This window comes from Phaethon aethereus (assembly GCF_964289735.1).
Source record: "Phaethon aethereus genome assembly, chromosome: 2".
Taxonomy (NCBI): domain Eukaryota; kingdom Metazoa; phylum Chordata; class Aves; order Phaethontiformes; family Phaethontidae; genus Phaethon; species Phaethon aethereus.
This window is the reverse complement of record NC_138582.1, coordinates 115,086,424-115,158,512: the sequence shown is the minus strand read 5'-3', so window position 1 is coordinate 115,158,512 and position 72,089 is coordinate 115,086,424. Positions and strand designations below refer to the sequence as shown.

The following is a 72,089-nucleotide window of genomic DNA, read 5'->3' as shown; positions in this document are numbered from 1 at the left end:
TTCACTATCATTTAGCACCTGGGAAAAAAGTCTATATGTGTGTGTGTGTATATATATTATTTTTTAATAGCTCTCTAAACAACAGCTTTTGCACGCACATGGTAAGTTACTACAGAGCTCCAAGTTTCTTTTTGGAACTGGTGTCATAATGGACCCAGATTGCCATGTATCATACAGAATTAAGGTTTGACAGGCCATAAATGAGGCTTTATTGGCACTAGTAAACACCAGGCATTCTTAGTTACTGAAGGGTTTGTTATGTAAAACTGAAGTTACTATTCTATAAGAAATCTGGCTTCTCTGAATTCCAGAGTAGTGGATTTGCTCAGTTAGGGAAAACACACTTGGCTTCCACTCACTTTGCTAAAGGTGACCCACTAAGCATCTTCTCAGAAGGTTACATACCCCAGGCAGCTAAATATTGTAGTGCGGTATCAGTGCTTAAGCAAGTTGACAATAGCATCTTACATTAGAAAAAATGTAAGTACAAGCAAGTAACTTAGTGCACATTTAGAAATCTAAAGGCAATCTTATTTCTTGTTGGAAATGTTTAGTTACATTGATTTTTCTTTGGATCCTGTGTAATGAAGGTTGATGCTTTTGCTGCAGTCAATATGAGATTAGTGTCACTGAAAATAAAAACCTACTGAGCTCTGCAGAGGAGCTTTTCAGCCCCTGCACTGTCCATGTTTCACAGAAATGGATCAAGTTTTCTGACATAGATCTAGGGAACATTTCCTGTGAGACAAAAGTCTTATAATTGCTCAACTGATTTCCTACAGTAAAATTATAAAGATGAAGTGATTATTTGCTATAGCCTCCTGCCAAGTCAAGATCTGCTTTTCAAATTAATGAAGTAGCTTTAAGTAGTCCAATCACAAAGTCTTAACTGACAGCAAGATCTCCCTTAAACAAGTCATCGGCGTATCTCCAACTTTGTCATTTTTTGTTTCCTACTAAACCACTTGACAAAAATAAAGTTCATATGTACTTTGAGATCGTAATATAGCAGTTGAGATTACCCAATTTAAAACATCGTTTACATAGTTGTAGGATTGATAACCTTGCTTTAAAGGGAATGCTGATTTTTATTTTTTCCCCAGTCACTTTGTGTTTAGACTGGCATCACGGGACATACTGACCATGAAATGTTCAGTGTATGCTACTGCTCTTTTAATACGTTCCTAGATTTGGGTTGCACTTTTTCAGCTCGTCACTGAAAATACTTGGCGGGGGGGAAACCCCAACAATTTCCTCGAGTCTTCTCAGTAAGATGTAGATATCTTGGCTGGTGGTGAGACTCTTTCAATCCTTGTGGAAAATTGTCTGACAGGATTCACAAGCAAATATCAGAAGACAAGGGAACATTACAGTACCATGAAAGAAGCAGGATTGCATCATATCAACTTGGCCTTCAAAACCAGTGAACGATTTGTTGGATTAATATTTGTTTGCTCAAACTGATTACATATAATTGACTTTATTATTAACAACTGAAATGGATATCATCAGTGATAGCTCAAATTAACCCATATGTCTCTGATTGTTTTTGCATTTATGTTCTTACATCTTTTTTAGGTGTTTTTTGATTTAATGAGAGAAATTAGAGCCAGAAAAATGGAAGACAGCAAAGAAAAGAACGGGAAGAAGAAAAGAAAAAGCCTAGCTAAGAGGATCAGAGAAAGATGTTGCATTTTATAATCAAAACCCTGAATTCCTTTCCTACCCTGACCATACTAATAAAAACCATAATTTATAAGCATGCCATTGAAGGCTCAAGTGACTGAAATTACTCTAACATGTTGGAAATTGTAATGTACCACTAAAAGCATGAATTGGAGCTGCACTGAAAGTCAAATTCACTGAAAAAAGAGGTGTGGCTTCAAGAGAAGCGAAGTTCAGTCCATTTCATAATTGCCTACCTTCTCACATTTCTTCTGAATGTAGTGTTTCATTGGCAGTCTTTAATAGTAAACAGAGGGGGGAAGTATTACTTTGTGGGTTCTTGTAAAGCATACTTTTTTATCACTGGTAATTGTCAATTCATCTTGTCTTTTGTTGCCTTGAAAATTATAATTGTGAACGTGATACCTAACAAAGCGGTATGCAGTTGTCTTGCCATGGATTTATGCAAATTAGAAAAGAATAATGTACGTGCGAACAGTTACGTTGGGGAAAATTATATGTGGTTCTGCATTACCTGATTAACCTAAAGAGTGATGTACTCCTTTACATTGAAACATTTGAATATGCCTTAATTTTAAAACCTAAACATAGCAGGTTGCTTAATCAAGGGTGTATTTTCAACTTCGTTGCATAGAGACTGTCCCTGCGTGTCAGTGCGAGACTGCCCTCTGTGGAGTGCAGTTACGTGAATGATGTCGCTCCTTAGCTGTCTGCTAGCAGTGTCTGTTCTTTAAACGTGTGCCATACTCTGGGATTGTGAATGCTACAGAGCATATTCTGTCATCTGTAACTTGGTAAACAATACGGTATCTTAAAACTAAAAGGTCAGAGTACATATAAGGCTGAAGTCATAAGCCTATGGCACATCTAAGCCTGGAATGGTTGTTTAAAACTTAATGTGCTGATACCTTGAAACTTCCCTTTTGCAAGTAGATTTTTTTTTTTTTTTGTCTAGATGTTTCTTGGGTTTTAACTCCCTGGAGTTGGATGGAGTGGAGCTGATTCATTAGTGCTAATGTGTTTTGAGTTAAGATGTTGTCTGCGAAATTCTGGTGTCATCAGTTAATTTATTTTGTGTTCCTACTACTCAGCTACAGGAATGTGGTGTGTTTATGCTGAAGCTTGGTGCAGGTTTTGTACTGTTTAGTTTGTGTTCATTTTCAAATGGGGAACATTGTAGCTACTTTTTCTAGTTAATGTTGATATTAAACAATCAAACATGCTTTGCAATACAGAAACATTTACCATGTGCATCCAAAATCCCCAAATAAAACATACTGCCTCAGTTGCTTCAGAACAGCAAGAATACTAGCACACGGTTGGTATGCTGCATCTTAACTAAAAACATACCAGAATGTTTGAGGGTTTTGGACTCCTTTGGGGTAAGACAGGCTAGATCAATTCCACAAACTGTTATACTTTTTATATATGTGTAAGCCTATAACTGACAGTTTAAAACGTGCTCAAGCAAACTAGGTAACAAATATTTAACTTTCATGCTAACAGACATTTTAGGGACTCAAGTCTTAGAAGTTATATTTGTCATGTTAAATATTTATCAATAAGAATTTTGTATGTGCATTTAGTAGACCGCCAAGCGCAGAATTAAAGTTACTCATGTAACTATGGCAAATAAGCCAGTCTTCATCTTACTGTGTACTCATTTGGGTCTATTTAGCCAGGGAGTCTAACCACTAACATTGTGACTTTGCTTTGGAAACTGTATACTGGGAACTGAGGTGTTATGAAGCCATGGGACACATGAAACTTGTCTTGGCTGATGCCTTATCCTGTCCTTTTACTTGCTATTTGAGCCATTGAAAGATGAATAAACTTCCATTTTTTTAAATACTTGTGCAGTGTTAATTGATAACTATATTATTGATAAACTTTGCCATAGCTGATGCCGGTTGTCAAGCTGTTAAACCTAAATATTCTAGTAGCCTTCTTCATGTGTGTGAACAAAATTGTAGATTAAACCTAGTTAGACTGATAAAAAGCCACTTTGTAAAAGCTGAGACTATGCATGTGATACCTTTTATCCAGAGCTAATTTATCCCTACTTGCTATAACAAAGAATATCAGAAAACAGGCAAACAAACTGAGGTAAGCTTGTTCCAGAAGTGTTTTTCCACAGGAATGGAAAGTGAGATTTAAAACAAAACCAAAAACAAAACAACAAGAAACACAAAAAAACCCCAACCTACGTAAGTTTTTAATAATAATAAATTATAAATGCATTCTAAGTCATTTTCTTTTAGCACACTCAGGGAGAACATAAGTGTGCTTCCTCAACCTGCAGGGACTATAGCTTGAATTGTGTATATAGAATTTGGGTACATCTTGAGTTGTCCAAACTGAGTGGTACATTTGCATCATAGAGGAGTGTTTGGTTTAGCCTACTTCTGTATCTGAAACTCCGAGGTCTATCTGCTCAGAGTGCTTCTGTGCCCAAGAGCACTTTTCTTCCCCTGTTTCTCCTGCAAGAAGTTGAAGATACTTTCTTGCATTGGCAGGGTCAAAGCCTTCCATGGTATTCCCCTCCAAGTTAGCCTAATAGCGGCAGTGCTGTTGCCTTTTGTGAAATGCACTGCGTTGCGAAACTGCAGACCAGAGAGAGACGCCCTTAATTTTTCACAAGCTATAAAGTTCAATCATCCATTACATATGAAACTAATATTGAATTCCTATGCTAACTCTATTTTTTTTCTGTAGCTTTAAAAACTCAATTGACTTTCAAAAATGCTGGCTAAAAAATCTGTGGTCTATTTCGTAGTCTCTGTAGCCTCTTGATGAGCATACAATAGCTTAACAATGGGAGCGTCCAGCAGTTTTCTTTGACTATTGTGAAATACTGTCGCGGTGTGCAGGAAGGACTTTCCCATTCATAGAGACCTTGTTAACATCAGAGTAGCGTGCAGTGTGATGCCTCCAGCAATTCCAGTGCCAATCGTAACACAATAAAAGACACTCCATATCTGAGCCTTACGCTCACTATACTCACCTGCAGGAGCCAAAATTTTATCTATTAGTATGTGAAATAGGTTTACTGAAAATCTTGGGTTCCCTTTTGGGACACCAAGCTTTGCAAGGATTCTCTGGTTCCAGAGCCTGAGAGGGTAGATGTTCTCTACGTGACTGTAGTCCAATGCAAAATGCAGAGCAGAAGAGAGACAGCTGGTGCTACATGAATGCATGTAATACATTTAGCTGTACCAGAACTGGATCAGAAGGTAAGACTGAACCTACAACAACTGAGAATTGAATAGGGAAAGCTAATGGTGCATCCTAATTTCCAAACTTTCTCCCATTACTGTCGGAAGCATTGGCTCTTCTAGCCACGTGGATGCATAGTCAGTCATATATGTAAACTATATTTTTTTATCGGACTTGCTTTTGCCAATTTTTTGGCTGTGACTTTAACTTAAATGACTGCCTATGTTTTAAAGACATGACTCATGAAAGAAACCTCTCCTTGCATATTTTTGTGAGAGCTTCAGCTTGTTTGTCAGCTAAAATTGAACGGTAGGAAAGGTGCCAGTGTTGCTAATGCTGGAGTGTAAGCTAATATTTGATCTAAATACATTGACCAGACTGGAATATTTTTGGTTGAAGGTTCATTGTCAAAGAAATGCTGAAATGCATACCACTTGAGATCTGCCCAGTATCAGACAGATGCCAAGACTCTTCTCATTCTCAAAGACATGCTGGCTGGATCAAACCAGCCATCTAACTGGTACAATCCATTTGGGGAAGATATTCAGAAGATATAATCTGGTTTGTGTGTGCTGGGGTCTTTTTTTGTCCTTTATTTTTATTCCATGCAGAATGGAAAAATACCAAAGCTTAAATTGTTGGGAAAATTGGTTTGCCTCCACCACTCTCTTGATTAATATTGCACTCAGTAATATGCTCCTAGAGCACTTACTATGTGACACTTGTTTTTGGATTTCAGTGGGACAGTTCCAGTTTTACAGAGGACTGTTCTGTCCTATGGATGCAAACAACAGTGGCAGAATATAGCCAGCTGGCTCAGCACTCCTCTTTGATGCCTCATTTTGCCTCATGCGAGGCAATTGCTGAGTTTCTTTACCGATCTGGTAAGACTGTGTGTGAAACTGGACGTGTATCATAACGCAGTCAAGATGTGAGTATCTGAAAAACTGAGTGATCAGTTTCCCAACCATGACATCCAATTATGCTTTTTGGCTTTTGTAAGGACATTCCCCTGCCAAGGGACTCTGTTGATGTGTTAAAAATTGAGGTCCTGTCTGCACCCCAACAGCACAGAAACACATGGCTCATTGAAAACGGATAACTGTGTTACACTGTATACGTGGACATAATTCCTGCACATAAAACAAAGATCATTTCTGGAACAATTTACACTTGTGAGGGATTGTGAAAGCCCCTGGGAGCTGCATAACATAATACAAATCTAAGAGGAGAAGGAGGAAAGAAGTGGTGTCGGTGGCATCTCAGACCCGTAATGGTGAACAGTAGTTCTGCAGCACGAGTGCTTGTTTGAGTCAGTGCTCCACTTTGTGTAATGCTGTCCTACAATATTCAGAATATTCTGGTGCTTGCTCATTTTCTGCTTTACTAATATGACATGGTGTTGCAAAATAAGGAATGGGGGGAAGGATATTTTCCAACTTAAATCTGTGTGCTGTCAGCAGACTCCAGAATGCCCCTAAAAATGTCAAAATACTGGGAAATATTTCATCACTCCGTTGTTTCCTTTGCACTTAGCTAAACAGAGGGGAGGAGGAGGAGGATACATGTTTAATAGCATTCCATTAAAGTTCTTTCTATGGGAATCACTTTGGAAATTTTCTTGGAAAAAAACAAACCTGTAGCAGATAGTCCACTAGGATTATAGTTACAGTCATTTTTGTATGCCTTATGCTGGAAATCCTAGTTTCAGAAGTCTCAGTTTCTAAGTGGTTTAGTGTTAATCGCAGGCTTAATTTTCCTTAATCGCTGACATTTTAAAGTTTGGTCATTTATCATACTAACCTGACAATACGCCACTTACTTTCAAGCACGTTCAGACGACAGCCACCCATTTCAACATTTGCAGATGGAGGTAAGTGAACCAGGGGAATGGCAAGGGGCTTGCCAGGTCTGGGAACAAAATCTGTTGTTTGCTAATAGAGCGAGGTGGCGAGGTGTCCTCTGCCATGTCAGGTCTGTTAGGAAGATGGATGCAGCTGCATCAGGGTAGGCAGAACTACATCCATCTGCTGAGGCAGTCATGGGTGGTATGCCTAGGTGCCTGTGGATACATGACTTCGAGCAGCATTTGGAGGTTAATTACAGGTTCTTTAGGAACCAGTTTGTTATGTTGGAAATGAGGGAGGGGGAGAAAAGACATACTAGAATATTGATTTAGAAGTATGTATCTGTTCACTTACTGAGCTTGGTAGAAGTCACATTTTTTCTCCTTGTCCATTTGTATTTGGATTTGATGATATTTATGGCAGGAGAGCAAGGAGGGGCGGGGGGAAGCTGATTTCTGTGCCACCTGATGGGCGGCAGCTGTCATCCTTGGGCAGTGGAGGAAGTATGTGGTGGGCAAAGGGAGAAATTGGGAAGTGGCCAGAACCCAGGCAAAATCTCAGGGGGTCTTTGCAATGCTTTGGGAGGAGTGGGAACCAAAACTGTGTGCACCAGGGATGGGAACAAAGCACTGGCATGCTCCTGCCACCAAAAGCAAGGTGGGACAAGCAGCCAGCGAGGCCCCCAGGGCTAATGGTGCCACGCTGCAAACCAGACACACACCCTCTTTGTTTCCTCTTCCTGGTGACATCGGTACTGATCTTCAGGTATTTCCTCACTGTCTAAGCAACAGGTGAGGTAGCACCTGCAGTAGTGTTGGACCTAGGTTTGTCTTCACTCCTTTGTCTTCCTCTTCACAGAGCTCGCTCTCGTTCCTCTCTGAAAGGGGGTGGGCAATAGATGATTACAGCCTGTGAGCCACTGATGTTGTTAATGCTGCCTCCTGTGCTTGTGCTGTGAGCACAGAGTCAAAAGAGGTTGGAGGCAGGTTGGGAGAAGCCTCATCCACAGGCCACAGCAGCCATGAGAGCAGTCATGCACTCTTTTTCTGCTGAAGCTCTGGAGAAGGATCGGGGATCTCAAGATAGTGCAGAGTTATTCTTCCAATGCTTCTTATGAGTGGAGAAGGCTGGACACTGTCCATTTTCCACCTTCTTGTTCTTGATTGATGCTATGATGTCTTGATGGTTGTCAGTATCCCAGGAATGAAGGAGGGGAATCTCCTGGTAAGATGGAGCTTGTGCCCCATGGATGTCCTGGCTAAGAGTGGAGGCATGATAATAACCAGCAGTTTGAGTGTTATATTTTAGACACTGACTGCCATCCTGAAAGTAATGAATTGGTATTTGCCTTCAACTAAGCTCAGCACACCTGGTATGCTTCAGTTAGTTATTTTTGCTTTCCATTTGTTTTGTGAAGAAAAACTTATGAGACGGGGTGAGTTTTTTTCAGTGCAACAAAATAGGAGACCTGTTGGCTGAAATGCTGTCAGACTAATGTGTTAAATATTAGTCATCTCTAAAGAATGAGCCTGAAACAGTAATCCTTCTGTTTTATCTGATAACTGCCAAAATGCCTACTGAAATAGCCTGGAGAAGTGTCAAAAGAGCAGTTAAAAATAATGTACCATGTCTATGGATAGCAGTTTGCTGTGGGCGGTTGTAAGTCCTGTGAGTGTCAAAACCGACTTGAGGAGGTAGGTGCTAGATGCCCTTAGCTACTTGTGACAGACTTATGCTGCACCTAACACGAGGGAAGCTTGGAGAATTTGGCTGCTCCTGTGCTGTTAGCTATGGAGTAATTTTTTTCATTCACTAGCCAAAGCAGATAACAAGAGTGTGACACTGCTTCTGGTTTTGCAGCGTTATTTAAATCTGCAATGCAACACAGATATTTTTCATCGACTTCCCAAAAGTTTTGTAAATGGTAAATATCCATCTCCATAGATAAGGTCCCAGAGCGTGGATGTTAATGAGCAAGCCTACATGGTCCTACACAGAGAGCAGCGGCCCATGGAGACCACTGCAGATCTGCTCTTCTGATATGGGCTCCCTTTGTTTCATCAAAAAGAGATCAGGGCACATTTCATCCTACTTCAAGAATGGCTGTGGTGGTCACTGGGGCAATACACAAGTCTAAACGGGGCAAAGCAGCTGGTCTGTTAAATGCTTCTGTATGCTACAGTATCAGCAGGTAGAACAAACCATGGCTTAGAGCAAGCTCCTTGCTATAAGGTTTGTTTTACAATTTATAATCCTCTAATCGTGTGATTATCCTGATGACTATGGAGTGCAGAAGAAAATATTGGAACGGTTTTTGTAGAATTTCATTTTGATGTTGAGATCTTGATCCTTTTGTGTGGAAAGGGAAATTAAAACCACAGATACTTAAACCTTTTGTAATACAACCAGATTATCCCTATTGCACTCAGAAATGCTTATAACAGTGGGTCATCATTACTTTTTAGGCAAAATCAGGAAAGAAACAGTAAGAAAAAACCACAAGGGTAGTTGTTTCTGCCAGTTGACTTTGTTCTTCATTTCCTTGACCACATGAACTAATTTGCAAAAAGCAAGTGTGAAGTACAGTTTTTGAAAGTCTTCTGTGTTCATCCAGTTTAGCTGGGTTCCCACAGGATGGCAACACCCCACATCTCTGACCCTAGTGAGGCTCAAAGACCAAGCCCTCAGTCTCAAGCAGGACATGCTCCTCAACTAAATGGCTGCAAATCTTTCTGAGGTGAGCAATACCTGTTCATTACCTGTGGAATTTTTTTTCCTCCTTGTACTCATTTAGAAATGTCTGAGCTGTTTCCCATGGAAAACCATGCTAAAACACAAGAGCCTGAGGACAGCAGCACTCCCTCAGAGCAAAGATCCACCTGGCCCAGCACTCTGACTCCGAAGCGTCCAGCCATCAATGTCTAAAGCAGAGCGTATGAGCAGTGCAGGTCTGCTTCTGCCAGGGCCCTGGGGGTGCTCAGGGGCCTCGGTGGCCGGGACCAGCCTCCCCTGGGACCCCCACCGTCTCCTGCCAGTGCCCAGGGGACGTGTCTCAGCTCAGCCTGGGGCCTTCAGCCCCTGCCTGAGCGACGCTGTAGGTGGGCCCGTCTCTGACCCTGTCTACTGGTGCGCCTGGGGCCTGCACTGCAGAGAGCTGCTCTCCTGGATGCAGCCCTCGGGCCTCGGCCGTAGCGGGTCAGGCAGAGCTCTGGGCATAACGGAGCAGAGCTGTTCTGTTCTGGTCCCTGCGCTCGCCATGAGTCGGGTAACGATGAGACTGTCACTTCCCCGAAATGCCAGGGCTGCTTTCAGCTCCAAAAACACCTTCTAGGACACAAATGACAAAGGTTGCAAGTGGAAGCAGGATAGTATTCTAATTTTTCTGACTCTGTTTCAGAGCCGATGCTCACAAGCATTAGCACAATGCACATGTGCAGCCAGGAGCAGGCTGATGCATTCTTCAGTTTAGCTTGAAAAAACATCCCTGCAGCCTGGCAAAGGCAAGTCACAGAGCTACAGAAAGGAGCAGCAGCAGCAACACAGGCCACGCAGTCCCTGTCTCCCTCTCACAAGAGTGAGAATGTGAAGAATGAGGATCAGGACTGACCACACACAAAAGAAGAAGAAGAAGAGGTGTGTGGTTCCGTGGGGTATTTTCCAAAGTCTGACACGTAGCGATGACAAGCACACTTTTTGCCTTCCAAAACTTGCTTTGCCGCTGAGCTTCTTGGCCAGCGATGCCTGACAAGCGCTCTCGTGCCTGCCCGGCGCCTGTATCGCACGTGGGGAGAGCTGAGAAGTGGCAGCTCCGGATGGGGCAGCAGCCTGGAGCCCTTCCAAGCACAGGCTGTTCTGCACAAGCAAGCACCCCTGAGGAAATGGAGCCAAGGGAGGAGCAGAGCTCGCTCCCGCTCCCAACTCGCACTGGGCAAGAGATCCAGAGAGAGCCAGGGCACGAGTGGTGCCTTGGAGGGGCCCGAGCAGCCAGCAAGAACCGAGCCGAAAGGGCCCAGAGGAGCCCTGGCAAGGGGCTGTGCTCAGTGCTACCGAGGACAAGTAGCAACCCCTGGGGGCCACCCTGGGAGTCCAGAAAGCTTCTTGTGAGCAAGACCTGCCTCCTTATCCCATGGGCTGATCATGCCACCCTGGAGATTCCCAAGCCCTCTTCTCCCTCAACCTGGAGCCATCTCTGGGGTTTCCAAGAGTGCCCAAATATCCCCAGCCTGACATGCAAAAATGCATTTGCCTGTATCACATTTGTGGCTCATAGACACCCTGTGATCTACTCATGCCTCCAGGAACATTTCTACTCCAGTGTTTCCCAACTGTAGCAGAAACTCATGGCACTCCACCTGATGTTGTGGTACCTATTTCTACCCTGCAGTTCTTCATGTGGGTTTTATTGATGTAGGGGATGTCTCTTCTGTCAGAGCTTCAGCTGGGAGGGAGGATGGGGGCCATAGAACTATACCATGAGACAGAGCTTTTTCTGCCTCATGGGTGCCATGAAATACAGAATATGATGTGGACAAGGAAACCTGCATTTCTTGAACAATGCTTTTCTGCAATGTGAATTCAAAAGACCTGACCATGAACTTCACTCTTTCATACCTTTCATGGCAGCAAAGCACGAAGGATGGAGCCTGAGATGTGTTAAGGGAGTTTTCACCCATCAGTAGCCTGCTGGAGTCCAGCTCCATGCAGTCACAACAGCAGATCCAGCCCTCCACTGAAAAGCCTCAAGAGACGAAACCCTGGTGGGCCAGTGCGATGCAGTTCGTGTCACTGCTGTCTGTGGGGATATGCTTTACTCTCCAGGAGTGTGAGTAAAGGTTGCTGATGATTTTAAAAATTAATTCTGCAGGCATTTAGTGAAGAGGAAGGTTGTTGTTGGTAATGCTGATTGATACGGGTAAGGAGGTGGTTGGCCGGCCAGGTGGCCATCCAGCACTAAAAGGCAACTGCCTCTCTTTAAGAGGCCCTACACACCTGTAAGATAGCTGCAAAGAAGGACTGAAGATGTTGCTTTCTATATGCCCACCAGAAACGACCTGAGAATGCCAGTGTGATGAATTTACTGATGATGTCATTCAAAAACAAAGGAACTTTCAAATTAATAAAAGAACTATAAAAACCAATCTTCTAGTACACACGTGGCAATTAGTTTGCAAAACTGGTACAAAGAGAGGAGAAAGCTGCCAGACTGTGACTGCTCAGTTAAAGAATCTCAACATTTTGATGCAAGCTCAGTGTGACAAGACAGGCCCTTACATGTGTCTAAACATGGACCTGATGGACCAGCAGGCAGAGGGAGGCTAGAGATGAATTCCCTTCCCATGAGTGACCCCTGTCCAGGGGGCTTTGAGGAAAAAGACTCTCTTTAACTAGGAATGATTTCAATCAACATGGGATTCATGAGCTAAAACCTATGCTTTGAGTTACGCTTGAAAACGAACTGGTAGCCGGTGCGTTTTAAGATCAACTGAACTGAAGTCTCTTCTCTTCTCTTCACCTCTCAGAAAGGTTAAAGTCACAAATGAGCTCTGAAAGTTTTAGCCTGTGGCTGATGCATGTTTGTATCCCATATAAACATGGCCAATGGGCGTGTTTAACAGAGGAGCTGCACAGCTTGGTTTCAGTGGGACAGGGATGTGACGGTGACAGTAGCACTGGGCTATTTTCACAGTTTGGAAGAGCTGTCCTTTGCCTGGCTGTGCTTTGGGCATGGATCCAAATGTTCTAGGTCTGAAAATGACCAGCCTTTCTGCCACACCAGTGTAACCTCCGCTCACTTGTTTTTCAAAGCCTGTGTTATTTCCGTGGTGGTCTGTGGCTATGGCTCTGGTTACACTTTGGCTTTCCTCCAGGCTGCTGCTGCCAAAATCACCACCCTTATGCCCCATGAAAAGGGTTTGCGTCCAGCCAGATCAAGTCCCTGGTCCTCCTCGCTGCAGGGCCTCATAGATGTTAGCTTTGGCACAGAGAGGGCATGGCTAATGGGGTGGTCTCTGGGCTGCAGGGTTGGTTTCTGCCACGGCCTGAGAGAAGAGTAACAGCACAGGTTTCTCCTTGTGAGTCGAGTGGCAGAGGATGCGCCAGGCACACCCAGCAGCTCTGCCCAGTGCATGGCCACCAAGGGCAGGGACAGTCCCCTGGGCCTCCTGGGCACAGGGACTGCCTCGGGGCCAGCACCCCAAAGGCTTCCTCTGAAGGATGCTGGGCAGAGGATGGGGCGGGTGGGGCTGGGTCCCATCACCCCCATGTCACAGTGCCACCACCCAGCAACGCAGCAGTCACAATGCCCCAGGGCAGTATAAAAGGGAGCATCCTCCCATGTCCAGCTGCCAGAGCTGCCCCAGGGGCAGACTGAAGATATCTGAGAGGAAATCCTTGAGGAGCTGGTGGAATTACTTGGAGGATGCTAAGGGAGGAAGACTGAAGGAGGCTGGACAAGGCTGCTGGAGATGAGAAGAACCACTGCCACCTGGAGGTGTCTGAGACTATCAGGACTTTTCAGCTGGACAGCAGTGGCAAGACCAAGGGAATGACTTCTTGAGGAGCACTGCAGAGCTCACCGTCCTCATCCCCTGCAGAGCCAGGGCCAGCAGCCATAAGAAATGGGATGCAGAGATGCAAAGAGTCCCAGTGCTTTGGAGCACTCACTGGTGTCCTGCCAGACGCTGGAAGGATTCTTGCCCCCAAGGTCGATCAGGCCAGGGGCATTTGGCCACTCTTGGAAGCCCTGGAGATGGCTCCAGGCTGAGGGAGAAGAGGGCTTGGGCATCTCCTGGGAGGCGTGACCAGCCTGTGGGACGAGGAGGCAGGTCGTGCTCACATGCTCAGGGAGCAGCCGATTGCCAGCTCTGTCTGGGGTCAGGAAGGAATTTTCCCCCGGGGCAGATCGGCGCTGGTCCCCGGGGGTTTTTTGCCTTCCTCTGCAGCACTGAGCATGACCACTTGTCAGGGCTCCTCTGGTCCCTTTTGGCTTGGTTCCTGCCTGCTGCTCATGCACCACGAAGATGGCCTCTCGTGCCCTGCAGCTGGGGGGAGGAAGGCTTTTTTTTCCCCCATGGTGGGCTACCAAGTGTCCCTGGGGGTTTTTTGCCTTCCTCTGCAGCACTGAGCACAGCCCCTTGCCAGGGCTCCTTTGGGCCATTTTGGCAAGGTGCCTGCGGCTCCTGCTCCACAAAGGTGGCCCTTGTGCCCCACATCTGGGGGGAGGACACTGTCTAGGCTCCCAGGGTGGCCCCTGGGGGTTGCTGCTTGTCCTCTGTAGCACTGAGCACAGCCCCTTGCCAGGGCTCCTCTGGGCCCTTTCGGCTCGGTTCTTGCCGGCTGCTTGGGCCCCTCCAAGGCACCACTCGTGCCCTGGAAAACTAGAAACAGTTTTATGGATCTCTTCACCTTCATTTATAGAGCTAAATGTTTGGCACTTCTGAAAAGTTAACTCCTATAACTTCTGAGGCAGAATTCTCTACTTAGGTGTAGGATCATCATATCACCTTCCCAGGCAGTACTAGGTTGTTAAAAACTTTAGCTTTCACCCCTAAGTTTGAGTGGAGAACAGCATGAACAATTTGTTTACTTTTAGTATTAGGAAGTTGTCCCAAGGGCAGCAACTCAGAGGCAATGCCTACGAGGGCATTTGGAGGATGATAAAAGATGTCTTGCAGGAGAAGTACTCGATTTCAGTCTCTCGTTGCATGTTCTTTGCTTATGCTGACCTCTAGGGAAACTTCTCTGCAAAACGGTTTGCCAAAGCCTTTGTATGGGGAGCGATCGTGACTTCAAACCAGTCACTGTCCTCCTTATTTTAGGGACCAGGTGTTTGCTGTCAAATCCACAGTAGGCCTTCACATGAAGCTGCAAGCTGTTTGCTGCTCCCTCAGCTGGTTCCAGCACACTTGAGCAAGTCAAGGTCCTTGTACCTTGGGCTCAGTCAGCAGAGGAAATGCACCCTGAGTTAAGAAAAAGGGTGATTGTTCTGAATCTTTGTGAACTGGGAAGTTAAAAATTTGAAAAGAACTCTGCACTCTGAGTTTGTGCAGGCCAACATATACCTTGTCATCCATTGCTAAGGCTGCTTCAGCAATGGATGAAGTTGGTATCAGCCACTTAAGGTCTAGCCTGACAGCTTTGCGAAGAATGAATAGATTGCTTTCCCAAAGGAGCTGGGGTGAGTGGCGACTGTGCAAGTGTCTCCCATCAGCAGGCAACAAACCTGTTTCAGAAGGGATGTTTCATGGGCTGAAAAGCCAGAAAACTCTCCTTGGTTTGGCAGTGAAGGCCAAAGAAAGGAAACAGAAGACTAAAGGCATGGAAGAGAGTTTTGTTTTGGTTTTTTTTGTTTTGTTTTGAAAGGACCATTTAAAGGAGGAGAAGAGGTGTTAAAAGAGACATGCATGTTCTATAGGAAAACCCTTGGGAGATCTTGCTTCTTTTTCTCCTGATATTCAAACAGGGAAAATTTGCTGACAGTTGCAAACTAGGAACATTTTTTCTTCCAGATGCAAAAGGGTGAAGGTGAGTCATATTGGCTAATGATGATCATTCTAGAGCAGTGATTTTTTTCTCTTAAGTAGCCTGCTTCAGGCTCCTACCTCGTTTTTTTGCTCAAGCAGAAAATCTGAAGACCATCACACTGTGGAAAGTTTCATACAGTAGGGTATTATAAAAGCTAAAACCCTAACAGTAATTAATTAGCTATGAAGGCATACAATGGAAAAGGTTCTTATTTTTAACTAAGTTCAGGCTCCTACTTTCATCACTTTCATAAACAACGAAATCCCTTTCATAAATTGGCCAAAGTCCATCCCTTGCTGGATTTCAGTTTGGTTCCTTCTACTAGCAGATGACTCCAAATCCCCATTCTTTTCATACATTTCCATACATTTCCAGGCTGTGTTTATTGACTGCTTATAGCTGCCTGCACTAACTCTGTCTCTTCGTGCAAATAGTTCTTCTTTCTAGGTGTTTATCTTCCTATCCTACCTTCAAGCTAAATTTACAGATCAGTGTGATTTCCTCCTTTGTCTTTGTTACGCCAGACTAACCATACTCTGCCAGTCTCCCCTGAAATTAAGATCTTGGTATCACTGACGATCTTGACAGCCTTTTGGGCTCCTGTTGTGAATTCATCTCTCTCTGAATAAGAATGACCAGAACAGATGCACACTCAATGATCTAACAATGACTTAAGGACAGCCTTAATCTCTCTCAACTCTTTTCTAATGTATGGGTTGCATTTGCCATTTCACTGGTAAATCCACTTGTCTCCTGATCAACCCATACCCAGGTCTTTATCCTTCTCTGTTTTTTCCAACAGTTGAGTTCCCAGTTCATGGAAACATTCTTCTGGTTGGGAAGAACAAACACTGACATATGTAATCTAGCCAGCTTTTCCACAGTGCCTTGGGAAACATGAATTATTGCACTTCAGTTGCTAGACAATCTTAGGGCAAGATACAAACACAGCAGTCAAGAAATGTCAGAGGTAGTAACAAAAAAAAACCCCAAACTAAACAAAAGGCAGTATAGTTAGACCTCAGACTATTTTTGTAAAATGGTCAGAAGACATGTGAACGCATACAGTACTTCAGAGAGTGAAAATAAGATGTCTTCTAAAACTTCCACACTTAACCAAAAAAACCCCAAGCCCCTTAGGATAATGAGATAATTAAATTCAGGTCAGGTGTTAGAGACACCACAGAAATTTTAATTTCTAGCTTTCTGTGTGCTTGGGGAAATGATATTGTTTTTGTAAGAGAAGCAGCAGGTTATACTGGAAGACTGGAAGCAAAACTTCAAAGAACGCTAGGTAATTGTTACTGCTCAGGAGAAAAAGAAAAACAGACACCTTTCCCCACTGCCAACACCCCAAAAACCAACCAACAAGAAAAACAAACAACCCTAAGGAAAAATCCCTACCAGGTCAACAAACAAGCCCTGAGGAATCCTGCTGAAAAATAAAGATCCTCAAACTACTGAAAACTCTTCCTATCTCTCTTTGTCTTGGTAGATTTGTCCTGCACCAGAAGGATCTTACTACGGACTTTACACATCATGGTGACAAAGACAGGACACAGAAATTTTGAAAAAGGAAGGAAGAAAGTACAACAAAAAACTTAACACAAAAAGAAGTGGCAGCGTTACCCATGAAGCACATAGCACAGCCTCCTCCTTAGTGCGTGACCAGCTCAGCATCTGTTTGTACCAATTGCATCACGTTAGGTGGACAGTTGCTCGGAACAGGCTCTTGGGAGCCTTAATGCGCTTTTGCAGATCCACCAAAGTATTTGAGTAAAAACCAGAATACGAGTTGAGGTTTTAAAAAAAAAATTACCTAAGCATTAGCCCAAGTGCCCTCCATGGGCTGCCAGGGAAGTCCTTTTCTAAGGGCTTGTTTTCTAGAGCTGGCTTCCAAATACTTCTGGAGCTGATGGTATTTTGGCTCCACCTTTCCAAGTGTGTTTTCTCCACTGTTTTTATGTGCTGACTATATGATAATACCTTGCAAGGTAAGAGATACCTGCAAACACCATTCCTATGGCATAAGGTTTCAGCTTCTTGTGGACCAGCCAAGACCTGACGTCTTCAGAGCACTGGTTCCCACACCGCTGCAGGTGCCACTGCCAAAACATATCTTCTAACTTAATCTGGTGCTCCTTTCCCTCGTATTTATTCTTCCCCACTAAGCCTTGTGCATTGTAAATTTTCTGGCTGTTTGGGAAGCCAGCAATTGGCACTATGCCATCAATGTCTTCAACGCTTCTGAAGGATTTCATTCTCTGAAAGGAATCTGTTTCAGCTCTGCTTTGTTACATCAGGAACCTATGGATTTCCATACGTTTTCACTGTCAAATCCTGAGCTGCCATTGCCTGACAGTTGAGAGCTGCCAACATTGATATGATGGCTGCTAGCAAATCTTTCTACAACCTGGTGTAGCCAATTCCCAGGCAGATCAAACTCGTTGTCATTAGCAGATTAGCTTCTAGTTAAGAAGCTTCTCTGACAAGTCATGAGGCTGGCTCTGCATGCGAAAACACCAGCACTCTACAGCTAATCACACAACTCTTCCAAATAATATATTCTTGCTCCAGAAATGCTAGCAAATGCTTGGCAGTAAATTGGAAATTGCAGCCTATGTTGAATTGTCCAGATCTGTCCTGTGTAATTATCCACGGTCTCTACAACTGCCTCTGTGATGCAGGGTTGTTGGCTTTCTGCGGTTTGTTTTTGTTTTTTTAATGTGCCAGAAGCCTGATGGTGTACTTGTTTCGCTGAGTGTGCTTCTGTGTGTGCCGCAATGCACACTGGAGAACCTCTTCATAGCCACTGAATATTCACGTACGCAATGAGCAGCAAAGGATATCAGCAAAGCTGAGCACAGCCTCCAGGCCACTGCGGAAAGATAAGCTCCTCCACAATAGCCACAGAAAAAGTCTGGGAAGTACAGCACTTAGCACAGTGGGGAAGATATGAGGTACGCTGCTACTGACCCCTCAGTGGCGCAGAATTTTCATGATGCACAGCATGTTCATAAATAAACACAGTTTGACAAAGTACAAATGCATCGTCGTCCAGGTCAGAGTAATCTTTCTTGAACAGTGACCTTCCCTCTTGAAACGGCAGGTGGGCCAGCGTATCAGGCTCTTTCCTTCACAATCCTATGGGGCATCGTTAAAGAAGAAAAAACCTACTATGGTTGTTCTCCAGGCAGCGTGCATCTTAAGAGAAAACCTGAAGGAAAGTGCATGTGTGTGTGTGCCTAACTAGTAAAATATGCAATGAATGCTTTGATGACAGTGTTTGTCAGAAATGGGAGTTGGAGCAAAGAGATGAAGGGTGGAGTAAAGTAACACACTTGTAAATGGAGCCTTGCGGGAAGTGGATGATGTACAGGACCTGGACAGGAGGAATACTTTTGCTTGGGTTTAGAAAAAGAGAGGAAACCATTGGAGGGATTCAAGAAGCTGAAATACAACAGTGGAAAAGAGGTGGGTTTTTTTGGTTTTGTTTATTTTTAAGTCATGTTTTACATAGAAACATAAGTAGTATATACGTAAGTTAGCTAACAACAATTATATAACAAGGTGGCCAGAAGACTATTAAATCCCTAAGGAAAGACAGCAAACTCTGCTTTTAAATCACTTAGGATGACGCTTAAGATGATATGGCAGATACACATAATGAAACAAAATCAGCTCAAGAAGTGGAATAGAAATATAGGCAGCAGTGTGACAGCTGCAGTCATGAAATTCAATAAAATAGTGAAAAAGCAAAAAGTAGAGAGGGCAGAAAAAGGGAAGAAAGAACTTGAGACGTCATTAGAGTCTGAAATCAGAAGTCAAGAAGTTTGGAAGGAATCCTGAAATACCCTAAATTGAAATCAGTTTCAGCAGTGTAAGACAGCAAAACAATATTAATTTTTCAGGGAGCAATGAAATTGCTTTACTGTTCAGAGTTAAGCATGCCTTTTAATAGGAGTGATTTCCTCCCTGGTGCTAGTTGAGCAAGCGTTCTTACACCCCCAAGTTAATAATTAGGACCTACATAAAATAAAACCAGGAAAAATCACCTGGCTGTAGGCTTTTCTACACTGCCTTCTGGAACCCCCTTTCAAGTTTGCCCAGCTATCATGCCTTGATTGCATTGTGCATTTTTTTTCTCCAGTGACTACGTTGACTAAAGCAAGTCAAAATAACAGGTGAACCATCATTTACCTTGCAAAAGTCTCCTGAGGAATATTAAACATTACAAAAATTTAGCATGTATTCATTATTACAGGAGACATAATAGGTCTGACTGAACCCTTAATACCTTGCACGGCCATTGTCCGCTCTCATAGCTGACGCCAAGGATTTGAAGAACCACCGTAAGGTGAGCACAGTACCATATAGCCCTGCCCTGAGGCTGGGGGAGGCCAGCGTACCGCTCTGCTTCACAGGGTTTAGAAAGAGGAAACAAAGTAAGATTCACGTTAGGAATTGATTGGATTAAGTCTCCAGCATCTCTCCTGGTCTATGGGCTGTTCCAGGAAGGAATCGCTTTATTACTGTGGAACATCCTGAGTGTTTCAGCCAATACTGACTGGACGGAGAAACCAATTTTATCCTGTTCCTGGTTCCACTGTCAGACTGGAGAAGAACATTGCTCATCCAGAAATAAGCTTTCACCATATAGAAATCAGCCTTTAGTTCAGTATTCACTTCTGAAGTCAGTTTAAATGTTGCTCATGATATATTCACTGGATTTGCTTTGGTGATTGGGAGCTAAAAGTAGTCAGTACACTGGGTAAACCAGGAAGGGTGAAGGGCATCACTGCCCCTAGAGTGAGCAGGCCACTTCATAGGGATACTGTAAATGAACAAAATGTGTAACTCCTGTGATCTTGCTAAAGCGAAAAACTCTTTACTATGCTATGTGTAGGGTACTGTTTGGTTTTACCTCATTTGCAATTATGCTAATTCTTAATTTTGTGAAGAAATTACTGGTGTTGCTTGGTGGAACAAAGCAGCACAGAGAGGAAACCTGCTCATGTGAGATTCTCTGCATTACCGACTTTTGAAGTAAAACAAAGGATATAGAGATGGTAATCCTAAATCTGTTTTATGCCTCTTGCTGTTAACAGCAACCAGAGTGAGGATGTACCCAGTCTGCATTGCTTTAGCAATACCACGCAGCAGCACTTAAATGTGCTTAGACTTAACGGCAGGGTTGCATGTCAGCAGTGCACTGGTTTCTGTGGCAAAAAACAAGAGTGGTTTATCACATGCTTTGTCAGCAGCTAGCACAGGATTTAACATTCACCCACCCTGCTCATAAGCTGGGACAGATATTCATACAAAAGGAACTGCAATGACCTTTCCCCCCCAAGTCCTGTATTCCTGCAACGCCCCAAAACAGTTCCTCAGGCTGAATAAAGGCATCTTTTTCTTTCCCCTCTGGAAAAAGAGAGGACTGCTGTCGGGAGAGCTCTAACAGTGAGGATCTCTTGGAGTCGAACCCAGTCCTGTGTCTGTGGCCTAGAATCATTGTTGTGTGGCTAGGGCAGCTCCTACTGAAGCAGATTTTTCAAACAGAGAACAAGTGTTACAAAAAAGTCAGACACAAGGCAACTTCAGCAAACTTGGTATTTTATTTTTATTGCCACTCTTAACTGAATCACTGAGAAAACAACATACTCCAACACATGTTCACTTTTTATTACCTTTTTAGCAACCCTGCCGATCATGAACAGTTGCAATGACCAAGCAATCTGTTAGCAGGAAGGAAGCCTTTCTTTGCAGCCTGTTTACATCTTCTTGCATGCATCACTAAACCTTGCATTTAACCCACTGCCTTTATCTAAGGGAAAAAATAATTTTGTCCTTCACCTGTGAGTTTGTGGGTTTTTTGCTTCCCTTTCAGACTCCAAACATTTGAGAGAGGGGCCTGAAAATTAAATGTGCAATAGTTCTCTCATTTCAACCATGCTGCAAATTCTGGTGAGCTGATTGCCTATACATGAACTGGCTCAACTGAAAATTAAAAATGCATTTCCTAAGTTGCCTTACTTTATTAGACTATTATAAATACTATATTTTCAGCCAATTTCACTTAAGGGAGAAATTTATAAATGACATTTTAGTGGTCCCATTATGCTTACACAAGCCAGCAGGTGAAAACTTTGGCTCTTTCTTTGAAATGTCTTCATCCATCACTTCTCAACCTGCAGATCTCACGATGGCATGCATTTCTGCTTGCCGCTATTCTGCTCTGGCCCCAGATTTCATCCGAGGCCTCGGAGGGACGTACCCTTCCCGTTATCATGGAAGGCAGGGCAGGCACGAGATTGATATTTGCTCGTGTTGCACCTGGGTAGAGGAAAACAGACTTGCTACCAAATGGAATTAAACTTTGTTATTAAATTATACCCTTCATATGAAAATTACTAATTGGACAGAATTTATGCTTTGGCTGGCTAGTGGAGAGTTCTGAGCTACTTATCAGGTGGGGCAGAAGCCTTTCTGCACACTTGTAGCTGAAATAAATCTTTCTCTTCTAATGCAATTCACTCTAAAGGAAATTTCAATAGCTCTCCTCTGCTCAATTTTGTCTTCTTGGGTGACCTGTGTTCCATCTTTCACTGTAGAAATATACACACACCTCTTATATACTCTGTTTTGTAAAAATGTTTAAAAGCACGGTTGTTCTCACTTCCTCACATAGCGAATAAATCCCACTGCAAACTTGATATTCTGTCTGCCACAGTATTTTGCTCATAGATTTTTCTAAAGAGTCACAATTCTTGGAGCTTTATAGGTTTCATGCTTTTAATGTTGATTTCAACCATGGAAAGCTCTTAGTACAGTAACACTACAAACAGAGGGAAGGTGGAAAGACTGCACGTGTGTTTTTCTGCTACTGTCTTATAGTTTCTTATTTACATTCTGCTGTAACATTTTTTAATCAAAAGCCACTGGGAGAACATGAACACACTTGATACAGTAAGGCAGAATGAAATTCCTGCTACACTGCTCATGCCTACTATGATTGAATGGGGCAGGTGTGGGGCCACAATAAAGTATTTTTTGGGTTGCATATATTGTAATCAATATATGTATAAAACCTAAGTGGATCTGTATAAATATAAATAAATACAGTACACGTGGCTTGAGCATTATCGAGATTTTAAACGGAGCTCTTCGTGGCACCCATCAGCGGCTGGGCCGCCGTGCCCGCACACCGTGCGCAGAACCCGGCCAGCGTCCCCCGCTGTGCAAGAGCGGCGGGGGTGCCGAGGCCTGAGGCTGCCCCTCCGCCGCGTACCCCCGGGGACGCGCGCCAGAAGATCCGCAGTCCCTCAAGCAGAGAAATACCGCCTGCTGCCCGGGACGCCTCGCCCCACGGCCCCCGTCCGCCCACGGCCTGACGCGGCACCCTACCCGAGCGCCTCCGCCGTCTCTAGCCCCAGCCTCCAGGGAGCGCCGGGGCGGAGAGAAAGGCAGAACCCCGGTAGAGCAGGCAACCCCGGTGCCGAGACTCGGCTCCTCTCACCGCCGCCACGCCTCCCCCGCCGGAAGCGATCTTTGACCCCCGCGCCCGGAAGCGCCCCCACCCTGCGCCCGCGGGGCAAGCGCGGCGCAGTTACCGCGAGAAGTGTGATCTCGCGAGAGTCGCCCGGGGAGGGGGAGGGGCGAGGCCTCGCGAGAGCAGGGAGGCTCTCTCGGCTCCGGGCATGCGGGTGAGGGTGGCAGCCCCGCGCGCGATTGGCGGGGTGCGGCCCCCCCCTCCGCCGCCGGCCCCGCGCATGCGCCGAGCGCCGCCGGGCCGTGTCCCCGGTGCGTGTGTATGCGTGTGTCACCCGCGCATAGCGCGGAGGCCGCGCGAGCGCTCCCGGCCGCTGGCGACTCGGGACCGGGCACCTGGGACCCGCCGGGCAGGGTAAGCGGGCTCGGGGCCAGCGCAGGGCCGCGCGCCGCCTCGGACACCCCGCCCGGAGGCGGCCCGGCACGGCCTGACCCCGCCGCCCGGCCGGGGAGCGGGTGAGGGAGGAGGCGGCCGCCCCGCGGCTCGCGCCCGGCGTTCGCACTCCCGCGCAGCGCCGCCCGGCGCCGGACAAGGCCGCCGCGGCCCGGGATGGAGTGAGGAGGCCGCCGCCAGGAGACACTTCCGCGTTGCGGGAGGCCGCGCTGGGCCCGCGGGAGGCTCCCGCCGCTCCGCCGCCGCCGCGCCGGCCAGCGCCCGCCCCCGACCCCGGCCCGAACGCGGGCGGCGCGACCCTCTATGTGGCGGCGCGGCCCCATGTGAGGTGGCGCTGCCGGGCGGGCTGCGAGGTGGGCCGGGCCCCGGCAGCCGGCCGGGGAGCGAGGGAGCAAGCGAGGCCCCGGTGCCGGCCGGCGGGTGTCCCCGTGTGTCTGCGCGGCGCCGGGTCTCCATGGCGCCGGCAGCGCCCTGAGGGCGGCGGCGGCGGATTCCCTAGGCCGCGTCCTCGTCCTCGGCTGTGAGTGAGCTCGATGCCGAGCACCTCGGACGCGGCGGCCGGCGGGAGCGGGGGAAGCCGGGGCTGGGGGAGCGGCGGCGGCAGCAGCTCGGCGGTGGAGGCGGCGGCCGACAAGAAGCGGCTGCATCACCGGAGACGGAAGCGCTTCGCGGCTCAGCCGCAGCCTCCCCCCCCGCCGCCGGCCCCTCACCCGCTGCTCTTCCCGCTCCTGCAGCCGCCCCTCCTGCAACCCCCGCTCCTGCAGCCGCCGCTGCCGCCGCAGTCCCTGCTCTTCCTGGCGGCCACCGGCGCCTCCTCCTGCTGCGGGGACGGGGGGGAGCGGAAGCGGCCGCGGGGCAAGCGGCGCTCGGGCTCCCGGCACAAGCGGCGGCGGGGCCGCGGGGGCGGCGGCGGCGGCGGCGGGACCCAGGAGGCAGAGAAGCGGCGCGGTAGCGGGGGGCTGAGCACACTGGTGGAGGAGTACGACGACGTGAGCTCCCAGTCCGAAGGGCTGGTGGGCGGCGGCGCGGCCGGCGGCGGCGGCGCGGGCAGCGGCGGGGGGAGCCCGGCTTCTTCCTCGGGTGGTGGCGGCGGGACCCAGCGCCAGAGGGGCGAGGCGGAGCGGAGCGGTCGGTCCCGCCGGGAGCACCGCGGCAGCAGCGGCCGCTCCAAGGAGCGGCACCGGGAGCACCGCCGGCGGGGGGAGGAGAAGGCGCAGCAGGAGGGGGCGGCGGCGGGCCGCGGGGGGGCCGAGGCCTCCTCGTCCTCCTCCAAGTCCCGCAGCCGCCACAATCACACCGGGGGCCAGGACCGGGAGGGACTCAAGAGCAGCAGCAGCGGCGGCAGCGACGGCCGCAGGAAGGGCTCCCTCGCCTCGCCCGGCAGCGGCAGGAAAGAGCGGGAGAGCAAAGCGCACCGGAGCCGGACTAAAGCGGCCAAGGAGCCGCCGTCGGCTTACAAGGACCCGCCGAAGGCCTACCGAGACGACAAGCCCGAGCCCAAGGCCTACCGGCGGCAGCGCTCGTCCCCCAGCCCCGGCCGGGACGACAGCCCCCCGCTGCACCGCTCCTCGCAGAGCCAGCGGAGCCGCAAGTCGCTCAGCCCCGTCGGCGGCCGCTCGCCCCTCAGCCCCTACAGCCGCCGCCGCTCCCCCAGCTACAGCCGGCACAGCTCCTACGAGCGCGGCGGGGATGTGTCGCCCAGCCCCTACAGCAGTTGGCGCCGGTCGCGGAGCCCCTACAGCCCCGTTATCCGGTGAGTCTGGGACCAGGGGGAGGAGAAGGGAGGGAAGGAGGGATGGGGACGGCGCTCGGCGTGTGGAGGAGGGGAGTCACGACTGGGGCTGGGCTGGAGGGCAGGCCGGAGAGTCTTGCATCTAGCAACAAAAGCCCTCCCTTTTGCCCTCTTGCTGCCAGAAAGCTGGGGCGGGGGGAAGGGGAGCAGGACACATACAAAGATCTTCCTGTCCTGTCTCGGGGGGAAAGGGAGATGCGGGTGCCTGTAGCACTCCTACAGCTAGTTTCTCTCTGTGGGAGACAACCTAGCTAGAAAAAGGCTTCTTAAATATTTAAGGGCATGAGAACGTTTTCAGATGAGAGTGATTGAATGAAGGTGTTTCTCAGAAGACAGGCTTTCTGAAGGACCAATTTTGATTTTAAAAATCTTTGCTTACAAAGTACAGAGGTTCTCAGGTACATTTTTATGTTCCCCCGTATAAAAGGATGCATGTTAAATATATTTGTACTCGGTTTAATTCCCACTAATCTAAAGAGCAAACAAGCTGACAGGCAAACTGTCTTACAAGTGTTTCTTCTTCTTTTTAGAGATCTATAGAAGGTCTTAGACTTTCTGTTTTGCTAGGAAAAGGAGCCAATATCAAGTTTTGTTAAATTGTCTTTTGTACTTTACACAACCTATGAAAACGTAGATAGGCTCTTTTCCTGGTAACCTTTTATACGTGTATATATTTGATGCGTTCTTGCAAATAATTTTTTTACTGTTAATTAGTAGGAACTCCATGTGTAAAGGTCAGCATTGCTGTGACTTCTTGAATTTTATATGGAGAGGCTGTATCTCTCTAATAGGACACAAACAATGTTGCAGAATTAAAGCTCTTCGAAATACTTAAGCTTGCAGCAAAACCACTGGGAATTTAAAGTATTTGCTTAGTATGTATTTATAACTGAAGATTTTTATTTCCAATATTGGAATCTGACTTGCCTCATTGCTTATAGGCTTGCTTAAATTCACATCTGTACTTCAGTTTTAAACATATCAGGTGATTTGCCATTCCACTGACAAGAATTTTGTTTGCAAGGCATTACCTGGTGGGTTGTCTGAGAACTGTTTTTTGGTGTTTCTAATGAGCGCTTTGCCTTGGTTACCATTTGGGGTGTCCCACTGTGTATCCAGTCAGGATGCTGAAACCATTCCTGTGTTTCACTGGTTGTTGGTTAGGTCCGCTGTCCTGGGTGTGCATCGAATGCTGTTTAAAGAGTGAAGTAACAAAACTGTGTTCTACTTTGTTCAGAGGGATAGAACAAAGATGCCTTTGGAAAAAAACAGTGATTGTTTTAAGGTACAGTGGTATGGAATAATTTTGTAAACAGTAGGGTGTTTTAAGCAGAAAACACTGTGAGTACTCTGAAAAACAGCACGTCGTCGTGGTGGTTGTTCCGTGAGTGCCTGTTACAAGTGGTTAAGGATACTCTTTCAAGATGATATGAATAATAGAATAGCGGGAATATTGTATGCATAGTTTGACTTAAAAACTCCAGGAATCAGATTATTTTCTGTAGATGCCTATATCCTGGAATAAGAAAGCTAATAATGATGAGCAAAATTATGTATGCTAGGTTTGCACTTAAGAATAGCTGTATTAGAGTGAGAGTCCAGTTAGTTTAGGATCCTGTCTTATGCACTGGTTGATAGGGCTGTAGTAGCAGGTACAGGAGATGTTGTATAGGGGACGGTTAATGGAACAACGTTTTGTAGGAGTGTTGTGTTTCTTTTTTTCTGTTGGTAGTGGGCCTGTCATTTGAAGCATGAGAGTTTTAAGTCTTCTGATCTTTGTATTGTCTCTGTGGTAAGTGTATAAATCTTCCTTGAGCTGCAGATCTGTTTCCAGGGGTTAGCTTTGTACTTCAGTTAAACTGTAATGTGCGTTTCATCTTGAATTGTATACAGATAAATTACTTTCTTAACAAATGCAGATCGTCAGGTTTACTGGAGAGGGATTGGAATGGCAGAGTGAAAAGAAGAGGTTGCTATATGTAGAAATCAAGGTCGGTCTGTCCTAATGCGGTATTTATGGTAAAAATGTCATTTTCACACCAAAAGTGTGAAGATAAACTCAGTTGTTCATAATGTTTGCCTAGTGTGGAGAAATGCAAGCTAGTGTTTCTTTGCTCCCATACAGCTATTACGCATTATGTGTGTTGCAGGGGGGAAATAAAGATGAAAGATATGTATATGATTGTTTTAGTCATTCAAAACTCTGTCATAATTTCTTTTTTTTTTTGTTTGACTCTGTGGTACTGTGCCCAAAATGCTGAAAATTTTTTGCTGTGCTGTTTAGATAATGGTGTAGTGGCCTTAGACTTGATAGAATATTACGGTTTCATGAAGGCAACAGCTTCTTACAGCACCTGTCGTCTTCATCTGGATGATTTAAAGACTTAATTCTGGGCTTGTATCCAGCTATAATGGTGTCAAGACAGTAAGAACTTTGTATGTGAGTGAGCGTTCCAGGCTGCAAGTCTTTTTGCTCTTTTCATTCTCTATCTCATATATGTGTCTCCTGTAATGTTATATAAATTATCTAGTTATTTTGGTATGTAAAAAATGAGAATGAAGTGGTTCTAGCATGCTTGGAAAGCTTGTGTGTCTAGAGTACTGATTTTTTTCATCTAGGTCTCTGAGCTGCTTAGGGAGAAACTTCCAGTAAACAGGTGAAGAGAAACAAGTGTTAAGTCAGCTTCAGTCATTCGAATCTCTGGTTTTCTGAAGCTGCAGCAACAGTGCAGTTGCTGTGAGTGAAGAGTTTTGAATTGCAGTAGTGGCTCTGACTACTGTCTTTGGTGATGTTGCCTGGATGTGTGTTTTAAAGAGAAGCAAAGACTCTAGATATGTGTTCCATGCTTGGAAAATTCTCTTTGAATAGGAGACTAATTTCCTTTTCCTTTGTAGTAGCAGTAAATGCCTGTGTTTTGGGCAAACTGATTCTTTGACCTGTTTCCACTTGTTGGACAAAGCTTCTTTACTTGCTGTTGGTGGATTTGTATTTTCTTGTGGATAGTAACACAGCTGTTCTAAAGCAGCACATGCAAAATGGAAATTCTTCCATAATACCAGAAGTATGAGGGTTTTTTTTTTCCTCTACTGATAAGCTGACTGGATTTTTTTAAAAAAATCACAAGAAAAAAGGGGGGCACGGGACACAGAGAAGAAAAACCCATGGTTGACAAAATAAGCAGACACAGCCTCTCTGTGGAAACTAGTTTAGGGTGAAATTGGAGGAAGAGAAGAACTATTTTTCATAACTTCAGTCAGGTCATATGCTATGTGATCACACATTTAATTCAGTTAGCTATATAGATGAGTAATCATATTTTTCCAAATTTGGATACACCTACCCATCTGCCTAGATAAAAGTAAGTGGGTGGGGCACTACTAGCATAGTACTACTGTGTGCATGGATGTTGCTTGTAGGAAAAATACAAGATTTCTTTTCTTATTGGTACTACAGAGCCATCTCCTTCTCTAGCTGTAGCTACTCTGTAGTAGTGAGGCACTGCAAAATATAGATCATTTATGTGCAAAACTAAAACAAGCATAGGGAAAATGGTAAAATACATATTTGGCTAGTAAATGCCTACTTCATGGAGAAGAAGTGGTTTCATACACTGATGTAAAAATAACTTTGAATCCAGTAATTCTGCTACTTCTGGACTTAAAGGAGTAGGGGAGATGTGCCTTTTCCTTCTTGCGCTGTTTCTTTCCTTATTGGGAAAGGGGACTTAATTTGAAAAAATGAACTGTGTTTAGAACACAACATTTTAATTGACTTCTTGCTGGTTGATTTTTTTGCTGGCAGAGTTCTCATCTGAGAACACAGGGTTATACAGCAGATTTGAGAAACAAATAAAATTCATGTTCAGAATTTTTCAGTATTCCAATGCTGTATATATTGGAGACCCTTTTAAGATTTATAGTTTGAATGAGTAAGGGAAGTTACATAGTCGTCAGGCACAAAGCAGCTGAGTAGGTGGTTGGTTGCAGAGCTGCCTAGAATATAACCTTGAACTGAGGGCTGGAGAAAATAAATTAATTAATAAGATATCAAGTGAGAGAGCACTCTTACTGTTACAGCTTAAAGAAATGAATTATACGTTTGCCTGCTAGTGTAACATGAAAAAGCTATACTATGAACTAGAATGTTTTGTTAGGGTGGTTTATGTTACTGAGTGATTGTAAATGTCTTGGAAGATCTGCAGTGAAGCCAATTGATTAAATTTAGGTCTCACTTTTCAAATCACTATGACCTTACCATGCCGGGGAAGGTGGCAGTGCTTAGTCAGTAGTATGGCATTCACTGGTAGTTAATGAAAGAGCTGGGCTACAGCGGGTGTTTTAACCTCCCGCAGGTGTTTTAACCTCCCTCGGTCTGTTCAGTTTCTTGTTTTTTCACTCTTATTCTCATGAATCCCTTTGTGTTATGTCTTGTCAAAAAGTTACTGACAAAGTCAGTTCCCTTGTTCAACTCTGTGGACCCTGATACATTCAGAGTATAATGTTTGCGCTTAGGTAACATGGGTAGCTGGCTACTAGCATGTTGGATTTAGCTTGCTCTTAAAGAGATTAAGAAGAAAAGAGGTTTTTAAGTTTACAAACATGAGAAGATAACACATGACTGTTCTGATTTGTCAATAAAATGCAGTGCTTTTTTTGTATTAAAATAAAGGGAGGATTGTAATGGGAAAGAAAGAAGCAGCTAGAAAAGTACCATGGCAAGAAAAAACGTGTAAGCTGAGTGTGACCTGTTTCCTGGAAATCTGACATGTGTAACACTTATTTTTCTTCCCTTTGTGCTTTCAAATATTGAGATAGTAAAATGTAGCACTTTCAGTTTTAAGTTACTGTTTGGAATTCTTTGATTCTATGCTTGTGAATGTAAATCATATTACATCTGGAGGGTTTTTTGATAAATTCATTAATAAATCTACTGTTTGGTAATTGGTAAGTCAACCACTGAAGTGCAATAGAATGTTGCCTTTTGAGAAAGAGGAACATTGTAACAGTTTTGAAACTTGTAACTAATAATGCTTTGGTATCTTCAGTAGGTTTTTACACAGTAAGTACATTGCATTAATTAAGCAGAGAAAAAACGCAATACTGGTTTGTTTTATGTTTTATGAAATCTATGGTGGTAGGCAAAAACTATTAAAAAGAAAAAACTGAGATGCCTAAACCAACATTTTTTAAAAATTATTATTTCTTGGGCGGGGGGTGAGGCATTCTTTTTGTTGTTATGAAAAATGGAGGAAAGCAGTGCTCAGTTTTGGTTTTGAGGTGATTCCCTTACTAGTGATTTCTTCCTCTCTGTTTCACTAAATCTGCCTCTTCTCATACGTGTTTTGTAGATAATGTCTTGAACAATTTTTTCTGGTTTTATTTTATAGCTACACATAACATTATGTAATTACTTCAGTTTCCCTTTGCAGCTAATCTAGTTGTGCTCCTAGTCTCCTTTGTTGCTGTCTCTGGGGAAGAAAAAAATGCAGCTCTATGTAAAGAACTTCTTAGTTCTAATGCAGACTAGTCCTACTGATACTTATGGTTTTTAGGCAAATCACTTTTTTTAATCTTTCCTTTTTTCCCCCCTCCATATATAAAACCATACTGGAATCTGTATAAGGTTCAGAAGTGATTTTATGAATGAAATGAAGTCTGGCAGTTACCCTCTCTGTAGGGATATATAGCTGTGTGAAGTGAATTCAGGATGCTCGTTGAAGACTGTTAATGGCTAAGCATGGCAAAGGCGCTTGTAAATGAGGTAGAACTTCTAGGTGCAAATAGGAAGAAGCATCGGAAGAAACTTACCTGAAACAGGCTTCTTAATAGTCTCTCCCCATGTGTGTTTACCAGATGATGCTTTTGGTTTGGGAGGTTTGGATGTGGCCCTTAGGTTTAGTACATCTTTTGATCTCTCCAGGTGTAGGAAAAAAAAGTTTGGATTTTTTTGTTGGACTTGTTTGCCATTTGCAATGCAGTTGTTCTGTGCAGTGGTAGCCATTGTTTATTTGTTCCTGTTTACTGTGTTAAAAACAAACTCATCATTAAAGTTTAAATAGTTCGTGGCAAATGAATGTCAGATAAGGCATTTTATATATGTGTGTATGCATGCACACACACACACATTTAATAGAGATCTGTTGGAAGATGTAGAGAGTACTGTATACTTCAGATGTCTCATCTGATGTTTTTTCAGGGTTCCAGTAAGATGTTAGTGTCCTGTTAATGCATTTCTGTGCTGCTGCAACTTAATTTTTCATGTCAAATGAGTGAACAGAGTGAATTGGCTGTTTTTATTATGTATAAGGCAATATTTCTCCACTCTCGGAGTTCTGTGTCTGCTTCTGAGGGAAAGCTTGTAAATGTCCATAGTTTTGGTTTTATGCCATTTTTATAGATGGAAACTTGTACATAAGTTTTGTCTAGCCTGGAAGGCTCTTTTGGGACTTTTGAACTAACGCTGATGAAAGAAAGTGGTAGATGAGTACTTGAAAAGATCATTAAGTGTATTAAAACACTGGATTTTATCATTGTAACTTGAAAAACTAGCACTTTGACAAAGCACCCTTTTACTTAAGATTCAGCATTTGTCTGTTTAGTTGAGAGTGTTGGTGTTTTTTCTGTAACTCTTGGGTCTAGCCCAGTGGACAAGATACATCAAAGGATTCTTGCAAAGGTCTTTGGGATGCCAAAGGAAGTTCTAGTTTATTATTAGCACATACATGAACTATGTAATGCAACATTGATTTTTTTTTTTTTGCTGACATAAACTTAAATAATGAAAAACTTTTAGAAAAATTAATCCAGTGCAAGAGATTATACTTACTTCTAGGCTACTATCATTTTGATCTGCTGTTAAGGGCTGTAGTATATACTGGAACTGGAACTTAAATATTTGTGTGCATGTGTATTTGCTGTCTCCCACATGGATGCAATTCCTACATGAGAACGTTATCCTGTTGTCATTTGGGATGTGCAGTCTGGGGTGGAGAATGGTGGGTTTTGGCTGAGCTTGCATAAATCCATGTTCACATCCTAGGTTCTTGACTAATGTTGGTAAAATAAATTGAATCATTGACAATGCTTGGCTTCCTTACATGTTTATTTTTGAAGGAGATTTACGTTATTTTTGCCCCCACCTTTTCAAAACTGCCTCTTTCCCAGTAAGTTATGGTAACTGATCAGGTGAGCATTTGCAGTCACTAATTTGAACAGATTTTCTCATTTCATCCTTAGTAGTGATTTAAATGAACCTGTTCTATTTTGAACCAAAGTGGAATGGAAACAGGCTTATGATCAGGCATGGTGTCTCGGCAACTGTAGTGTTTTAAGCTGTTACTGCTTTTTTCTAGTGCGTGTGGAATTACATCCACATTTCTTTTTCTCTCCTAGATTACTTTATATTAGGCACCTTTTAAAAAAAAAAACACACACACACCCCTCCCTCCCCCCCCAAAAAAACAACCAGAAATTGTACTCATGAAAGAAATGTAACTGATTTTGAGACCTTTAGGGCATGTTTTAAGTTTTTTGAAAAAAATACAGGTAAGGCAGGTTGCAGTGAGGTCCTTGGGATGGAAGCTGTGTTCTACAGGTAACTGGAGTGTCAGTTTAAAATAGCTGGTCGAAGAACAAGACAGGCAAGCACATGTTTTCCAAGACAGGTCAGCAACATCTTCACAAATGATACGTATTTATAGAAGTCAGTTTAGGACTAATGGGGTCTATTAGGTTGTGCTTGATGCTGGAGAAATATAATTATACTGATTCTACAGCCAGTGTGGATCTGTATACCTCTGCTTGAGATAATAATTCCTTTCAGAAAGTGAGATAACAGTGAGAGGAGAGCTCTGGCCTAGAACTTGAAGTGTATGTATTTTCTGGATAGTCTCAGCCTTCCTTTTTCTTCCTACTAACCCATCATAAATCTGTAATATGGAACTTTGTACTTACTTTCACTCCAGTTTGTCTAAGCTTCTGAAGATTTTCTATGGGATTTATTATTTGGATTTCCAGAGTAATAATGAGGAAAAATAACTTCAGCAACATGTTTCATAATGGAGCAGAAGCAAGTTTTCATGGGAAGTTTTCTGACCAATATTATGTTTTAATTGATTTTTAATGGACATGAATATCTCTACTGAAATGAACCAAAACCTTAGATTTTTATTTGAAAATTCAGAGAACAGAATTGTGCAGCTTTTTTTAAATTAAATTGTCTATTATTATTGTTGTCATTATTATGTCTTTGTTATCCTGCTGTGCCAGAAAATTCTGTAAAACCTGCTTCCTGGCATAGAATTGAACTGTGTTAGTTTCCCAGACTCATCCTCATATGGGGTTTGACACACACACCCCCACACCCCCACACCCCCCCACACACACACTCCCCCACCCCCCCCCCCACCCCCCCCCCAGTTTTCAAGGCTCTCTAGCCAGTCGGATCAATTTCAGTTTTACCTATAGAATTTTGAAGCTTGTGCTATAGTGTACAGTGTGTGCACCGATACGTTGTTTTTAGTCACTCCTACATAATCCTGACTTACCTTAATGAATTTTTATTTTGCTTTAGAACGAAGACATTTTGTAATGCAGGAAAACAGTATAAATTTGGAAATTAATCAATATTGCACAAAAAATAGAAACATCATTGTACTATATTAAATGTTTGCTTAGTTGGAGCACTGAAATGTAAATTCTTGTGTTGATAATTAAAACTGAATTAATTTAATTGTAACCAGAATTAAATTTGAAGTAGGGATGGATAGTCCTGACCATAATGATTGTAGGTGGCTTTTTTTTTTTTCGGTAAAGTTTTGGCAGTCTCCCTACACTGGTGCTATCTTCTGAACTCTGACTTCTTGTATCTCCAGAACTTTGCTATTGCTTGATATTTTTTTTCTTTGTCCAGCTGATGAATACCTTGTTTTAATCCTAATTATACTGTTTCTTCCCCTTCAAGTGATATACTAAGAAAAACAGATTTCCACCAAACTTTAATCAAGACAATACTTGTAAATCTCATGAATACCCTTGCTATTCTTAGTATGGTAAAATGGATTAAAACTCCCGCATTTAATTTAATTTATTTCATTCTCATGCCCTTCACCTCAATTACATTTTTTTCGTTTTGTTTTTTAATGAAGAGCTGAATCAAAACTGCTAGGCAAATTAGGATATCCCTTTGAAAAAGTGAATGAAAAATAATTAATATTAAATGGTATTTTTGCACAGTAAAAGTTTGTTTTTCTATCTGTTAAGATTCCCTCTTCCACCCCTGCCCTCATTCTAGGTTGTTTTCCTGCTATAATTTTGTAGATGGCTTAGGTGGTTTTTTTGTTTGTTTGTTTTGCTTTCTGTTAGTCTCTTTATTCTGATGTAGGCATAGCATAGGCCTATGAATATAATCCTACTAGGATTATATTTGCTTATCAGTAGCTATAAGAAGTATTGAGTACTTTTGGTTTTGGGGGGGAAAAGTATACAGTTACATGTCAGAAAAGGAAAGCTAAGGTTACATTGCTTGGATACATTGCATCCTTTAGCCTTCAGTAGTTGGGGTTTTTTTTCCAACTAATTTTATTGACAATTGTGAAAGTGAAACTTAGGAACTTGCTACAATTACTGCTTCAGTTTTGTGTTTAGATTTTTCTTGTCATGTTGTAACATTTTGCTGAATTGTGGTTATGTAGCCAGCTGAATTTTTCTCAAATACTGCATATACTAAAGGTGTTTGCACAAGTCGCATAGGATCATATTTTCTTTAAAGGAGAATCTCTCATAAATAGTGAGGAAAAAGCAATATAATAATCCTACAGGTATACTTGTATTTTGCAGTTCTTTAATGGGAGAAACTACACCTAAGGAAGCTTTAACATTTTCTAACAGCCTGTTCAGGTGTAGAATCTTGATTTATTAACTCTGTGGATTTTTTTTTTAATGCACAATCTTTCGTATCTCATAGACTTTTGTTTATTTTGTAAGCATGGTGATAATGATTGGTTTAAAAAAAGTAGTTTGTCAAAAAAGCAGATACCCTGAGAAAGCAGCTAGACTAAATTTTAACTTAAGTAAATTTAAATTAAGTAAATCTTTACTTTTATGAAACAGGAGATCAGCAAAATCTCGAAGCAGAAGTCCATATTCTTCAAGGCACTCAAGGTCTCGTAGCAGACACAGATTGTCTAGATCCAGAAGTCGTCATTCAAGTATTTCTCCTAGTACATTGACTCTAAAGAGTAGCCTGGCTGCTGAGCTGAACAAAAACAAAAAAGCAAGAGCTGCTGAGGCAGCCAAAGCCAGTGCAAAAGCTTCCAATACTTCAACACCTACTAAGGGAAACACTGACACTGCTGTAAGTGCACCTCAAGTGAACAATGTAAAGGACCTGAAGAAAATAAAAACTGAGCATACACCTTCTCCTACAAGCAGCGCAAATTTGAAAAATGACAAGGTGAAAGCAAAGGTCTCAATTACTGAAACAAAAGGGGAAAATAATTTAATTGCAGATAAAATTACTAAACAGAAACCTACAACAGTAAAAGAGAATAAATTAACTGTTGTAAAACAGCCACCGGTTGCTGTAAAAGAGAAAAGCAAACCAAGTACACCAAGTGTAGTAACCAAGGAGAAGGACAGAATTGTTGCACTACCAACCTCCACACTGCCACCCTTGCCTTTGCCTCCTACGCTGCCTGAAGATAAAGAAACTGATAGGTGAGTTGTGACGTAGATTTGCTTTTTGGGGTTGTCTGTTCCTTTTTATTATTATTATAGTTGTTATTGTCTGGGTGGTTTGGTTTTTTTTCTGTTATATTTGTTTTCCAAAGGAAATAATAATAGTAATAATAATCGTATTTGCTGTGTCAGCCTGATGCATTAGGTAGTTTGTTCCTGCTCTTCAGTTAAACATGGTGTTTATTAGTAAACTGAAGGAATTTGGTATTAGAATAAAAATAATTTAACTCATTCTTGAAAAGAGAAGGATTTAGTCTAGGAGGAATCTTTCAATAAAAAGTACGCTGAAGAGATGATTTAAAGTTGCTGGTACATATTACCTTTGGGACTAATGCAAGGATGCATTCAAGGGTTCAAGATTGCAAGTTCAGTATGAACGTGTATATACTTCTGTGAAAATAGCAATATGTGGATATTCTGTAATTAGCTGGGGTTTGAGGTAAAGACTCTCTTCCCTTTGGAAGGCAAATATTTTTATAGCCGTGCCTTGTTTCAGTATGATTTATCTCAAAGATCAGTATTATTTTGAGTAAGTGTAATGGAAGTGAGGTTCATGGCTTATCATTTGTGTTAACTTTAGCAGTGTAAAAATTGGTCTGTAGTGAAGAAATTAATGTCTGTATTCCAAGTGTCATCTGAGTTTAGACTACATTAAGTGTCTTCGTAGTCCTAACAAAGAATATGTGCTGTGATTTGTATTGGAAAATTATGCTGTTGAGCTGTAATTTACTATTTTTCTTTTGAGTTTGGTGATGAAGTTTAGAAAAGTTACTTTTGTTTTTACTCATGGTGTTACATGCCTTTCACATGTATAAGAGAAATCAACTTCTCACAAAAAGTAAACCAAAATTTCTTAGTATTGAGTAATAACTCATTACTGTGATATATTTTTGTAAAAAAAAAATCAAACTGTAAAAAATCAAAATCTTATGAAGTACTACATATTCAATATCTGTGAAACTAGCCTGTCTCCTCTTGTTCTTTGAGATGTGTATAGTGTTTCTTTGATATTTAATAGTAGTTATAACCAGAGGTGTAAATGTTTCTCTTGTGTTTGCTAGTGATTTAATGCTATGTTAAACATTAGTATGCACAGGAGGCCTTGGCAAATAAATACAACCTAACAAGGTATTAGACAGATAATTTTTTTAGTAGTGAAAGAGAAATCTTGTTTCTTGCCCTTCAGTACTATAGCAAATGTCATTCCAGTTGTTCAGAATCACATCTGTGTGGTGAATATATGGTTGCACTTCAATTTATGACAAAGCCATCCTCTCTAGGTAAATGGGATTTCTGACACTGTTACTTGAGAGCAAGATTTATTGTTTTAACTAAAAACTAGGCTAACTAGTTTAAGTAAATATATGACTGGCTTTGCAGTGTTACCTTCTATAATATAAAATGATATTTCATCTTGAAGTTGGCTAATTGCTTCTCGTTATTAGTATTTTTTAATGTAATACCTGTTTTAAGTGTAGCTAAACTGCACAGAAGAGTTAAGCTGCAATTAAACATTTCTATTGGCACTGGGCTCATCCTTTCAAAAAAAAAAAAAGTAATGCTTGCAAACACCTGCATTAGATTAATGACAAGTAATAGAATGTCAATTATGCTTTGCTTAATTTTGCCTGTAGGATGTTAAAAACTTCAGATCAGAATAGTTGTGATTACAAGTCATGATAAAGCTTAAGTCAACAAAGAAAAATGACTTTTTTAGGGGGAAAGGAGGGCAAAGGTGTTTACCTTGTGCTCAGAGTTAACTGGGGGAAAACTGTGCCAACAAAGAAAGCTTGATGCTATGCAGAACTGGCTGCTTCCTAATGCCCTGTCAGTTGTGAAGTTCAGTAAGAATCTGATAAATCCACAAATAAACTACCTAAAGGAACAGCGGTTTTGCAAAACCCCTGTGTAGGTTAGCTGAAAGGGAGAACTGTTCTGGTCATCAATGGCATGTAATTTAACAGACCTGAACAAAAGGCTGCTCTTGGCTGCCTCTTGTTTTCATGTGTCACTTTTAAAATCGGAATCTCTCATATACTGTACTTTCACTAATATTTAAAGTTTGGGGGCAAAATTGTCAGAGAAATACAGATATATGAACTTCTAAATTAAGCGTCTTTTCTTTACCACGATAATTATACATGCTGTCCAAAGGTGGTTTATTCTTTATAGCATGCTAACCATTGTATTTGTGATGAGGGCAGTATATGCTTCCTTGAGGTGCCTCTTCAAATTCAGGCAGTGGCAACTTGAGACATGGTAGAAGACATTCAAGTGTTCTGTTTTCATGGGGAAGCATAAACATATGCAAAACGCTGGAATGCTTTATTTAATTATACAAAGATTGCTAGTTGTAATTAATGTAAGAAAGAAAATATGCATTCTCCGTGATGGAAGATGGCAAGATCTTTCCATTTACAGAAGTTCCTGCTTTATCTGTGAAACTAAATAGATAAGAAATTTCAGAAAAACCTCTAGAAAAGGTTCCTGGAGAAGGATGCTGATGGTAGAATAGTGCTATTTGGCAAATGCAACTATCTTGGAAAATGTCGCCACAAAGCATGACAGAAAGTTTTCTTGATGCAATGACAAAGTTTGAAACTTAAAGAGAGAATACTATATGAGAGTCCTGTGGGGGAAAAACAGTGACATAATTATATGAAGTTTAGAGATGGTCGTGGCTTTAAAATTGCTGAATATGCAGTAGCTACAAAATCTAGCTAAACTAAAGGAAGTTCTGGTAAAACGTAAACATGTGTTTAAAAAAAAAAATCCTGCGGCAAGTATGATGTTTTCAGAATTTCCCCATTAGAATGGGAAGCCCTAGAATTACTGTGTACAGTAATTGTTAAAGGAATACATTGCTGCACATGTATTTGGAGGATTTTTTCTCAAGACAGAGATTGACTATTCATATCTGTTACCTAGAGTTACGGTTGATGATTAAAAAACAGTCAGATACCAGTAACCCATGTCAGAAAAACATGTAGTAATTTTTTTAATCTGATTTTTTTTTTTCTTCCACTTGGTTTGCATGCTGATCACTAGAAGTGTGTTGAATCTGGAGTGTTTCAGCAAATGTATGAGATTGGAACCTGTAAATGAGGTGATGTGGACTGCCTTGTAATGCCCTGCAGTGTTGTTGTAATCACGGAGCTTGTTATCTCTGGAGAGCAACATTATAGTGCCTTGGATTAGGGTAATCTCCTTTCACATATGAGAAGTCAGTCAGAGTACAGATTTTACCACTACAGTTCTGATGTCTGGCAGCACCAGAGCTCTAAAAATTCTTAACAGTCTAGACTATAAGCTTGAGAAGAACCTTGTGTGGGAGAAGCAGCCCGGTAAGGCTTGCTGTGTCATCTAACCTCAGCTTTCATCAGAAAGATCTGATTTCATAGTTTCTGTAGAATTTTGGTGGATAGCTGTGCATCTTCCAGAGACCTGTTTGTGAGCCATTTGTAAAGCATAAATCAAATCTGCTAATTCTAAGAGCAGAGATTTCAAATGTTAATGTGTGGACAGCCTAGAATGTACTTTAAAAAATAATTCCAATATGTTTTCCTTTATGTTAATATCATTCTACTATGTTCAGTTTATTAGCAAAATTGTGTCTCTTTTAATAGTTTTCGAGAGAATCTTTCAGTGAAGTCGGTTAAAGAAGCAGAGAAGAAACTTCGCCATCTGCTTGCAGACCTGCCGCTTCCACCAGAGTTGCCTGGAGGAGCTGACTTATCCAAAAGTCCTGAAGAAAAGAAACCAGCAGTTCAGTTACACAGCAAGAGAAGACCAAAGTATGTTTATTAGACTTTTTTTTAAAGCCTGTTAAGTGAGCAGAAGTGATAAGGGTTTCTTTAAAATATATTATTTTTTAAATGTTTCTGCTTTTTAATGACTTTTTTAATATTAATGAGGCTTGAATCAAACTGCATGGTTTATTGCCACTTGCTGGAAGTAAGCCGGTTATCTAATAATGTCTCTCAAATATTCAATGTTGAGGTTTTTTTCAAGGTTAAGACAATCCTTAGATATATTAGCTCTATTCTTAGAAATGCTTGTTGTTTTCTAGAATATGTGGACCACGACATGGTGAAACAAAAGAAAAAGAAATAGACTGGGGCAAGCGCTGTGTGGATAAATTTGATATCATTGGTATTATTGGTGAAGGCACTTACGGACAAGTTTACAAAGCCAGAGATAAAGACACAGGTAAGTTCAAAAAAGTAAACGTAATCTTACAATTCTAAAGTGAACAGGATATTTTGGTTTTGGTTTCATATTGAGTAAAATTTGTGGTATTCTGCCCTCTAATGTCTCTGATATTCAGTAGCTGATAGCAGAAAGAGAGCTTGCTTCTGTGCAGCACAGCCCTGAAGCGTTGCATATTTGGTATTCTTGCAGTATAACTGACTTTACAACAGTGACATAATTTTTAAATTTCATGTTAAACTATTTCTTAAGCAAGCAGTCAGCACAGTGATACTTCAGAATGCTGTCACTACTTCTAAATAGATAATGCATTGAAATTGATTCATCATATGTGCTGTATGTTACTTGATCATTTTATGTTCAATTAGTTGTTCTTTCTGTGACTGCTTGCCCTTCTGGCTTATTTGTCCGTGCTTTGAACGCTGGATAATTTTCTATTTCAGCAGTAACTGAATCACATAGGATCACATACCAGCCTTAGTCCCTTCTTCTCCAGTAGAATGAGTAATGTAATTATAAATCCTTTCTCCATTCTTCAGCTGTGCTTGTCTCTGCAAACTTTAGTTCTTAAATTGAAGTGTCACAAATCTTACTTTTCACCTCCTACTTTGAGAACCATTGCAAATCATTGTTAGGAGCTTCTTCCTGCTCTCCTGCAATTTGGTTCTTTGCACATTTAACTTTTTAATCCTATTGTAACCATATTGCCTCTTTGGCAAGCTTCGGATTATTTGTGTTTGGCAGTCATTTGTCAACCTCCAGTAGAAGTTGTTGCTCTCTGTATTGAATGGGTCCACACAGTTACGGCAAACTTTCCATTAGCTTTGGATTCAAATTCTGTGAGAAAAGTGGCATTATGGCCTTTGAGTTCCCTTATAATAAGCTGTGCAATGGGCTTTCAAAGCAAGTGGACGTTGTTTCATACTGGAATGTGATCTGTTGTATTTGTACGATATGCACTGGTGTAGGATAAGTCCTTTTTAGAGCTAACAAAGATCTCTGTGCTGTCAGTAAACCTCCCAGACACAGCAATAAGCTTCCAAGAACAAAATGTTTGAGCTAGCATACAGTCTTTAGATATCCTCCGTCATGAGTAGGTCATGCTTGCAGAATCTAGCTTCATCCAGCCCAGCCTGCAGTAAAATAATAAGGAAAATGTCTTCTCACTGTAAACACAGCAGTAACACTTCTGTTTGTAGAAAGTATACTGATGAGTTTGAGGACTCTTTAGTTGTCTGCCTCGTATTCTGAGCTATGTGTTGTTTCTGGCTACGTACTATGCGTTCTGACCTGATGTGATGTGGTAGTAAGAAATCCAGAGCAGACATAGGCCTCTGTCTCTAAAATGGGGGTTTATTGATAGACCTGGTGTGGACTATCAGGACACAGGTGAGTGAGGTATGCGGGAAGAAGACCACAGGACTTACAGTGGGTAGCTGAAAATACTCATTTACAGTTTTACTTCTCCATGTGATTTTTTTTTTCCCAACAATCATTAATTCTGTTTCCTTTCAGCATAGTGTTCTGTGCAAGCATCAAAAAGTTAACTATTTAATCATTTCAGAAATAGTAACAAATGGGAAGGGTTTTAAAAACAAATGAGCAAACTCAATATTAAATCCCATAGTTTGGTTGCTAATCTAAGATGGTTTTTTTATTTAAATTTTCTCTTAGGGGAAATGGTGGCACTAAAGAAAGTACGTCTGGATAATGAAAAGGAAGGGTTTCCAATTACAGCTATTCGGGAAATTAAGATTCTTCGACAGCTTAATCACCAAAGCATTATCAACATGAAGGAAATAGTGACAGATAAGGAAGATGCTTTGGACTTCAAGAAGGACAAAGGTATGTACACTAACACAGGGGTAGCTCTTTCTGGTCCTGTTCTTAATATGGTAGTCTGCTACACTGGACTTGAAGTTAAGCTTCATTAAAAAATGTTTGCAAACCATGATGCTTGACAAGTGGTTTTAATTTTGATTTAATTACTAATAGAAGTCCTTTATTTAACTCAGCTGTGCCTTCTCCTCATAGAAACATTTTTGCAAATATTTTGTGGGACAAAAAATTATTGAGTCCAGTTTTGCTGTAGTGGAACAGCTGTTAGACTCCTTGACACTCATGGATTAGGGAGGCCAGCAACAATAGGGAGCTCTTAATTGTAAGCTTTTTTTAGCCTTTTATTTTCCTTGTAGTATTTTATCATATCGTTTAGAGTGTTGTAGGCTCAATGCTGAAGAGACGTTTTTCATTGTAGTCCTTGGTATTGTTTGAATCATGCTTCAGTTATTTTTTTCATAATTGGGCATGTGTGTCTTGAAGGCTAGAAGAAGGATAAATGAAAAAAAAGGAAAGAAAGGTTTGTGTTTTTCCCCAAATAGAAGGCATGCAGACTTTTACTGTTTTGCTTCCTTCATTGTTAAGCTCGGCTTGTTTGAGTTACTGCAACCTCCTTCAGCCTAGAGAATCAAGCAAACTGAGTGGAAATCATGCAGTGTTGTTGCTTGGTACTTTTGATATTGGAGTGGTTATTTTGTCTTTGGAGGCCATTTCCTTTTAGATCCTAGTCTTAGAAACCTATCATTTTGGGGTATTTTAGTGTCCTGTGGGCAATTTGATACATGCTTTGGCTGAGGAGGGTGGTTGGAATGTGGTACCTGTGTGTCTTTCCTGCTTTCCCTCACCGCGTTTCTCTACAGTGTGTGCAGCACCAGTGCGGGTCGAAAACACTGTATGTGCTGCACAGCCAGCAGAAACACCAGGTGACATTGTCATGAGTCAGAAGATAGCTGTCAAAATTAAGCAGGAATTAGTTTGCGTTTTTTTCCTAGCATCTTTAGAAAGTATAATACCTTGAAGGGTATACAGCATGGCTTTTTTACTGTGTTTAAAAGTAGGAAGCATCTAGCAAAAGAGTTTCTCTAGATATGTGGAGGTTCAGTGGTCAGTACCTACTCTGAACCCTGACAGTCTGCAACAGCCAGTTTAGGCTTTTCATGTGAATTTTGTACTGAGTTTTAATTAGGTCTAACCCACTTGGCTAATGAGACCACACTGAGCCTTGACTTAATACTTAATGACTCATTAATTTTTTTGCTTTCTGTTTGGTGCCATGTCTAGGATTGAATTGTACCTTTTTTTGATTAACTTGGAACTGTGTCTCATTAATTTCAAATGGGTTTTTTTTGGTCCAAGTCTGTATTTGTGCTTTTGATACTGGTTTCAATTTAATTTTTCATTCTTACTTAACAGTTTATTAAAACAATGACATTTTCAGAAAATTGCCAGGGAAGGGGCTTCTCTGGAGATGCTGGATTAAAATTAGTTTCTGAGAGCCTCCTGAAAGCATTAGCATGATAATGAGACTGTGCTATTATGATTTGTCTGTGAAAAGATAGAAGCTGTTTTTTCAGGCACTGCATTCTGTATTTTTCTAATGAGTAGTTCATTGTTAGATGGGGATTTGTAGCTGAGACATTGTGGCCAAATTGTAGTCTACGCAGGGAGCGAATACAAATAGGAGGAAGTTTGGTCATTTTCATGGTAAACCATTGCAAACAGAAAAGTAGACTGCTTGGTTTAAGAAGGAACCATTATAAAAGAGGTAGTGATGTCTTACTTGGGCAGAGCTTACAGTAGAAGCGAAGTGATTTGCCCTCTGATGAACATGCTTAACGTATGTTATATGTTTATGTTAGATTTGAAATACAGCTCTTGGGAAACTCTGGTGATAACCCATTTGTAAAAGCAGGGAATGGGAACATTTCTGCCAATGTATGTTCCTCTAGTTAATATGAGTAAAGTTAATTTTATGTCTAAGGACACCTGTCATATCCTGACCTATTAGTCACCTACTTAACTCACCTAAGGTTTATTTTGTTGGATCTCAGTAGTTTAAAATGCAGCAAATTTAGTTTTCTGACAGTTGCATAAATATTTGGCATACTTTGTACAGTGCTTGTTTTAAGGATGCCTTTTAAGATAGTACCATTGGCCTGCAAACCAGCAATGGCTTGGCTTGTATGACTTTGTCCTGATACTTTGAGCTGTGTTACATGTTTTTAAATGACATAATCCTATGTCTTGCAGACTTTTGAGTATCTGACTTGTCTCAATATTTTTAACAGTGTTTTACTTTTGAAGAAAGTGGAAGAAAAGTATATCTGTGTTTTATCCTGGCCAGCTTAGGGTGTAAGTTTAACAATAGGAACAGTTTTAATAGATAGGATTGTTTTTATTCTTTCTAGACCAACAATTAGAAAAAGAGATGTAACACATTGGAGCACTGTTGTACATATGTTATAGGGGTATTTCCATCAATGGGAATACAGCACATCAGACAGCACAATTCTTTGTATAAGTTGGGCACATATGCAGCTGAGTGGGTGATACATGGATCTGCTATGCTGAACATCTGAAGTTTTTGCTTTTGGAGACTTCATTATGTGAGACATGCTTGATGATAAAGTTGGAGAACGGCATTACTGATAACTAATTGTCAAGGTAACATCTTGATTCTGAGGCAGGATCCTGCTAGATAAAACATGTATATTGGGTGTGACCAGAAGAAGTATCCATTTTGTATGTTTCTCATATAGGCTTTTCTCCCCTGCCTGTCATTGAAGGAGAGAGGTGAACACACAAGCTTGGGGATGGGAACACACGACTCATAGTTTGTATTCTGTCTTGTGTGTATATCTGCATAACAGCTGACTTAACAGTATGTTCAGCAGACTTTTTTTTAAAACCTCCTCTGCTTCTCTCAGGACGTGAAGCCGCATTTGACTTGATAGCACTGATGAACTATAGCTTCCATTAAGTTTTTTCCTAAAATCTCAGAACTCTACTTATTTTTGTTGAAAACATTTTCTTCTAGTGAGCTAGTGCAGGAGCAATTGTGGGTGTCAGTAGTAGAAGCAGCCTGACACTGTTGGTGCTTACGACCAAGTCTGCTGGCAGCTAAGCTTTCCCTCACTTTTCCTTTTTGTTTGCTTGATCGTAGTTCAAATGTGGAGCTCACATTCATGAACTTCAGTTCATGTCCTTTTGGAGCAGAGTTTGGAGCAGGAGGATTGTGCTTTGCAGAAGCTCTTAATCGTCTCTTAGCATTTGTTTTATTTTTTTTTTATGAGAAAGTTTGTGTGACATTCCCTGTGCAACAGCAACTGAAGAAAACAAGATTTAAAACAGAAGTTAAAAACAAACAGCTATTTCCTAGGTTTATTGAAATCTATACACTTCTTAAGCTAAGTTAGCTGAGCTACTTCATCAGTTATAAAATGAATAATTGAAAAAAAGACCCTTCTTTCTTTGGGCTTTTGTCAGCTCTGGTTTGTTTTCTCAGCGAGTCTGTCATTTATATGATTTAGGTCTCTCTTTTTCTTTGGGCACCTGAGATGGTCCTTCAGTTTTCAGTTGCCTCTTTGTCACCTAGAAGCTGTTTGCAAGTGCTCAACAGTCTAGCTATGGGACTACCATGATCTCTTTTTACTAAACATACGGACCGTGCCTGACTTCGCTTTTGTTGCTGTGAATGTAAAACTGGTAGGTGTACTGACTGACATCTCTTCCTCCTTTTGACTGGAAGAGGCATTTTTAATTGCTAACCTGAGGGAGGATGTAAAACTTTGCACGGGAGACTCTAATAAAAAAGATCTGGTTAACATAGCAGCTTGGGGGTTTTGTTTGGTTTTTTTTTTCTTTTTTTTTCTCTGTGTGTGGATTATCCATTTGCATTGTGTGTAAAGTTTACCTTAGATTAAATTTTGAATTGATTTGCAGTGCAAATTAACAAACCGTTTTAGGCATGACGTTGGCGTTTATCTCAACAACACTGTAGTACACATGTCAAAAGGACACTGACTCTGTGGTGCATTGTCATATGACTAACAGGTTAGTTTCTCACAGCTGTCAAGGAGTACTTAGGCCTGAAACCGTGTGGTTTGGAGTGAGTCTGACAGGAATCATGTAGTCGTTAGAGAGTACTTCACTGCAGGGTTCCTTCTATTCAATATTCCTTCCTAATATTCAAACACCACTTCCTCAAAGCTCAGGATCAGTGCATTCCTTTAAGTAAGAAACCAAGTAGAGGAGGCAGGAGACCCCCATGGATGAGCAAGGAACTGTTGGAAAATCTTGTAAGGAAGAAAGGAGTTTACAGTAGGTGGAAAAAGGGACTGGTCACTTGGGAGGACTATAGGAATGTTGTCAAGATGTGCAGGGATGCAACAAGGAAGGCTAAGGCCCTCTTGGAAGTAAATCTGGTGAAGGATTCTTCAAGTATATCAGTGGTAAAAGGAAGACTAGGGAAAATGTGGGACCTTTGGTGAATGAAGTGGGAGCCCTGGTGACAGAGGAGGCAGAGAAGGCACGAGTTACTGAATGCCTCTTTCACAGAATCACTAGGTTGGAAAGGACCTTCAAGATCATCAAGTCCAACCATTAATCCAGCGCCACCATGTCCCCTAAACCATGTCCCAAAGCGCCACATCCACACGTTTTTTGAACACTTCCAGAGACGGCGACTCTACCACCTCCCTGGGCAGCCTGTTCCAATGCCTGACCACTCTCTCAGTGAAGAAATTTTTCCTAATATCCAATCTAAACCTCCCCTGGCGCAACTTGAGGCCATTTCCTCTTGTCCTATCACTAGTTACTTGGGAGAAGAGACCAACACCCTCGTCGCCACAACCCCCTTTCAGGTAGTTGTAGAGAGCAATAAGGTCTCCTCTCCTCCTCCTCTTCTCCAGACTAAACAACCCCAGTTCCCTCAGCCGCTCCTCATAAGAGTTGTGCTCCAGACCCCTCACCAGCTTCGTTGCCCTTCTCTGGACACGCTCCAGCACCTCAACATCCTTCTTGTAGTGAGGGGCCCAAAACTGAACACAGGATTTGAGGTGTGGCCTCATCAGTGCCGAGTACAGGGGCACAATGACTTCCCTACTCCTGCTGGCCACAGTATTTCTGATACAGGCCAGGATACTGTTGGCCGCCTTGGCCACCTGGGCACACTGCCGGCTCATGTTCAGCCGGCTGTCAACCAGCACCCCCAGGTCCCTTTCCGCCGGGCTGCTCTCTAGCCACTCCTCCCCAAGCCTGTAGTGTTGCATGGGGTTGTTGTGGCCGAAGTGCAGGACCCTGCACTTGGCCTTATTAAACCTCATACAGTTGGCCTCTGCCCATCGATCCAGCCTGTCCAGATCCCTCTGCAGAGCCCTCCTACCCTCCAGCAGATCAACACTGCCACCCAACTTGGTGTCATCTGCAAACTTACTGAGGGAGCACTCAATTCCCTCATCCAGATCATCAATAAAGATATTGAACAAGACCGGCCCCAGAACCGAGCCCTGGGGAACACTGCTTGTGACCAGCCGCCAGCCGGATTTAACGCCGTTCACCACAACTCTCTGGGCTCGGCCATCCAGCCAGTTCCTCACCCAGCGAAGAGTAAACCTGTCTAAGCCACGAGCCGCCAGTTTCTCCAGGAGACTTAGCAGTCTTCACTGCTAAGACTACTCCTCAGGAATCCCAGACCCTGGAGATAAGCGAAAAAGCCTGGAGGGAGGAAGACTCTCCACTGGTCCACGAGGTTTGGGTTAGAGATCATTTGGCTGAACTGAACACTTACAGATCCATGGGCCCCGATGGGATGCACCCGCGAGTGCTGAGGGAGCTGGCTGATGTTGCAACACCTCTCTCCATCATTTTTGAAAAATCATGGAGAACGGGAGAGGTGCCTGAGGACTGGAGGAAAGCCAATGTCACCCCGGTCTTCAAAAAGGGCAAGAAGGAAGACCCGGGAGATTATAGACCGATCAGCCTCACCTCCATCCCTGAGAAGGTGATGGAACAGTTTCTTCTGGAGGCCATCTCTAGGCACATAGATGAAAAGAAAGTTATCAAGAGTAGTCAGCATGGATTCACCAGGAGGAGATCATGCTTGACCAACCTGATAGCCTTCTGTGATGGAGTGACTAGCTGGGTAGATGAAGGGAGGGCAGTGGATGTGGTTTACTTTGACTTCAGTAAGGCTTTTGACACTGTCTCCCATAACATCCTCATAGTGAAGCTCAGGAAGTATGGGCTGGATGAGTGGACTGTGAGATGGATCGAGAACTGGCTAAGCAATAGATCATAAAGGGTTGTGGTCAGCGACGCAGAGTCCAGTTGGAGGCCTGTAGCTAGTGGTGTTCCCCAGGGGTCTTTACTGGGTATGGTTTGGTCCAACACCTTCATCAGTGACCTAGATGAAGGGTTAGAATGTACTGTCAGCAAGTTTGCGGATAATACAAAACTGGGAGGAGTGGCTGATACATCAAGAGGCTGTGCTGCCATTCAGTGGGGTCTGGACAGACTGGAGAGTTGGGCAGAGAGGAACCTCATGAAATTTAACAAGGACAAGTGTAGAGTTCTGCCCCTGGGAAGGAACAACCCCATCACCAGTACAGATTAGGGATTGACCTGCTGGAAAGCAGCTCCATGGAGAAGGACCTTGGAATCCTGGTAGACAATAAGTTATCCATGGGACAGCAATGTGCCCTGGTGAGTCCAACGGAGGGGTACGAGGATGATTAAGGGACTGGAACATCTCTCATATGAGGAAAGGCTGAGAGACCTGTTTAGTCCAGAGAAGAGAAGGCTGAGAGGGGACCTCATCAATGTCTATAAATGTCTGAAGAGTGGCTGTCAGGAGAATGGAGCCAGTCTTTTTTCAGTAGTGCCCAGTGACAGGATGAGGGGCAATGGGCATAAACTGGAGCCCAGGAAGTTCCACCTCAACATGAGGAAAAACTTCTTTACTGTGAGGGTGACGGAGCACTGGAACAGGCTGCCCAGAGAGGTTGTGGAGTCTCCTTCTCTGGAGACCTTCAACACCTGACTGTAAGCGTTCCTGTGCAGCCTGCCCTACATGATCCTGCCTTGGCAGGGGTGTTGGACCAGATGATCTTCAGAGGTCCCTTCCAACCCCTACCATTCTGTGATTCTCTACTTGTATCATAGCTAGCTTTATCCAGGTTTCTTGGGAAGTTAAGTAAAACCAAACTGATCTGAATTTCAGACACCTCTAATGATATACAGCTTGCCTTGTTGCTCCCAAAATAGCTGATAGAAACTTCTTACCCAAATAGTTTTCATGCTACAGCTAAGTTATGAATAGTGTGACTGCTTGAGTGGTGCTTCCCGTTTGTGTGTGCTGTACTGGACTCTGGTCTGGAATGAGTGCAGACCTAATTGTGTGGCTTTTCAACTTGATCCATGTTATGGTAAAATGAGAAAAAACTCGGACTATTAATCAAAGATTTCTGATATGTTTGGCTTTTCCTTCGCTTTAAGTTTTTTGTTCATTTCCTTATTTCCCTGTAGTATGTGATGAAACAAGGACAGTATTTACTCCGAGGGCTTCCGTATGCCCTTGGCTGGTACACTTATTTCAGAACATGTTTCCATGTTCATGGAGTTTGAGTTGATTTGTTTCAAGAGGAGAATGCAACTGAACGTCAATGGGAGAATAACACTGGCATCAAATAAAAACCTAATATTGGGTGAAAATGTTTAGCAAAAAAGAAAAAGAAAAGTTATGGTTTTATTAGACTAAATTTGTGTTAAACAGTAAGTTTTATGATATCTAAATGGAAAAATGAGTATAGCAGTGATGCTTTCTTTAGTCTTAACGTGTTTAATTCAGTGTTTATGCCTTTGGAGTTTCACGAATTAGAAAATAGGTTTGTAAAGCATGAGTAGAAAGACAAGATGAATGTGTGTTTAAGGGACTTAAAGGGATTTAAATGTAAGGAACTTCAAGGAATTGATGGACAATTCCTTCTTTCACTTTCAAGCTCTGATAAAATTCTGTTTAAAACTGTCTTGGGATATCATGTATTGTGAGTAGTGGAAGAGAAAAGTTAAGGAAATGGAGGAGTAAATGTAATCCAATTATCTTTAATAAATCAAGGGGAAAAAATAATCTGTGTATTGCATAATAGAAGCTGAGGAGGCTCATTAGTAAATGAAAATCTGATGCACTCTCATTCTGAGCAGCAAATACAGGACAAAATTTTGAAAACCTGTTCAACAGCTCAGCTTTGTACATACCATGCACTGAATGAAGCAGGGATCTTTTTTTTTTTTTAAAGCATTTTTGTATTTCAAGGTATTATTGTAATGCATTTATACAGGGATTGAATTAAAATTTGCACATAATAAGGCACTTCTGGTCTCCTGGTTACTCTGATCTGTATCTAATCAGATATTTTGAGAAACCCCAAATGCCTTCCCTATGAAATTACATTTAGAAAATATTTGCTTAAAAGCTATCATCTATGTAGACTTTTGGATCACTCTTCATGCTGCTTTCTCCCTCCCCACCTGCCTAGCATGAAAAACTTGTGTCTTACTTTGGGAACAAATGAGTAACTTGATGTCCTGCTTTGCTGGATCTGTGTGATTTGCTGACAGTAAAAAAAAAAAAAGCATAGCCTGCTTGTGTCACAAAAATGCAAAGTGTATTTTGTTAGATTTTTTGCCCCCTCGGGAAATCCTTTGTTCATTACAGACCATCAGTGCCATGTTTTGTTGTTACCCATTTTGTATGCATAGCTTTACAGCATTATACCCCAGCTTATGTTGTGTTTTGGTTAATAAAACTGCTATTGTTAGAGCTCCATGAATTGAAATATATGAACAGGAGGAGGAGATTTGTTAATCCTTTGATTACTCTGAACTGGTATCTCACTTTCTGACCTGTATCAATCTTAACTCACAAAATGGTCAAAAAGATGAATTTTTCTAAATGTAAACAAAAGGTGTAAGGTGAGGATTGTTTTCATCCATGTCAGTCTCTTTTATTTATTGTGTACCTCCCTAACAGATTCAGCTGCTATCTCTTATCCCTTACTCAGAAGTAGGCAATATTACTACTGCTCAACTGTTCCAGCTGCTGCTCCATCAACATGCAGTGAAATTAAGGTTTCATATTATCTCAGTAGATGAAGGAATGGAGATGAGCTGTGTGGTATTAGCAAAGGAAATGGGGCGTCCAAGACATAAACCCCCTGTTAGTGCTTTGTTGCAGCATTAAGATGAGTAACATTGAAGTCAAATAAGTAATTCTGGGTCCATTTGAATTGTATGTGCTTTACTATAGCAGGTGTTTATTTAGGTATTTTTATGAAACTACATCTAGAAATGTGGAATTTTGGATATTGGGCAAAGCTAGCATGAAACAAAGGGTCGTTTTAAAACATAACCTCCAAGTTATTGAACGTCTTGGCCTTATAAAGGAAAGAATGATCATTTCTTCTGTTTTGAGGAAAAAAAAAACCCAGATATTTGTGTGGCATTTGTTTTGATTAAAGTCAAGGATGCTGTAAACTCGAACTCAGACTATGCTGTAGTAAGCAGACTTCTGCCTGTGCATAGTTCACTTGTGAAGTCTTCTATGACTGTTTTCTTCTTCTTCCTGAATATCTATAGCTTCTTTCCCTGTTACGAAGGATCAGATCCCCCAGGCTGATGAAAAGCAATGGAGATTCGGAATTATGTAGCTGTTTTGTTGACCGGAACTGTAGATCTCTATCAGAAAAGGGCACCACGTTTGTCTAGAAATAAACTAACAGAAATTTCACTTCAGTTTGCTTGATACTTTTTTAGCAGCTACAATCGCTTACAAATACAGTTTGACTAATACTGAAAATTAGGTTTTAATGGTTAGGCTGCCAAGGCTAGTAGACTAGTTCAATAGCTTCTCATAACCAAATAAGAAGATTCATCTTTGCCAGCCTTTCTTTTTAAAACAAATTCTAAGATTGTATAACATGTAGGTAGTAAATAGGTAGTAATGCACAAGTGCAATGGATCCATGCATTTGCTCTTGCTGTGATATTGGAAGGAACATTTAGCGTTTATACTGTTCTAGTGTATGTTTCTTAATGAGAGTTGCAGAGAATAAATAATCAGATGTCATCTCCCAGGTACTACTCTGTTTTATTTACAAATTCTCTCCATTGTTGTCAGCACTCCTTTTTGCACGAGTGTACCAGTTGTGATTGCTGGTTATGAATAGTGGTGAAAAATCCTGGGAGCTAGTGGCAGAGCAAGAAATTTCTCAAGGCATGGAGCCTGCTTTGCATATAAACCAAAGACTGTGTTCAGTTGTTCTCACTAAACAGGTCTGCTGACCCTTCCCAGTCTTTCTCCTTGTCATGTACACACAGACTGTAGCCTGCTGCCATGACAGAGTTCACTTTCCTTTGTATTCCAGAGCAAGAAGATGCCAAGATCACTGGTACTCAATTTTGGTTAGCCGACATCCTCTGAAGGGCGTATCTAGATTGTTCTGGCACTGCAGCATTAATATCACGTGTTTCGTTTCAAGGCATTTTAGAATATATTATGGTTCATACTTCTGCAGTTGTCAGTGAAGTAGACCTAAGACCAGGTTGCCAGCTCTCTTGTTTTAAAAAACCAAGATTAGGAGCCTCTGTACTTTTACTGTGCTGAACTGGTGAACTGCATTGGTGAACTCAGTTATACAACTAGTTACACAGCAGGTTTTTGGTTCTTCATGGCTCTTAATACTTTCTTCTTTCTTTTTGAAGTGGTGGGGATCAGGCTGTACCTGCTTGATTTACCTCCTGCTCCACCTCCTCTGTAAACACCAACAGGTGTATTTTATGGTCAGTATTTTGCTTCCTCTATGTAACATACAGCAGGACAAAAGGTCCTAAATTAAAAACAATGAACTCTGTCTTATGCAATGGCTTGTGGTTTGGCTGCTCTAGACTGATCTTTGTTACAAGTTTAACACTGTATGAGTAATCTTTTTTCTGTTTGTTAAACAGCAGATGGATTTAGTACTCTGTCTTCCCCTCTCACCTACTATGCAAGAAAACAAGCCAGTTCATAAGAATTTGGCTGTATGTGTATGTTCTGGCAAGCTGACATCTCATTATTGCTCCAAGACTTTCACTAGCTTCTGAATTGAAACTTCAGGAACTAGAACCTGTCATAAGTTCTTGTCAGGCAGAAGCTATTTGTACTTTAAAGTGGTGACTTTGAAATCTCTTTGGGGGAGCCTTTTGAAAATGGAAGGTAGACAGACCCACTTGAATGTGGTTTCTGCATTGCCACCAGTGCTCTGCGGGGGCTGCACTGCCTTTTCCGCACCAGACTTAAGAATGGGAAGAATTAAGTACTGAAAAGTAGATCGTACTGGGAGTGGTTGTGCTGGAGATGGGTTATTGCTGCTTTGGAAGCACTCAGCACTTTACCTCTTTAAGAATGCTTTTTTTATTTTTTTTTATATATATATATATATATATATCTCAGAGCCTTGTGTTTAATAGCTTTATTTGTGGAATTGCATAAGCTAATGTGACATAAGACCAGATTCTGTTGTGCTTTATGTATGTATGTGGCAACTTGGAATATGAGCTCTATCTTTGCAGAGCTGCTATTGTTAGTAAGTTAGTTCTGCTTTCCCTTTTTTGCCTTGTCCTTACAGGTATTTGTAGTCGAAGAAGGGTAGGCTTACTTCTGACCCAACACTGAAAGCTTAAAAAAATCAGTCACCGAATCATGACAGATGAACTAATGCTGTACATACTTTGTTTCTAGATTTCTCCCCATACTTTACATAGGGGAATATTAACCCAGTTAATTTTTCTTAAAATGGGTGGAGATTGAGAGCCACAGGGAGAGTACATGCCCATCTAGATTAAAGCTCCATGTGGTAGCATTATATTTGTTTTCACAAACATTTGACTAATATAATTGTTTACATGGAAAAGCAATTTGATGAAAATGTTTTATTGCACTATATATCATTGCTGTTATTGGACATTAGGTACAGCTATAAATATTGCAGATAATGTAAACAATTGTGTGAAAAAATACTTCCAACTTTCCAAAGTAGGGAGCAACAACACTTTGGACTGCTGTTAAATCAATTTATCTCTCTCTGTTTCTCCTACCCTTTCCCTTTCTTTTCCTAGGTGCATTTTACCTGGTATTTGAGTATATGGACCATGACTTGATGGGACTGCTGGAATCTGGTTTGGTTCATTTTAATGAAAATCATATTAAATCTTTTATGAGACAGCTGATGGAGGGCTTGGCCTATTGCCATAAGAAGAATTTTTTGCACAGAGATATCAAATGTTCAAATATTCTACTAAATAATAGGTATGGATATTACTTAAAGTATGTAAAAATGTTGTATGTTAACATCTTTAAATCTTTCTTTCCATCTTCACAGTTCACCGGCTTTAAGTTGTTAGCAAAACTTTTTTTTAGATTGCCTGGTTTCTTTAAAATCAATTGTAAAATACTAATCTGGTAATGTTACTGCCTAACACTGGATCCTGCAATTGTTTGTTAAACTTATCTGTGTTAAAACAGCAGGATTAAAACTTGAATCTTTTAGGTCAGAGTATGGGGGAAAATTATCTGATTTCAAATTAAAACAGAATTTTAGGACATAAGTGTTTGATGTGTATTCTTTTTGCCATTTCATTTCAAGGTGAAGCGTGGCTAGGCTGGTTCTTCATGACATAATTCTGAGGTCCTCGTCTTCATCAGTCAGGATAATGTTTTAAAAGAATATTCGATCCGGCATGTTCAAACATGCTTTGGCTTGCAGTTATAGCCATAATCAAGTGGGGAGAAGAATTTGTCTCTTCTTTAACTATTTGTAATTACAAATCATATTAGTAAACACACTTTTGTTCAGTGTATGACAGCAGGACATAAAAAAGCCTGTGTGAGAATAGTGGGTGACTTCAGTACAGAACTGTTGTTCATCAAATCCAGCAGTACTAAAACCAGGGAGCAACTGATAAGCGAGGTTTAAAACAGCAAAATAGTATCTTTACAGAGCAGACTGTCAGCTTCTGGGATTTGTTGTCAGAGGAGGTTTTTTGGGTAGTGTCAGGAGATTCAAAAAGATGAGACACATTCATGGACAGGATCAGTAACACCCACTAAAATGAATGGACAGGAATACCTGTTTTAGCATCCTTAAAACAATGATTGTGGGTGGTGGTGAAGTACAAGGAAGATGAGCCCCAAAGTGAGCAGGTTCACATGTTTTCCCCAAAAATCTGCTGCTGCTGTTGGAGATGGAATACTGGGCAAGGTGGATCAAGGGTCTCTTTTGGTAGGGCCCTAGTTTTGTCCCAGCCTTCTCCAAATTAAATTTTCCATTTTTTCTTCCTTTTTTTTTTTTTCTTACATTAAACTAACATTAGACTGTTTTCAGCTCTGGATCCCACCACAGTCTTGCCAGATTGTGATACAGACTCTTAAAGGGATGTAGACATGCCTTCACATCACTCACGGTGCCCAGACACCTAATCTTGCTTGCCTGCTAATCTCCAGTGGTGGTGTTATCTCTGTGCACCTTTTGGAACTGAGCAGCTGAGGTGTAACCTGACAGTGGAGAGGATGGTAGAAGGTGGAGCTTTCTGTTGTACTGTGCTCTCTCCAATTCAGGATACAGAATTTTTTCCCCTAGGATGTTTTTTGAGCATCCTCAGACGTTTCTTGTCTGACAAGAATTCTGAAGAAGAAGAAGTTGAGAGTTGATCTGAAAAATTCTAAGACAATGTTTCTAAAATCCCATTACCAGTTACAGCCTGAAGCCAAACACGTGGATTATGTACCTTTTAGATACGCAACTTAAATGCCTTTACTCAAAAATTCTTCCACAAATATGCTCTCTGAGAAATAAGCATGTACGTTTGAGGGGAACGTTTCTTTGTTTATGGGGGTTCTCCAAGTGTTACCGCAATTCCAAGCACACATCTGAGGGGAAAAATGAAATGGAAACTGTAACTTGTATATTTTATTATCACAAAATGTTCATTCTCACATCAGCAAGTCTTGCCCTAATTTGATAAAATAAAACTTATTTGAAAGTGACATTTGCATGTGTTTGAAAGTGACAGGAGTTTTAAAACCTCCTGTGTACAGAAAAACAAAAACCCCATTAACTTACCGACATTCATTTCATGTATTAGAGAAGCTTGCAGATAGCTAAATCATCCATACTTTACAGGTGGTGGGGGCTTCTCGTCATTGAGCAGTGCCTTTTAGCCATGGAAACTGCCAGGCAAGAGCTCTGTATCTTCCACTGTTCCCCTCATATATGGGAAAATTCAAGAAGGGGTTAAGGGATTGTGTTGTTCAGCAAGTTGTCTGCTGGCAAAAACAGAAGCCCTTACCTGGTCGGCGACCCTGATTTAAAGGATATATTTAAACTCTGCAAGAACAGAACAAGACTTTGACAGCTTCCTAGAAGGAAGTATGACTGCTTATAGTTGTTGTGCAAATGCTTATGCTAGCAGAAAGGCATGAGAATAGAGGGGTTTCCTCCTTCAGTTTTTTCCTGCAGAGTTACTGATTTGAATACTTTACAGTATACACCTAAATTTTGACTAACATCTGGTGATGTAAATGCCACTGATGAGCGTACCTCATTTTGCTTACTTGTCTTTGCTATTCAGTAAGTTAGTGTATTTGTTTACTGAAGAGATGCATAGATTTTAAGGCATTGCCTCCTCATTAATGTGGTTTGGTGAACATCAGTTGCAGCTGTGTCAATCTCAAACTTCACCTGATTTTTGGAGGAAATCTAAGAGGATTAACCACTAAATAATTCTTCGCTTTTTCCACCAGAGGGCAGATAAAGCTTGCAGATTTTGGGCTTGCTCGGCTGTACAACTCTGAAGAAAGGTAAGATACAATTATACTGTGAAAAAGCATTCAGAAGCTTAATCTTTTTACGTAACCCTAAGTATTACGAGGGCCAGAAGACTGTTTCGTTTAGAGGAGATGTTACTGTACTGTAATACAAGTAATTGCTTAGGAAATGAAAGAAGTGCGTATTGTCTTACACTGCATAAACCCACAAAACTTTCTTCGTGCAAGTGTATTGCTTTTCCAAATGTTCTGAATAAATAACTGTAGAGAGTGGCCATACACTGATTGGAAATGAAGAATTGCAGTCCTAAGTAGTTTGCATAAACATGTAGGTTTTTACTATTAGCTTCTGGTCCTGTAAAACTAAAGTATATTCTTTCTGCTGGTATACCTAGGAGAAGTTTATTTAGGGAAAGCAGAATTTTTTTGCTGACACAAATTAGTATACAGTTTCTTTTCAAAAAGCATTACTTTTGTGTAAGACTTAGCTTTACATTTGAAGAGGTTGATTGTATTCTTTAGGCAGTCAGTGCTGTTGAATCTGCTGGAAACAGAGATACAAGTTTAAATAAAAATTATTCTGAAACTTCTTGTGACTTGTGCTTCTGTTGTTCTTGGCTTCATTATGCTTGTACTCCAGGAAACAGGTGCACAGTTTTTATGATTAAGAACTTCAATTTTTATATTGTAATGTCTTGTGTTTGTCATGTGGAACTGGGTTTTCAAGATTCAGGCTGAATGTTCTTTACACTAGTATGTACACTGGGTGGTTGGATACAGAGAATATTAGCTACATGAGATTACTTCGACTTCTGCATGCCTAATTTGGGAAATAATGTTACCTTTATGAGTTTACTGTTTTCTCATAGACTTCTGAGCTTGTTGAACCTGATAGCATTAGTTTCACTGTCTTCTGAGCCATTATTTTAGGAACATATGCTTAAGTACAGTTATGAAGACTGTTGAGTATAGTAGCAGGGTAAGATAATCATAAGTGGCTGATGGTAATTAATTTTTGTTTTGGATGTACTTAAAATAAAAGAGATTGATGCTATCCTACCTTCTTATTTAATGTGCATTAAACTGACCTAATTTTTTTTCCTATGGTTTACCAGGGCTTTTTTTAAATGTCTGTTTTTAAATTAATTTAAATTTTGTTTGTAAAACTAACTGTTCATTAAGAATTGAACAATTGAAAGTTCAGTGTCTTTATAGTGCAAATAACAGATTTTATTATACATTAAACAGTAACATCATTATGCCATTATACATAAATGAAACCAAGATTAAAATGTAATTAAACTAGCTAATAGGCTTGCCAGTTGAACTTGGGATGATAATTAGAATGTCGTTAGTAGATATTGACAATTCTTTTGTCATTCCTTTTCTTTCTGGGTGGTTTCTGACCTGCAGTAACAGATGTAATTAACGTGTACCAACAAGTGTTGATAGCTGCTGCTTTAAATTCATGTATTTTACATTTGTTTTACTGTTGCTTAGAATTCTATACTTTTCAAAAGGGTACAGAATTTAGTAGGAGCATAATGGGGAGGAAATAAAAATTTAAGTAAATTCCCATCAGTTGTTGTAGTTGTGCTCCTTTAAATGTTATTTGGTTGGATTTGTAGTTTGGAGTAGGAGATATGACAGATTGTGTAAGAAAACATCTGTTCAAATAAAAAGCACCATATAATAATATATATGAGTGGTGTATCTGCAGAGAAAGTCCATACCATGTAAACATTTCATGAAGGAATGCTTGCTTCAGAGATAAATATGATAAATGATGGGATTGTTTCCAAAAACATACTACACTTTAAAAATGAATTGGGGAGTTTCTTAATGAAAAAAAGACTCGGGTGATTTTGCAGAAATGATACCTGTACCACTGAGTATGTTAAAAGAGCTTGTTAGACTTTATGCTATGGTTGTTCAAACTTTGCACTTAATGTTACTCTGCTTTCTACTTGGAGTTACCTAGTGTTGGTAAGAGTGAATTATTAACTGAAAGAATTTTGGGATTGCTTTTAAGACACCCTGGCTGAAACAAAACTAAAACCTAACATCTGTTTTGTGCCTTCCATTCTGAACTGTTGATGCTGTATCTCAGCCTGTCTACAAAAATGTGTCTAAGGCAGTGGAAACCCTTGCCTTAGTGTGAGAGTGGAAAGCATTATTCCCAGTCACTAAAACTTATGGTTAGAGCTGTAGAGAATTAAAGATGTTGTGAAATATAGGAAGATGCTGGAAGCGTTCCAGGCTTTGGAATCAAAATTGTTGAAGGATGTAGTTCAAGAAAAAGGTTTTGTCTCTTTTGCTCCTACTTAGAGGGGAAAGTGACTTTTTTTCTTTTCAAAATGCTTGTAGAGGTCCTATATTCAGTATTATAATAATCAATAGTTGCACAGAAATTACTGGTTTTATCCAAGCAGTTTCTTCTCCTGCAGTGACTAGCAATATAATAAATATACAGTATTGCTGTCTGAATAATTGTGATACAGGATTCACATAGCATTGAGATGGCTATGTGGTTATTATTTATATCTTCAATCTGTACTCTGATAGCCTTGTGGTCAGATGCTTGTGTTTGCTTTTGTGCAGCTGCAGCTTTGCAGGACTAAAATTGGGAAAAGGGAGTGGAAGAGTATACTGTTCTTAAACAGCACCACAGAAGTAAAGTCCTCAAAGTATCACTTCTTCAGAAATGAGATCGTTGTAAAATGATAGTCATCTCTCTTTCCTCCCCCCAACAGCCGACCATATACCAACAAAGTTATTACATTATGGTATCGGCCTCCTGAACTACTTCTTGGAGAAGAAAGATACACGCCTGCTATCGATGTCTGGAGCTGTGGGTAAGAGTTTGGTACAGCAGTTTAGCAAGCAAAAAAAAGCCAAATATAAATCTTAAATGTTTCTATCAACCTATATTGAAAGCCATAATGATGGAATTGTACAAAACTGTCTTACAGCTGCATCCTGGGTGAACTTTTTACAAAAAAGCCAATATTTCAAGCAAATCAAGAACTTGCTCAACTGGAACTTATAAGGTAACTTGCAAGCACTACCGCATAGTAGGTGCCTCATAAACTGTCAGGTTTCTTTTGTTAGTGTTAAAATTGGAGATAATGCAGTGCGAACATTTACAAGTACTCAAGTTATCGCCCTGAGATGTTAGAGGTTTTGAGGAGCATGTAAAGCAAGTGACTTTTGCCCAGACATGGAGAAGTGTTTCTTGTGAGTATTCTGTGGTCCTAGAAATGTGCAGTTGAATACTAAGGGTTTTTTTTGTAGAGCAGCTGGAGTTGCCTGTTACTGAAGTTGTAAAGAGAGAGTAGTCAAAATGCCCATTATTTTTTAAGATGTTACAACTTTCTTGCAGCAAATCAAAACAAAGTATGGACAATAATAAGGACAAGTGGGATTTGGGAGGAGTAGGTACTTGGCATGCTACTGGCCTTGAGTTCTTGTTTCAAGCCTTCCACATACACACGTGGGCTTTATTATTTTTGTGTGAATATTTCTGTTCCCTTACAAACTGCCAGACACTTTATGGAGGCAAAAATTCTGTTTCTTTCCTTATCTTAAGAAATCATAAAACGATATGTACATAAATCAGTGGAACCAGAGCATCTTTTTTTTCCCCTTTATTCAGCAAGCAAAAATTGCTCTTGATTCTGATGTCATAATTGACCTTATAAGTTAGGAGAGGTCCTCTTCCTAGAAACAGGAGAGGTCCTCAGCCTAGAAACAAGGAGACAATAGAGTGAAGTCTTACAGAACTTACAGAACCTGAACAGTAAATGGTCAACATTATTTTAAAAATTAAATTAATTTTAAAAAATGAACGAAGTTATATATTGAGTTGTTTTTCAAAACATATTAAACAGTAGCATTTTTCAGTGTAATGTGTTATTAACTGGCCTGGAAAAATGAAGTTTTTGGGAGGTGCGAAGCATATCAGTGGTCATTCTCAGTATAAGAACTAAACTTGTGAGTTGGGGAATTTTTGCTTTTGAGCACTAGATGGCATTGAAGCACATCACAGCGCAGTCATTTGAAGTTTTTTTCTCTTTGTGTTGTACGTCTGATACAGCAAACTAAATTTGTGATTTTCCTCTTCTGCTGGAAGTTCCTGTTTGTAGCTCATTTTTCCTTTTTACTGATGCTATGCATTTTTTGCTGTTTAAATGTATCAATTATATATCAATTTTATCAACATCTCTAACACCATCATGTTACAGTTAACAATTCTACATTTATGCTTTCTAACTTTAATATTCAAAGATAGAGCAGAAGTAAATTCTGAAAGGAAAAGATGGATTTATTATTTTTCTTTTTCCTCCTGAAAGTTACATACCCCAACCAGCGTAAAGCCAGATTACTTTGCATAGCATTTGGGGCATAACTAATAGATCATTAGGTGTCTTACACTAACCGTTTACATCTAATGAATGGGAGGGGTGAACTAGGGAAATGTATTTGCAAAATGTCCTTTTATGACTGGCCTTCATCAGAGTTTGAAACCTTGCATGTATAGAAAAATGCCTCTTTAGTTCTTTTGCTCAGAAACGTGGTGTTGGTCAACCTGTGCTTAGCCACTCTTGTTTGGACAAAATGGGTGGGGATGGAGGGGGAGGAATAAGACTATGGGCAACTCCATTTGTGGAGATAGATGGGGCTTGAGACATAAAACTCATAACTGAAGTAAAAAATATACAGATTCTCTAGTGGTCAGATCTTGCTTCTACGCTTAGGCCTTACTGAGATTTTTTTTTTCCCACTTACTGTCTTCAAGTGTCAACTAAATTCTCAGTGAAAAACACTTTTTCAGCCATTTGGTGTATCTTTCTTCACTGGCATCGGGAGCTAAGGACATAAAAGTTAATTAGCGCTCTAAACCTGGGCTATCCTGGAGTACTGTCCAGATATATTTATTTTAAGTTTTTCAAAGCATTTGTGTGGATCTGCCTGGGGTGGGGTGAGGCAAGGCAGAAACAGTGGACTTCTTAAAGTAAGTTTAGTCTGTGCAGGGTGATTACCTTTCGTAGACAATTCACCATTATTTAATGGTGTTGGGCATTGGGCAGTAGAGAAATTTTAGCTAAAAGGACCTGAACATAAAAATTGCTTTTGTATTCACTGTATGTGCAAGAATAAAATGACGGCTGTGCTCACTTGTGGTTTTGGATCTCATACCCTTTTTTTCCCTTCTTTTTGGTACAGCCGAATTTGCGGGAGTCCTTGTCCAGCAGTGTGGCCTGATGTTATAAAATTAGCTTATTTCAACACAATGAAACCAAAGAAGCAGTATCGTCGAAAACTGAGAGAAGAGTTTGCTTTGTAAGGATGAAGAATTAGTTTAGTCAGCTGTAATAGCATTAAGTTTTCCTGGAGACTTTATGAACTTCACTATTTTCTGGAGAACAAGCATAGATTAAGTGTAAAGAAAAATGGCTTTAGGTTCTTACCCTTCCCATGATACCCACAGAGCTTGTATTAACCCTTATTTAATAGGAGCTTCAAGAAGAGGGAAGGTGGCCCTAAAATTTCAGCCACCTGTCAGCTTTCTCCTAAAGAAACATTTGTTTTCCATGATTGGTACACCTGCTCGTTGTTCCTGTCCAAAAAACAGCTCAGAGTACTTAATTGTTTTTTATTAGGACAACTGGCTACAGCTAAATATGTAGTCTGGTTAACATTACAGTCTTTTGGGTCATAAATTCATTCAACACAGAAGAGTTATCTGAACCGTGTACTCTAAAGTACTACCATTGGACTAGTTTTGTGCAAATATCACATGTGAAAGTTATGGAGAACAGCTGTAAGCTTATTTTAAAGGGTTTGCTCCCCTCCTTCAGTTACTGTGGATTTGAGGAGAAATGTATCATCCTGTTCGTACTATTGAGACATATCTTTAAAGTGATAGAATTATTGACCACGGACCAATCAAAACTGCCAACTCCCCAGGTGCTAAATTAGAAAGTGTAAAGTAACAGTATAGTCTTGGCTTAAAAAGGTGGCTTTTTCGTGGGGCTTTTTGGTGTGGGTTTGGTTTTTTGTGGGTTTTGGGTTTATTGTTTTTTGTAAGGACAATGTTTCAAGGAATTAAACCACAGAAAGCAAAGAAAGCTTGGGTTATATAAAAGGTGAAGTTTATCTCTGCCTCTGACTACCAAGCTCAAGTTGTGAGTGGGTTTTGTTAGGATGTAAGTTATCTGAGGACTTAGTGATCAGTTATTTTGGAAAATATGTGTTTATTAATTAATCGCAGAAGTGTGCGATTCAAAATAAATATATAATGCTGTTCTCCATTTTCCTCTTTTGTAGCATCCCACCAGCTGCATTAGATTTATTCGATTACATGCTTGCTCTTGATCCCAGCAAGCGCTGCACAGCTGAACAAGCTCTTCAGTGCGAGTTTCTGCGAGATGTGGAACCATCTAAAATGCCTCCTCCAGAGTAAGTGATTTCCTTTGGTAATGGTCCTTACATCTACCAAATGTGAACATGCACTGATTTCATTAATCTCACTGTGTTTCAGTTAAAGTAGATGTTAACAGAACAAAAATGTTGATACATACAGTTGTTTAATGGTGATTCTGCACTAAAATGGTTGTGCAGCTGAGTGACTGTTACACTGTGATAGCGGTGGTTGTGAGGATCTGAGAATAGTTTCATTTGTTATTCCTAGAACTAGTTACTGAGTTAGTACCTTTAAAAAAATACTCTTATATGAATGTTTCTAATGTTGAAAAACCATCATTTCCCTTCTATCTCTGTTTATCAGTGTCTTACTTTTTCCAAGGGTTTTGAGGTCCTCCATGAATCTGAATTGCCTTCTATGGTGGTAGAATGACACTGGGTATAGAATTCTACAAAGGTACCTGAGAGTTAAAGTGAAATACCATAAACTGTTTCTAGTGCAAGATGAGATTCTTGGTTTTGCAGGCAGGAGAAGTGAAATACTTTGTGCAGGGATTTTCTCTTTCATTTCTCTGAGAGGAAATGTATTGCAACGTCCAGTAGGGTTTTTGCAGTGACTTGTCATTTTAATTGGTACAAATCATATTGGAACAGGCCCTGAGGAAAACAATGAAAAGGTATTACAGAATCTGCAGATTTCACTCTTCCCTAAAGATAGCTGTCAGAACATGGAATATTTAATATTGTTTGAGTAAATTGTACCTTCAAGGCAGCCTGTACTGACTTCTTTTTAATTAGTTACCAACTGGGAAAAATGTTTGAGTTTTATCTAAGAATTTTATTAAAAATCTTTCACGACATACCTGTTACACATGGTTGTTACTAATTCTCCTGATACATGAGGCTAAGAGGTTTCATTGCCTTAGTATGACTATATATATACATCACTGTCTGAATATCAGTAATCAGCAATCTTAAACTAGTCACTAAAATCTCAGCACCACTTGTACGGCATGTTGTTTATATGCATTTTAAAGTAAGGAATAGGAAGAAATTTGGGGTTTTTTTCAGGGGCTTTGATAGTGCATCCATTCCAGAAGCTGATATATGGAAATTCAAAACAAACTAGTCATTGGTGTCCTTTTAAATATTAAGAGGAACCATGCTCAACTTCTGACAGAGTGTGCACAGGAAAGTGTTGACTGTTCTCTTCAAAGACTAAAGTTCTGCTTTGGGAAGAAAGAAGCTGTTCATTCAAAGAAAGTGACAGTGCTGATAGCAAGGACTGTAGGATACTTCTCACAGTGAGTTCTTGCTTGCTTCCAGTTGTTTTTGACTAAATATTTGGCACATCTTTGACCTGGTATGTGGAGGGAGAGAATAAAGGGAGCAGTTGTCATGCTTGCCTTTCTAGTGGCTCTTGTCATCTGTCACCTAATTTTTCCATCTTTTTCAGTGAGGGAACTGCTCAGACAGTTATTAATATGTAAATAGGAAAGGCACTACTTTTACTGCCTTTGCATTATCTATGGGATGGGTCTCTGTGTTCCTCAGGAAATCAGAATTGGGATGCCTACAGGGAAAAGTAATAGAAGGACAGAACTGGTGGCAGATGACTTCCTTAAGAGACTTTTGTTTCTGCTTTTGTCTGTCTTAAAGGGCTGGGATATCCCTTGTTCTTCCTAGTATCCTAACTTTGCTAGTGTCAGGTTCTATTTATACCTGCAACTTCCCACCTCTCCTCCTTTTTTTTTATTTTTCCCTCCTTACTTCCTTGGTTGTCTGTGCTGTACAACTATAAATACTAGATGGACATGTCTGTTACGGTGGACAAATATTTGAACTCATGAGGCAGTACTTTTACAAGCAGACAAAAGCAACTGGTCAACAGGACTCTGAAAAAAACATTTTCATATTGATAACTCTGTTACCTGTTACTCTGCAAATTCTGTTTTATAGCAAGTGTGCAGCATTGATTTTGAAGTCTTGAATTACACAGATGATCAGGCTTTTCATAAGTATGAATGCAAGAAAGTAACACTGATTCTCATTTTAAGATGCATGTTCCCCTTTGCTGCCAGAGGGACCTGTGCTTCTGAAATAGGCAATCAATGAAGAGATTTCAGCCAGAAAAAGCAGATCTGAGATTTTGCTGGCTTTGGGTGTTTTCTGATGTATTTCCAAGTTCCAGTAGGTTCATCTTTCAAAAGTTACGCTATGCTAATTTGAGCATTTATTTTACTAACATGGTTAAAAATATTTTTTAAAAAATCTGATATAAAGCTTATTAACTCTAATCGTTCTTTGCAGCCTTCCTTTGTGGCAAGATTGCCATGAGCTGTGGAGTAAGAAACGCAGAAGGCAGAAGCAGATGGGCATGACTGATGACTCAACAGCAACTAAAGTCCCTAGGAAGGATCTGTCTCTAAGCATGGATGAGAGCAGAACCAACACCCCACAAGGCATGCAAACTTCTTCCCAACTCAAAACTCAGGGCAACTCTAGTGTAGCACTTGGTCAGTAATATTTTCGGTTCTTATAATTACCTTCTACCTGGATTGCACCTCTAGAAAATTTAGATGTTATTTTCAGAGTACTGACGTCTCCTGGATTCTTGAGGGAGGAACAGTATTGTAAGTTAAATCTCTGTTACAAAAGATTTTCCTTGGCTTTTGGAAACTAAGTTTTCCTTTTAAGTTTTACTTAATTTTTCAGTCTGGTCAGAGCAACTACCTTGCTTTATATTTTGAGGGGATTTTATCTCTTGCTTATCTATAATTCTTCTGTAATCCCACCAGCCAGTTGCTGCTCTAAGTTCCTCACAGTCTCCATAGACTGGAGGAGCTTTATTGGTATTGATAAACTGATCAGAAGGCAGATTTTAGAACAATCGTAATTTCAAATGAAACAGATTCCCTCTGAGTGTTACGTTAGTCTTCAGCTTTCCAAGTTGTTGCGGATGAACCAAGTTGTAAAAACGCCCAAAAAACCCCCCAAAACCTGGTGTAACAAGAAGTAGCTACCTCTGTAGATTGCACAAACATTAATTCTGAAACTTAACTGAATTACCTTGCTTGGAGACCAATTTTATGGCTATAATATAAAAAGTAAAGTAATGGTTTCCTATGTGGACACCATTTGAGATACTCGGCAGTTCGGTGATAGTTCCCTCATAATATGCAGAAATACAGAGTAACAATACCAAACAGATACCTGATTAGTTTAATTTAGCCCATTTTTCTTTGTGCAAAGTGACCATAAATCTTATGGCACTGATACAGGAGTTCAGCTGAAGAAAAATAGTAAATGCATTCACAGGACCTGAAAATTCTTTGATACTAACCATCTTGAATCAACTCTTCATTTAACAGTAAAGCAGAGCTCCAAATACTCTCTGCAAAGCAGTTCTTTTGATCGTATTTTATTGCAATTCATTGCCTCTTGCTCCTGCTCATCCTGTTTCTCACTGTAAGCCAGTTGGGAGCTTCTGCCACTCTGTATGTTTAGATTAAAGTTTTGGCAGCATTTTCAAGCATGACTTTCTGTAGCCCTTAAAATTTTTTACCCCGCAAATGACAAATGTATAGAAGTTTAAAGAGTCCAAAGGATAGTAGTTATTTTCTTTGTGCTTTTATAACAGGTAGCCTGATGAGAGACTACTATGTTTATTAGTCATTAATACTAACCATGCAAAATATACTAAACAAATAGAGGAGGAGCCCTTCAGACCTATATTGCTGTTTCCCCTTATGTACATAGAAAAATATATCTAAGTAGAAAAGAAGACAACTTAATTTTCAGTGGAGCTTAGGCAGTTCAGCATAGAGGTGTTTTCTGTATTAAGCAAAACACTTCTGGAAGCCATAATGCACTTTAGTGTGCCTTATTGATGATATTATCTAAAGAACTCTGTGTACAAATGTGTGCTTTAAACAAAACTGTTGTTTTTGTTTCTGAGCACCCCAAAAGAAGAGGTTAAAAACACCTTGGATCAATTGCTAATGTTTTGATTCATGAATGGGACCCCTGGTTATTGCATCTTAACAATTTAACAGGAGCTATGTAGAGCTCAATAATTCTGTTCTGGTAGAAACTCCCAGGTTTCCCAGAATACAGTTTTCTCTTGGAATGGACTTGAAACTAGCCGGAGTATGGAAGAGGTAGATTAGTTTTCCTGTTCGGCATTTTTCTGCTGAATTTTCACTGAGAATCTGAGAGAAGTTTGAGTGTTGAGCATACATACCATCCTCAGATGTTACAAAATCAACTGTTAAGCAGGACATCTGAGTAAGAGCCAGCAGTACAAGGCATTAGAAATGGTGGGTTTTATAAAGTCATTGAAGTCCCTGGATCTTGCCTGAGTAGGCTCCAAGTGCTTGTATCCTGGTGCACATCCATAAGTAGGGTAGTGGGTTGTGTGTTTTGCAGCACTTTCCAGCTGTTCTGCTCTTAGTCTTCCGAGGCAAATACTTAATATTTTTGTGTCTGTGACCATTTCTTTAGGCGTGGCTTTGAACCTGCCATGATTGAATTAATATATTGGTGAATTAGCAAAATGTCAGGGATAGAAGAGGACAGAATGTGTTTGTGTTGATCTGGGTTAAAAAAATTGAGGGCTCTGCCAGCACAGTCACACATGCTCATTTTTTAATTTTTAACTACTATCTTCTCTAAGTCACCTACTCATAGGGCATGTTGAAACCCATGCTGCTTTCTCCTTTCAAAATAAACTACCACAATGGGTGTTTGAAACTAAGAAGCTACTTTGATATTCTGACTTCCTTATTCATATTCCCCTGCATCATCATAATCGCCTCTTATTTGTGGCAAACTTCATTTCATTGAAGAAATTGTATATCATCACAAACCTGTATTTTCCTGCTACTCAGTGACTGACTTCTTGTCCTTCAAACTCAGCACATGCTTTTGCATTTATACCACTAGCTTCTGGGTCACCTAGAGCCTGGTCACTTGAGCAGGTGTTAGAATCCAGATGCTGAATTAAAATGGGCCAGAAAATGACTGGAAATGCATTTTGCAGATGGCCGCTTTTTAACAGAAGGATGTGATATGTCAAAGATAGGAAATTTTGCGGGGATCAGAAATCTTACAGCTGCCTAAAGCAGGTGGCCTTAAGCCCCAGCTTAGTTGTATTGTGGAAAATTGAGCTCCAGCTTGATGTTTCTCATCTGTCCAAGTGCATGTACACACCCCTCGGAAGTCACTTTCTTTATACTGGATGTTGCTATTCTATTTCCTATAGATACTCCCCCAAAGGCAGTTAATATGTAAAAGCATTCCATTTCTATGTTGTCCAAACCCATGCTTTGCCAGTTGTGTCAGCTGTGCTAAATTAGTCTTATTTTTGAGTTACTGAAACATGCCAGTTCTAAATAATACTTAAAACCACCTTTTTTGTCTTTAGCAAAAACAAGCACTGGACAGCAGTTAAACCAGAATGAAGTGGCAATCCTGCTAAACCTGCTACAGTCTAAAACAAGTGTTAGTTTGGCACAGTTTGCCCAAGTGTTGAATATTAAGGTAAACCCAGAGACTCAGCAGCAGCTAAATAAAATAAATCTTCCTGCTGGAATTTTGTCAGCAGGTGAAAAACAGTCAGAACAGCAGCAGCCGCCGCCGCCTCCACCACCACCGCCGGAACAGGAGCCTCTAAAACAGCCAACCGTCACGCAGCCTCCTGTACCACCTGCTCAGCCGAGTCAGCCTAAAGTTGAGACTGACGCTGCCCAGGCAGCTGTACAGAGTGCATTTGCTGTTCTGTTGTCTCAGTTAATAAAGGCTCAGCAAACAAAACAAAAAGATTTTGTGTTGGAGGAGAAGGAAAACGGATCAGGAAATGAAATGCCGTTACAAGTCAGGCAGCCTCCCGAGCCCACCACTCCTGTGTCTGTCAGCCGGGATGACGTGGAATCTCCGGCACCCAGCTACCCACATCTGATCAAGTCATTATATACATCTGCAGGTACTGAAAGTCTTTATTGCGAACTGGCAGATACCTTGAGCAGTGGAGACGTAATAGTTTGGGGATAAAGAGTTAACATGTTAACCATATGATCTGTGTGAGTATAGGATAGATTAAATTGATTTTGTCACGCTTTATGTCTGGATCATAGAATTTGTGTCTTACTGTAACAGGTGTCATGCAGACAGAGCAAAAGATGATCCCCACTCTGAGGTACACAAGTGCCCTTAGTATTTCTGGTGAAACAGTTACATTAATCATTATTCTGGGGGGTTGGGATTTTCTTAGTGGTGTTTGTGGTGGAGAAGACAGTCTTCTCTAGCAAATTCATAGATGGAATTTGCCAATTTTGACTGTGTGTTTAGGTAAAGCCTATTTTGGGGAGAGGGTATTGTATTTTTGTTTTTAATACTGACTAGAGCAATTTCTTAGTGTCAAATGCTGTAAGTGGCTCCCCATAACTGTCACCAGTTGGTTGAAGGTTTCCAAGGGGATATACTAGTGGCTTCCCTTAGTCTTCTCAAAGTTTGGAGCTCTGTTGTTGATCTTTTTGGATTGCTCTTTAAGTTTTATTATATGGTGCTTTATGTATTGCTCTGTGGTGTTTGCAGCTGTTGAAAGAAATATTCTGAAGTGGTTTGGGGGTGTTTTTTGACCTTTTTTGGGATTTTTTTTTTGTTAATTTTTTTTTTTAATCTTAAGTTTTGCTGTTTCTTGATAGGGTGGCCTTTTGTCCCTCAAGACTTTTATCCCTATATGTGAATCTTTTCTGATCCCTCTTTGAATTTTCTAGTGTTTGTGTTGCTTGAGTTTTGTTTTGATTTGTTGTTGGTTGTTTTTTGGGGTTGGGGGCGGGGTTTGTTGGTTTTTTTTTTAAAGGAACTTGCACTACTTTTCTTTAACTGCTTGCCTGGTAATCTTACTTTGAGGAGAAACCTGCATCACCCTCCTGAGACAAATGAGCTGTTGCCTTCTCCAAAATAATTCGTCCAACTGCCAATAAATTTAACTAATAAGTTAATGAGAATTGAAGTAATAGACCTCTGTATTGTTCTAGGAAAGAGTCCTTTCCTTTGTGGTATTGTTACTGTATATTTTTATTCCAAAGCTTTTCTTTTTCATCTGCTTAGGTCAAGAGGATTTGGTTAGGCAGTCCGAGCTGAGGCTTCTAAGCCGAACACCCGAACAAGAACGCCCTCGGATCTTGCCTCCAGACCAGCGTCCCCCAGAGCCACCGGAGCCTCCGCCTCTCACTGATGAAGACCTTGATTATCGGACAGAGAACCAGCATTTGCCTATAACTAACTCTTCAGGAACAGATCCTCACGCAGGAGTGAAAGCAGCTCTTCTGCAGCTGCTTGCTCAGCATCAAGCTCAGGCGGCTACGGAGGAGCCAGTACAAACAAGTGTGGATTATCAGGCTAGAGACTCCTACGTAACAGGCCCGGACTACAAGGACAACTTTGGATCATCTTCCTTCTCATCTGGCCATTACGGCAGTAGCGATGGAATAGGAAGCGGATCATCAGGAGCATTAGAAAGGAGGAGCTTCCTTGGAAACTCAGATATTCAGTCTTTGGATAACTACAGTACTGCTTCATCTCACTCTGGTGGTGCCCCTCCTCCGTCGGCCTTTTCAGAGTCCTTTCCCAGCTCAGTAACTGGTTATGGAGACATTTACCTCAACACTGGCCCCATGCTATTTAGTGGAGATAAAGACCATAGGTTTGAATACAGCCACGGCCCGATCCCGGTTCTGGGGAGCAGCGGTGATGCTTCCGCAGGGCCAGAGAGTACGCTCTCTTTGCCCACAAAGATGCACAACTATAGCTATGGAAGTAATTTACAGGAAAATCCCAGTGGCATCAGCCACATGCATGGACAGACTTGGACTTCTCCTGCCCAAGGACCTGGCTATTCCCAAGGATACAGGGGACACATTAGCACATCTGCAGTGAGAGGGCGAGGCAGAGGATTACCATATTGAGTATCTGTTTTTCCTCAGGCACATCATTTTTACCTGGAAAAACTTTTTTTTCCCCCCTAGCTGCAGTTTAAAGCAGCAATTCAACAGACTTGAATAATGTTAATTCAACAGCTTTATTTTTATGTGGAAAAGGGTCTTGCATACAGTAGGAAAAATGAAAAATGCTTAAAACTCATGCTGTCTGAAAACTAGATAAATTGATTGTACATGTTCACAAACTAGTTCTGAATTTTATTTTGTATTTTGGCAGTTTTAAGTGGATGCTAAATTTAGGGACATCAGCTTTTTATGGCACTCTTTCAGATCTTCTGAACTATGCACATTTGTGCTTTTTTTGTAAGTTTGGACCAACTTTTATGTAAAAAAAATTTTACAACAATCAAAGCAGGGCACTGATTTATTTGGTATTTTTCTTTTTACAGAACTACCTTTAGTCAAAGGTCACTGTCAGTCTTTGCACTGCTTTCAGTGTTATTGTGGAAGGTGTACTTTGTGCTCATTTCAGATAATAAAACACAACCTTTCTCTTGATGCAAAATTTTATAAATATTTGGTCAATGTTATTTTTTTTTTCTTTTAAGAAAAAAAAGAATGGATGTTCTGGTAAAATGTTCTCTCCATCTCCCAGGCTTGTTTATATAAAAACTGTTTTACTTGAATGGTAAGTGCCTTAACATGTAAGCTTAAGGTCTGCAAAAATTTGGAAGTACTTTATAGTTGGATGTGAAAATAATACCTAAACCTAGGTAGTTAACCTGAAAATTCAGATAATAATAGGCAACTCAAATAGGTCATAACCTTGTGCTGTTTACTTCAGGGGCCAGTTATTTAGAGACCTAATCTTGTCTTGATGAAATCATAATTTCCAAATTGAACTTCCTGAGAAACGTTGAAAGTGAGGAGAATGAAGAGTGTAGTTTTTCCTCAGCACCCTCTTGGAGTTGTAGTAAGTGTTTTAGTTCCTCTGCCAAATAAACTATACTTTATATGTCCTTACCAAGTGATGAGATAGTTTTTTCTCTTAAATGTCAACAGCAGTAATT

General features: G+C 41.2%; 2 protein-coding genes across 2 annotated transcripts in view; both read left to right on the top strand.

Moving 5' to 3' along the window:
- RALA (RAS like proto-oncogene A) overlaps positions 1-1,742 on the top strand; it is a 7,741-nt gene extending 5,999 nt beyond the window's left edge. Inside the window, exon 4 of the mRNA XM_081996902.1 lies at positions 1,579-1,742. Coding sequence (XP_081853028.1) covers positions 1,579-1,701 — 123 coding nt within the window. The 3' untranslated portion in view covers positions 1,702-1,742. The remainder of the gene's footprint in view (positions 1-1,578) is intronic.
- Positions 1,743-23,747: 22,005 nt separating this feature from the next.
- On the top strand, positions 23,748-71,175 carry CDK13 (cyclin dependent kinase 13; the record flags this gene model as incomplete). Its single annotated transcript, XM_081996968.1, has 14 exons — positions 23,748-24,967; positions 35,117-35,722; positions 39,370-39,537; positions 39,813-39,952; positions 41,627-41,797; positions 53,944-54,133; positions 56,627-56,683; positions 59,404-59,505; positions 59,623-59,700; positions 61,877-61,993; positions 62,981-63,112; positions 65,387-65,592; positions 68,502-69,059; positions 70,190-71,175. The coding sequence occupies 14 exons, from the start codon at positions 23,748-23,750 to the stop codon at positions 71,044-71,046; spliced, it is 4,602 nt and encodes a 1,533-aa protein (XP_081853094.1). The 3' UTR covers positions 71,047-71,175.
- Positions 71,176-72,089: the final 914 nt, after the last annotated feature.